This window comes from Talpa europaea (genome assembly GCF_964194135.1).
Source record: "Talpa europaea genome assembly, chromosome: 11".
NCBI lineage: Eukaryota > Metazoa > Chordata > Mammalia > Eulipotyphla > Talpidae > Talpa > Talpa europaea.
The window spans coordinates 18582653-18654741 of record NC_140078.1 but is presented as its reverse complement, the minus strand read 5'-3'; the positions used below and the strand labels follow the sequence as shown (position 1 = coordinate 18654741).

Here is a 72089-nt window from a genome sequence, read left to right as displayed (position 1 = left end):
CTTTTTCTCTGATGCTCAGAGAAATAAAAGCCTTTGTCCTACCTCTTGGAGCTAAAATATACCAGAGCCAGGATTCAAACCCAAATAACCCAACTTTATTCACAATTCACACTCTGACACCTTACTGTCCTGCCTCCTTGGAACCCTAGGTTCAGAATCGCCACTCTCAGCTAAGTAACACCCTTTCATCTTCTATTGCGCCCTACCTCTTTAATTATAGGACCTGTGTTTCTCCCCATTTGATTTGTTAATTCCTAAGTGACCCATTGTGTTAGGTCCCACTAGAAGACAAAGACAAGGTCATCAATTCTGAGGGTCCCTCACCTAATGGAATCATAGACATGGAGACAAATAACTATACATTATTAAGATCTATCACTGATTTTGGACAAGGAAGTCTACTTCACAGAAGTGGAGATACTTTAGCTGGGCCTAAAAGACCCAGCAGGAAGAAGAATAACTCAAGGGGTTCTAGGTTGGAATGATGGAAAGCTCCCATGGGTATAAGTGCAAGTGTGTTCATTTGGAAAGGGATCTGCAGGCCAGTGGGGCATGAGCACTAGACAAGTTCAGAAAGGTGAGATGGGACCTAGTGGGAGTAGAAGGTGGGGAGGGTGTGACAGAAGGTAGATCCCAGGCCAAGGAGTTTTGATGGACTCCTGTAACAACTAGGAATTGACAGAGTTCTAATTTGAGATCACATACTGTCTCTTATCCACCCCTGTGGCCCCAGACTCAACAGCACAGCTCTGACATCAATGTCTGAGAGTTGGCTTCATTCAGGCAGGATTGGGTGCTAATGCTGGTCTGCAGTGAAGGGGGATGCAAGACAGTGAAGAGTCAATCCCAGACAACTCCTTGAATATTTCTTGAGCAACACTTTCCCTGCTGCCCTAGCCCCATGAAAGTCTCTGCACTCCCACAGCATTGAATTCTCCCTTCAAAATAGAAGGAAAAGTATAACTCATTCTTTATGTTGATGATGACTTCTTCAGTGTCTGCTCCCAAATTAGACTGTCATCCAGATGAGGGCAGAGATTAGACTGTCATCCAGTAGCAGGTCATTACGGTCCTGCCTTCTGTCCTAGTAGAGAGACCCCTCCATCCCAGACAACAGTAATGTTGCATCAAGCACCTTCTTTCATTGGCATTGATACACTCCTACTGGGATGCAAGACCTGTGTTGAGCCCTGAAGACTAACAGACCAATTACACTCAGTTTCTGCATTACACAGATGGATTTAAAGTAATGTCAAGTCAACGTGGTAATACCCTCATGACAGAACTGGTGAGTGAGTATACTCTTGGAGCTGAAGGGGCTTACACTAGGTAGGGAAAAAATATTTCCCAACTCATCAGTTTTAGCTACCTTGGGTGTGATATATAAACATTAAAAGATGAATAACTAGATGCAGAAGAGACTGGAGGTTACCAGAGGGGGGAGGTAGTGGGTAAAATGGATGAAGGTAGTCAAAAGGTACAAACTTACAGTTACAAAGATAAGTCAGTCCTGGGGATTGAATATTCAGTATGGTCATTATAGCTAATAACCCTATATTGTATATTTGAAAGTTGCTAAGAGAGATTTTTGAAGTTCTCATCACAAGAAAAAAATTTCATACTTTTTTGTGTTGTGATATATGTTGACTAGACTCACTGTCATGATCATTTTAATGGTGTGCACAAATCCTGAATCCTCATGTGGTTGACCTACAAGTAATAATGTCAATTGTATCTCAATTTTTAAAAAATGAATAACTTTCTGATGTGCTACTAATAATCCCATTTGAAAATAATGGGGGACAAAGGATCCCATTCATAAGAACAATTTTTTAAAAAACTTATACTCTCTGGGCTTCCTCTCTGGTGGTACAAGGGGTTAAGTCTCAGCATTATGAAGCTATCCACCACCACTGCAGCACGAATTCAATCCCCAGCCAGGGAGATGACCCACATGGCACAGCAGACCTCTCCTGTCTCGCCCACTGCTCCCCTCAGCAGTGTATTTCACTGTCTCTGGTGAATTCTCTCAACCTACCCCAGCACCTCTGGCATACACCCCAGCTCTTGTATGCACAAATAAAAACATCTTTTAAAAAAAACTTACACTCTCTGGAAATAAAGTTAATATAAAATGTGAATATCTTATATGAAGCAAACTATAAACTATAAAGGAGCATAAAGTCTTAGGCCAAAGATCACTATTTGCCTTAAAATGGAAGACACTGTAAAATGTGAAAATTAATTATCCCAAAATTAGATCCCAGTGAGATTTTTTTTTATATATTTAAAGAGCATTTTTATTAGGGAAAGGGACAGAAGAATAAAGTACACTTGCATAGACACAAGTGGGCAGGAAGAGCTGCCCCAAAGGAACGGCTTTTCTAAGAGAGGCCTGCATGGTTGCAGGCGGGCAGCCTTGAGGAGAGCTGCCTCTACTGAGAGAGGTCAGTGAACGGAAGTCCCGGCCTGGTAAAAGTCATGGGCAGGAAGGAAGGCTGCTGCCCTGCAGAGGGAGAGAGTTGGTGAAAAGAGGCACCTGCATAGTCACAGGTGGGCAGACAGAGTGCTGCCGATCCCAGTGAGATTTTATTGTCTAAATGATCCTAAAATTCAGCTGAAAAAAAAAAAAAAAAACATTGTTTTCATAACAAAAAGACCTAACTTTTACCCACCACTCACCATGTGCCAGACTCTGCCCCCAAAGACTTGCTATGCATCATTTCATCTCATCTTGACAAAAACACCAAAAGGTAAATACCGTTATTATCAACATTATACATACAGGGAAGCAGAGACACAGAGAGAAAAAAAATATCTTGACTAAGGTTACACAACTAGTAAGTAGCTGACCTAGGGTTAAAACTCAGGCTGGCTGAATGAACCCACATTCTGTGAATTTAATCACTCTGTCCTACTGCCAAGAAAAGTTTGAAGATTAATGAGCTGGGACTTGTTTTCTACCAGATATTAAAATGCATGAGGTAGTTATATCAACTAAAATAGTGCAATTTTGACAAACCTACCAGAATACAGAAATAGAGTCATCTTAGTGTCAATAAAGGTAGCCTTTCAAATTGGTGGAAAAAGATGAAGTTGGCACTCTGCCTTCCTCCTTAAATCTAAATTCCACTTAGGTCAAAGATTTATATCTGATAAAAGAAACGATAAAAGTATTGGAAGATAAGAGAAGTGAATAGTTTCATAACTGTAAACTGAAAGTTGTTCTAAATATATTACAAAAGAAGAAATTCACCAAGTAAAAGCAATAGACCTAACTACATAAAATTAAAACTTCTAATGTGGCAACAAAACACTGCACACAAGTCAAGACAAGCAATGAAGTTGGGGAAAATATTTGTCACATATATGACAAAGAGTTAAGATTTTTAATAAACAAAGAGTTCTTGAAAGTCAATACGAAACACCTCAATAGGAAAATAGGCAAATAACAGTGACCTAAACAGACAACTGACGAAAGGAAAAACAAAAATGGAAATAAATACTTGAAAAGCGCTCCAAACAACAGTTCTCAATTAGTAATCCCAAACTGCAGATAAAAACAAAATTGAGATGGTATTTTTCAACATATCACACTAACAAAGGTTAAGAAGATTGGCAGAACCCTGTGTTAACAAGGATATATGGGAAGGAAATGGGTACAATTTATGCACTATTGATGGGCATGCAAATTCATTGTCACTTTGGGAGACAGTTTAGCAAAATGTAACAAAATTATAATGGGAAAGCCCTTTGAACTGGTAATTCACTTACAGAGATTTATCCCAGCCAGGAAATTAAACAAATGAACCATAATCTATGAATAAGGTTGCTTATAGAATAGTAAAAAACCTGGAAATGCCTTCAAAGGCTATCAAAAGTGTTAAATAAATTGTGGTAGTCCAAACAGTAAATCACTAGACAGCCTTTAAAAAAATAATATAAACATTAACTAACATGTGTCTAGGCCTCCCTGGTGGCACAAAGGGGCTAAGCACAGTACTATGAAGCTACCCGTAGCCTCTGTAGCACAAGTTTGATCCCCGGCTGGCCAGGGAGCTACCCACATGGCACAGCAGATCTCTCCTGTCTCACCCACTGGTCCCCTCAGCAGTGTATTTCAGTCAGTCTGCCTGTTCTGTTCCCCACTCTGTCTCTGGAGAATCCTCTCACCCTGCCTCCCACCTCTGGCCTATACCCCAGTTTTTATATGCATAAATAAATCTTTAAAAAAATGTTAAAAAAAAAAACTGGACATGTGTCTAAAACATGAGTGAAAACCAGATAGGTGTTTATTCTGAACCCAAGTTTATTATGGAGGTCAAATGAAAAGAGTTTGCATAAAGCGATACTGGAGAATGGTGATTAACTATGGGTAATGGAATTTCCAGTAATTTGTCATTACTTCTTTAAATATTTCTGTATCGCTTGAATTTTTTACCATCAAAGTAATGTTTACAATCAGAATATTCAATAAGTCTCAGCATTTTGACTCAAAAGTAGCAGTTAGTTGAACACTTTTTATACAGCCTAGGAACTATATTTTCACATTTATTCCTTACCTCAACCCCACAAGGAAGGTATTGTGCATTCATTTTACAAGAACAGAGACAACCCTATTCTCAGAAAGATTCAGCAACTTGCACTGACTATATCAGGGTTTGAACACAGGTCTGGCCGACATAAGAGCTCTTTCCATATTGCCACACTGTTACTAATAATTAATATTGCTATTAGTATTTAATAATATATACCTCTTACTGTGTGCCAGGCACTGGGTAGATATTTTCTTTAATCCTTTCAGCAATTCTGAAAGCAGTAGGGCTGGCATTAACCCTCCCAACAAAGTGTAATTGCTTGCTGGAGTAATAAGTGCTAACCAGGTTTATCGAGCTCCAAAACTTCACAGTTCTATTTTGCCACATTCCTGCTGATCTAGTAGCATACTGTCTTCACCTGGATATATTATTATTTGCCCTAAGGTCTCTGCTCCCTACATCTCCATCTTGTATCTTTTTGGTTTGATTGCAGTGCTTAAATGTAGAGTATGCATTTTTTAATGTAACGGAGATGTTTACTTTTACCATCTAGTATTTAAACAAGTATATTGTGAAGTCTTAGTTTATCTGCTAATTTCTGCCAACTCAGAAGCCTTGTGGCCTCTCTTTGGCAGTATAAAACCAAAACTCAGCTGCTGGGGTCCCTCAGTCTGGCTGACCACCAGGTTCCCAGCATGCCCTCGGCTCCCTCCATTTATATCCCTCTTGGGTTTTTCAGCCTAAACCCCAGCACTCAACAGAATGCCTGACCCTAGTGGTGTTCAGTAAATGCTAGCCGAAGGGCGGAAAGAAGAAAGCTCTACACCATGAAAGACAAAGATTTCAACCAGGCGGTATGAAAAGGGGCCTTGGAGGCTGAGTGGAATTTAATTGAGCAGAGATGAGGTAAGGCTTTCATGAAAGCAACAGGCTTGCAGTCAGTCACCTAGAGACCTCCCTCTGTGCTGTGCTGTCCAGCTTTACAAAGTGCTTTCACATAATAATTACATAATAATTGGAACAGCCACCATTTACAGAGCACTTGCCACACGCCAGGCACCGGGTACTTTACATATTTGCTTTCTTATAGATGTCTTTTCAAGTGTGTTATGATTATCAGGATCCCCAGGATTTTACTTTCTGTTGTCTGCACACAAAGGGTAAGGTGTTTATCCTGTTGTGTTCAAAACAGTCCCTGACAAATAAGTCTCTGAACTTTCCTTGAGTCCCATGAAATAAGAATGACTTTTATTCCCACTTTACAGATGAGCAACTTGAGGCTTACAGAGGGGCACCATTTCCAAAGGTACAGCCCCCACAAGAGAACGAAACTAAAGATCTGCCTCCCTCCTCCACCCATCCCTCTACCAGTCCTGCCCTTGAAGCTGGGAGCCGAGATCTGCCTGCTAGACTCCTCAGGTGACTGACAATGATAACAATACTGAAATAATGAACATTCAATGACAAATTTTGACTCACCGCAATATAAGAAGTATTACTGTGCTCCCTTTCCCACTGCAGGTTCAGAAACTTTGCCATAGTCACATAGCCAGTAAATGGTGAGTTCAGAATTCACAGTCCAGCCCACGCTCTCACCACAGCTGACGCTAGCTCTGTACCGTGGCAAACCAAGAGCCAGAGCAACGCGGCAACCTGGCCTTTCCAGAGCACCTACTAAGGCCAAGGACAGGCTGTTTGGCCACCAGGCATGCACTTGCTTTACTTTCATGTTCTCTTTTAAACCTCAGAATCAGCCTGTGAAGGTACAGGTGAGGAAACAAGTTCTGTGACGCTGAAAGAATCAGTCTCAGAAGAGACAAAGCAGATTAGAAGCTGCCCTAGTCCACTGGGTTGGGAAGAAATGGGGCTAAAAGTTAACGGTGGGGATGGCAGCACAACTCTGTGAATATACTAAAAAAAAAAATGTTCTATACTTTAAGTGGGTGGATTGTATCGTGGGTGAATTATATCTCAATAAAGTTTTTTGTTTTAAAAGGCAGAGGGCATATAGAAGGGAGTGGCAGTGGTGAATTTCCTAAGGCTTCCGATCAAGAACTTGGGCATCATTGAGGCCTGTCCTTTCTTTCTCATCTCTTCACATCCAGTAAACAGCCATCAATATGTTACCACTTTTCTTCTCTCCCACTGCCTGGTCCAAGTCACCATCTCTCATCCCAACTACCACACCCCTTGCTAAGCAGTCTCCTTGCCTCCCTCACCTAACCTCCCCCTTGCTTCCTATGCCTGTTCTCCACAGAGCAACCAGAGATCCTTTTAAGACATTCCTGTCATATTTCCCTCTTTTGCCTAAAAGCTTCCAATGTCTTTAAAATTCATTTACAATTCAGGATGAGCCCTGGTCACCTTTCCAACCTCACTGGCCACTAGCAACACTTGCCTCCCTGTCCCCAAACATATTCCCACCACCAGGCTTCTGCAATGAGGTTCTTTTCTCTTTTTCCCTAGACACCTCTTCCTCCAGGCACCAGCTACTCCCACACTTGCTCCTGAATTTCACTTGGGTTCTGCTCAGATGTGGCTTTCTCTATGGAAGTGTAGAAGCTGTCCCTGCCTCCCAATCTAACCAGCGACCACCTCCCTCATCTTGTCACTCTCTTACTCCTGACCTGACTCATTTTTTTCCAGAGCACTTCTCACCACCTGACACACTTCATCCTTGTTAACCATCTGTTTCTACCACTAGAACATGACATTCTGGGGACATGGACCCCTAGGATTCCAATAAATGAATGAATCTTATATCAAAGCCCTCACTCCCTCACTGCCCCTGGGATAATCTAGCAAATACAGTGGTCACTGCATTTAATATGCCCCTAACTGCAATGTGGCTCCTCTGTACCCCATTAGTACCTTGTGTATGTCACTGATGACTTTGAATTGTACTTACTTGTGAACACAGATAATTCTCTGTCAGAGTGGGAACTCTGAAAGGCAGGATCCTGAGTTGTAGCCTAGACACCTAGCACAGGGTCTTGAACAGCACATGGAGATCTTCTGTTAACTGGACAAGGAAGATAAATTTCAAAAACAATGGAGAAGTGTAATTTTCTGTTCCCAAACACAGCACAGGGGCTCTTCTAGCCCAACTCCCTGAAACATGTCTTGGCCTCATTCCTAGGGAACCAAGACCTTGAAGTCAAGTTCAAGTGCTCCTTGGAATGCCTTGGGTAGTGAGCTGTGCCAGGGAAAGCTCCTTGCAAAATGGGATTTGCCAACTGAGCACAGAAAACCTGTGGGAACAGCAGGCAAACAAAGCAGCATTTAGTAAAATTGTTAAATTGCTTTCAGTTATCTCAAAATAGTAGCTTAGGAGGGCTCTAGGAGAAAATGCCCTAGTGTACAAGGGGCTGTGCTTTGCTAACTAGAGGATGTGCCATGGAATTGAGACCCTTCCAAGCCCTTTCTCTCTTCCCACCCAAGACTCCCAGGTGCACTCATCATGTGCTCATTCACAGTTCATGTCCCCCTTTGGCAGGCTTTCCCTCCTTCCCAGGTGGGTGAAACCCACCCATTATTCCAGAACACAATTCAAATGTTGCCTCCCTTTTGAAGCCTTTCTCCAGCTTTACTGCACATTATTCCTTCCACTGGCAGAAAATACAGTGTTCTAAGCTGCAGGTGTCAGCACCTATCTAACCAGCCAATGTCCTAAGTGTCAAACTTACAAGAGACAATAGGACATGCCTTCTGGGAACTTACTGCCTATCCGGGAGACCACAGCAGAGAAAATAACTGCAAGTGGGGAAGAGAGCTAAGAAGGATAAGGAGAGATGCTACATACAACCAGGTGGAGATGGGAGGAATCATAATGGATGGTTGGGAAAGGCTTTTTTAGAAAGTGTGACATTAAACTGGCACCTGATGGATGAGTAGGAGTTAGCCAAACAAAGAGAAGTTTCCAGAAAGAGGGCACTGTTCATATAAAGAGACCAAGGCATAAAAGGACTTGGCATAACCCAGGCACCAAAAGGAGGCCCATGTGGCTTCAGTTTCAGAGGAGAGGGCTGGACAGCAATGTGAGGAGAGGAGGCAGGCCCCTCGCAGGGCCTAATCGCTCTGAACTTGGCTGGTTCTCCCTCCTCTCAGAAGGGTAGGAACACATTTCACTCCTTCCCAGTGCAAAGCAAGGCACTGGCTGCATAATCGGCATTCAGTCAGTTTCTGTGGGCCTCACTGTCCCATGATGTGGGTAAGCAATCTCTTGCTCTGCCCATTCCCCACCCCAAAAAGCAAATCCCCAGTCAGCTCACCTAACTGAAGCACCCAGAGACGGTTAACCACAAGTCTGTGATAGTGGAAACGGGAACAGCTGTGAGAGTTACAGTTACATACTTGACAAACGCCACTACAACCCAGTTGGCAGATGTGACCACCACATGGTCCCTGGAGACGAGATTCTCCAGGGTAAACTTCCATCAGATGGCAACTCCAGTACAAGGGAGCCTGCCAAAGTCACATGCCCCAAGACTCCCCTATCAGTGTGAAGTTCAAACTACAGTTTCCAAGGACAACTGTTTTTATTCACAACACTTCTGACAATGAAATGTAAGGGCTTTTTCCTCTGCCACATGACCAATTCTCCAGACACCAGCTGCTTGAACTACCAATTCAATTCTGACACTAACTACTGGGTGGAGTTAGCACAAACCAAAGGCTCAGTCAGTCCCCACAAGACCTGCTTTACTTTACATCCCAGTCACAAGTCCCAGATTGCTACTTATACTGACCCAGCAGCCATAAGTGGGAGGTTCCCAGGATCCTCTTCTCAGGTTTGATAATTATTAGAATGGCTCACAGAACTCAGCAAAGTGCTTCAGTTTCTATTATCAGCTCATTACAAAGGATGCAATTCAGGAACAGCCAAATGGAAGAAGTGCGCAGTGCAAGATATGAGGTGGGGAGCCTCACACCACCAGCCCCCTGTTGGTTTAATGATTTGGTGGTTGATGATGGCTCAATCTCCATGAAGGTGGGGGAGGGGAAGGAGTTGAAAGTTTCTACTCCGTAATCACACAACTGGTTCCTCTGGTAACCAGCTCCCATCTGGAAGCTATCAAGGGGCCCACACAGTCGCTTTATCAGCATAAACTCAGGTATAGTTGAAACGGGCTTGTTAGAAATACTGAAAGATAATCCTATAACCCCCATCACTTAGGAAATTCCAAGGGTTGTAAAAGTTCTGCAGGGACAAAGACCACCTGTCCATTTCTTACTGTACCATACACGGTTTGAGTAATTTCTTGTTTTGTTTTTTTTTAAATCCAGAAGATGAGAAGACAACTTAGTGAGTCAGCAGGAATTTCCCAGCTGCTTTACCCTGTTTTTCCCAATAGCCCACCTAGAATTCTGTCATTTTCAAGAACACACTCCTAAGTCTTCAAATCACACTTTGAATGCTTGCTTTCTGGTTAATGGATTCTGAACTACTCCAAATCAACAATCACTTGGGCTGAGAGAGTTCTGGTTTGTGACTCTCGAAAGGAAAGGCAGATATAGGAAGATATAGCTTGAGGGTCTTGTATGAAGAAAAACAATGGTCTGCCTAAGTCACATAGGCCATTGTCTTCTCTGTGCTCTTTAAATTTATTAGGTTTTCTTTTTTAAAGAAAAAGATTTATTTATTGGCCCCCCCCCTCAGTGGCACAGCGGTTGAGCGCTGGGTTGTGCAGCTTCCCGCGGCCTCTGCAGCGCCGGTTCAATCCCCGGCTGCTCCCAGACCACCGGAGGGTCCCACATGACGCGCAGACCTCTCCTGCTGCCCGCTGCTCCCCTCAGCAGTGTACTTCGGTCCTTCTGCCTGCTCTGCTCTCCCCTCTGGCTCTGGTGAATTCTCTCACCCTCCCGCGCTTCTGACTGTACCCAGTGCTTGAATAAATAAATAAATCTTTAAAAAAAAAAAGATTGATTTATTTATGCATACAGGAACTGGGGTGTAGGCCAGCCATGGGGGTATGAGAGGATTCACCAGAGAGAGGAAGTGCGGAGCAGAACAAGCAGACTTACTGAAATACACTGCTGAGGGGAGCAGTGGGGGAGACAGGAGAGGTCTGCGGAGCCATGTGGGTAGCTCATGTCACAGGACCGAACTCATGTCGCAGTGGCTGGTGATAGCTTGATAGCGCTGAAACTTTAACCCTGCGCTACCAGGGAGGCCCCGTTTTGTTTTGTTTTTCAAGTATTATACTGTGATCTTGTCTATAATTGTTCATCATGTTTCCTTTAAATAAGGGTTACAAAGGATTGCAGGAACCTTCTAGTGCAATCCTACCTCTTGGTTATAAGGCTTCACAAATGCTACTCCTCTAACCCTGCACAGATTTGCTCCCTGTCCTCTTGTCTACTCTTTGCCCTCTAGAGGGTACTGTATATGCCCTTTCTTCGAAAGTCCTTCCCTTATTTACCCACCCAACCTAAGGTCCCCATTATTCTTTTATCATTGCATAACATTTGTCTAATTTCAAGTGCAAGCTCCTTGTGGGCAGGGGCCATGTCAGTATTGCTCATGTGCACGTATCCAGTTCGCAGAACAGCATGGCACATTGTAGGCACTCAACACGTATTTGTGAAATGGTTAGCAATTTTTCCATAGAGCCCTAGGATTTTATGAACACAATCATTCAACACTAGTTTCAACTGTCCTGGATCTTCTCAACACAGGGCCCCATCATAGCAATAACCACATTTTTTTGATGTCTGCACTAGTCCACATACTGATGTTCTTGTTTCTTTAAATGTATAACTAATCTTATAATGGCCCTGCAAAGTGGGGATTATCATTCCATTTTACAGATAAAAACCCCCAGGTTCAAGTAAATTAAATTCCTCAGCCACATGCTAGTAAGAGACCAAGCAATCAGAATTCACACAACCAGAATTCAAATCCAGCGCAGAGTAGAGGGTCTGCGCCCTTTTACTTGGTCACAACATCTCAACTGGGGTGTTCAACCCCCAGGAGTATATGCCAGGAGGCCAATACAGAAGGGACCACAGACTGATGAGTGGCCCATTTTTGGTATTTTTTCCCCCAATGGTAAATAACATAAAATACTTTTGTGTTAAAAAAGAAGACATGTTTTAAAGTAAACTACGTAACAACATTAAAGCAATTAAAAAACAAAACACAATAGTTATGTTTCATGCCTGATGTCTGGGCTAATCTCAGGAAGCTCCATGGAAAAAGGAGAAGCACTTACTTGTTACTCTATCTTCTTCTTCCGCCCCTTTGCCTTGTTGCTATATTTTTTAAATGTCAGCATTCAGACTCAGTCTGCACTTTCCACTCCCATCCTCCTTTCACTAGAAAAATTTAAATGTTTAAAGAAAGTGGCAGAATGAGCCATAGACAGGTCACTTTCAAAAGCATCAGTCATGTATGAAGACACCTTTTTGTAGGTACAATAAATCTGATTGATTTTTATTACACATCTTAGTTTAGAATCACTTTTACATTCCTAGACAAAGAGATGATACAAATAAATATCAATTGTAAAACTCAGAACCCCAAGTATTGGCATATTCTTTGTCTAAAGGTAGCCATAGAGAAGGTCAAGATCAACAGTAACACCAAGGAGCCATAAAGCCCACTGCCTCCTGCCTGTCCCAGAATCACTCCTTTCATAAATAACCTCAAAAGCATTTCATTCAAGAAACAAGGGCAGGGGGAGGTGGCAGATGTCCGAACAGTACAAGACAAAACCTTGCGCGACAGACAACGGCCAGGCCCACTGTTCTTATCCAGTTCCCTCTGAGCATTGTGATTATGGCTCTTAGAGTGTATTAATAGCCCCATTTTCATCCACTGACGGTGTTCAGAAGGGCCCAGGTGTAATTCCCAGTGAGCCTCGACCTCAAGTGGTAAATGGAAGGCAGAACTGATATCCGCATTAACAGGGAATCGACACTTCTCAGAAACTTGGCAACAATTCTACATTCAGTGAGGGAGGACTTACAAGAGTCAGACAGGAAATGCAGAGAGTGGCCCATGCCTGAGCTGCAGAACTCCCTGATGCCCTTGGTCATGGAGGTGTGGGTGGTGCAATTCAAGCAGCATGCAGGCATTCGACAGAGAACAATCCAACATTAGGTCAGTCTTAAAAAAAAGTGCTTCATGCCTATGATTTGTGGCCTTGGGTTCTGAATCCAGGGGTCTGGGAGACATGTGGGTTTAAAATATGAAGCCAGGTACATTCCTACTGATCAGAGCAAAAAGGGCCCCGATGAGGGTTGCACCCACAGTCTCAAACTCCTTCTCCCAGATAATCTTCTTAGATCCTATTAGACTTGCTTCCAGACTTTACTAGCTGCTGCCAGCATGAAGGCCCTCAAATAGCCTGGAACATTCTAGCACTACAAATGTGAAAACCTGGTTCCTCAGTGGGCTTGGTAAGTTCTCTATGTATTTGGCTCAATTCAGAGCCCAAAGCAGCAGCTTGCTGGTAGCAGCAAGACGTACTATGTCTGATCTACGCAAATATTTATCGGATCCATTTTGAGAGAAGAAAAGCACCAGAGACTGCTTGGGAAGGGACAGCTTCACCTGCCACAGGTGGTTTCCACTTTGCTTCACAGACCAGATGAACACAGCGGAGTATAAGGCAAGCTTGTTTTCCTAACCCTGCCTGTCCACTTGGCTGCCTTCTTTTGCTCTCAGATAACGGTTCTAAGGTCGCTCAACCACCCTTGGTCAGAAAAGCCACCTCAAAATGTCGGTATTAAGTCTAGTGTTATCTGCAGATAACAGATTTGCTACTTGAATATTTTCTAAAGAATTCAGACTAGCTTTGAGGAAATGTGGTGCAACAGACAGGTGTAACTGGCAGACAGCCATCTTAGGCTATCCACCTTATTATCTGGTTCCTATTCAAACAGGCAAATTCTCAGTAAATAAAAAAGAAGCAGGTTTGATACCAAGAAAGATGAGGGAAGGCTCCATTATGCTCTGGGAATTGCTTAAAAGGACCCTGGGTTCAGAAAGAATGGTTACTACAAAGGAGAGAAGCTGCCAGATGACAGATCTCCAAGAATAGTATGCTAAGACATTGCACTTGGTACCTCCTCTTTCCCATGGGTTCTGATCCAGAAATGTGCCCTGGGAACTGAGCAGCTGAGTTAAAATATAACTCAAGGCCCACCTGAGTCGCCACCTTCCTGAGGCACCGTGCCAGCAAGGTGCACCAGTGGGGCAGACCTGGGGACTCACATTGTCCCCTCAGGCTTGGCTCATGGATTCAGACACCCACATGGGAGTGCTTCCAACCTGGGTTAGTCATTCAATGGGCTTTTAATACAGACAAAGGCAACAACTGCACATTAGTGTACTTCTAAAACTGGGCAAGTTCTTGGTCTCTCTCTCTCTTACACACACACAGGACACACTCAAAGCACACAGGCACCACTGTGCTTGCACACCCACACACATTTATGTGCTCCTCTTGGGGGGGAAATGAGTAACATTCACCTAATGACCAACATAAAATGAAGCTTTGACTTTCAATAACACAAAGAACTAAAACTTACAACCAAACTAGTATATGTAAATGGGAATTCCTAACTCTCTAATCTGAGCCTATTCAACTGCACAGCCACTATTCTGCCCACCATCTTAGACTCTGCCCAGGGGAAGCCACGGTTCTAGCATTCAGTGAGTCTTCTGCTGAAGGCAGGCAGGATTCCTTTGCTTCCATCTGTTGTCCTTCCTTCCCACTGCACTGAGCCTCATGTCTCTGTCTCTGCACCTGCCTAGACCCTTATGTTCTCAATGCAAATAGGGAGTAAAATGGGAAATTCAAAAGTGTCTCTGTAGATCTTATTCCCTCAGCTCTTGTCCCACTGGAGAAGGCAGAGCCTGCCTCCCTTCTCCCACAAAACAAACTCAGTGCAGAGCATGCTCTTGAGGCAGAGGATGCGCCAGGCAGGGACGCTAAGAGTACACATGGAAAAAGCTGGTGACAAATAAAGAGTAAGTGACATGGTGTGTAGACGTGGCATTGGCTTACAGATTTAGGTCTTTGACAAGATGGTCATGGTTTTGAGGTTTTAAAGAAGCTATTTCCCTAAACTCTCCAAGGAAGAAAAGGGAATGTTATTTCTATTGCTTCTGACATTGTGTCTTTCAGGAGCAGAAACTGATAGCTTCCTTAGAGAAGATTTCCTCATTCAGCAGATCCCAAAGGCAGATCTGCTTCTTACTGAGGTGCAAGGATGCAAGATAGAAGATCGTACCCACCAGGAGCTTGGATCCAAATGAGACTTCTCATTTCTACCTACAAGAGCACGCACCTATTCAAGTTCTAGAGCTTTCACTTTTCAACCTCACTGTCATTTTACCCTAAGGCTCCAAAGACTTGGTCCTCCTAAGGTGACTCCTGATTCTGCCCAACTGTTTAACAAGAAGGGAGGCCAGTGTCAAAAACAGGCTAGAAAAGGAGAAGGAAAGGGAGGGAGGGCAAAGGAAGAGAGTAGAGAAAAAGGCAGGGGAGAAGGGAAGCAAGGTCACTGGTCATTCTCTTGCTTTCCACTTCGAATATCGCACGTTACCTTACCCATGCATTTCTGAGATGCTATTTAAAAGACGTTTCCCAGAGGAGCTGTGTGCCAGATTAGGACCAGCACATTTCAACCAGATTAAGTTGGTTAATTTGCAAAGAGGCCATCTTGTCTCCCCAGGGGAATGGTTCTGAGTTGGGCTCAAGCCCTCTCTGCAGGTTTTTGTTCGTCTCTTCTCTCAGAAGGCAAATGCTGTTTACACCCTGGGAGAGGAGGAACTGGCTTTACTTTGGAACCAGCCCTCGAGACTGTGGATAAAGCTGAGATGTAGAGGTTCCTGAGGAAGAGGAGGAGGATCCTGACTTCCTTCCACTTTTAGGTCTGCGAAAGCAAAGCAAAAGTTTACATTACATATCTCATTCCTGGCTCTGACAGGTCAGACTACTTTACCATCAAATTTCAAGGTGGTCTTTTCTCAATGGCCTGGAAGCCAGTACACTTTTAACTATAAAACCACTAGACTGGGCCTCCCCGGTGGCGCAGAGGTTGAGCACTGGGTTGCGAAGCTGCCGGCGACCTCTGCGGCACCGGTTCGATCCCCGGCTGCTCCTCGGCCACCGGAGGAGGGTCCCACATGGCGCGCAGACCTCTCCTGCTGCCCGCTGCTCCCCTCAGCAGTGTACTTCGGTCCTTCTGCCTGCTCTGCTCCCCACTCTGGCTCTGGTGAATTCTCTCACCCTCCCGTGCTTCTGACTGTACCCAGTGCATGTATAAACAAAACAAAACAAACAAACAAATAAAAAAAATAAACAAACATGCCTCTATATATAAAAAAAAAAAACCACTAGACTGGCACAGCCTGCCGCTCCACACATGGCCAACGTGAGTTGCCAACCAAGGAGTGAGACCTCCGGGAAGGGTCTCTGATTTTCAGCATTTGTTCTTCCATTAAAATAAATTCTTTTTTTTTTTTTTAAAAGATTTATTTATTTATTTGTTTGTTTGTTTGTTTATTTATTTATACAAGCACTGGGTACAGTCAGAAGCGCGGGAGGGTGAGAGAATTCACCAGAGCCAGAGCAGGGAGCAGAGCAGGCAGAAGGACTGAAGTACACTGCTGAGGGGAGCAGCGGGCGGCAGGAGAGGTCTGCGCGCCATGTGGGACCCTTCTCTGGTGGCTGGGGAGCAGCCGGGGATCGAACTGGCGCTACAGAGACCGCGGGCAGCTTCGCAACCCAGCACTCAACCGCTGCGCCACTGGGGAGGCCCTAAAATAAATTCTTGACTGTCTCCTCCTAATTGGTTAAAAAAATGAAGTTTACAGGTAGAATTTCCTCCATTTTTTGGTTTTTTACCTAGCTATTTTCCTTAAACTTCTAATTCAGAATTTCATAAGATAGGATTTCTAATTGAGCACCAAATCAAGTACTTGGTTATTTAAACGGAGGTGGAGGCTATTCAGCCCGGAAGCCCAGTGCCTCAACTGTAGAAACAGACCTTCGTTTGAACATGGGCTCTGCCACTTGCCTTCTGGGTTTCCTTGAATCTAGCTAATTTTTCAAATTTTCTAAGTCTCAGTTTCTCCTCTATAAAATGGGATTGATGGCGATATTTACTGTGTAAGTTCTTGCAACAAAGTATTGAGAATTTTTTAACAAAAACTTAGAATTGCCTATAACCTGGTGATGACCATGTCCCCTATGTCACTAGAACACACGCTCTGTATGTTAGGAACTGGCTACAGGATACACCCAGCACACCTGGCAGAGTGCCCAAACGGTAGGTATTTGTGGAATAAATTAACAAAGGAGAAATAAGACAATATTTCTGGCAAGTTCCATGGTAAACAAGTACTCTCGCTGTCTCTATCTTGGTTGGACCGTGCTCAAACACCTTCTGTTCAAATCGATTACCAAAAGTCACTCACCTGGCCTTCGATTTCTTATTTACAGTGCTTTCAAAGGATGAAGCATCCACCTGTATCTCATCTTCATCCTGCAGCGCTGCATCCAATGCAGCCTGGACTTTGGGGGCAATGGCAGGGCCTTCATAGTCTCTGGTAGTCCGGCTGGGCATATCCAGCTCTAATAGCACGATGTTTTCTGCCTAAAGAAGCACAGTCATAAATGGTTAGGTTGGCTTCCAATCAGACACAGAGTACAAGCAACCTAGACTCCCTCTACAAACACAACAGCAAATTGCATGCTACTCAGGGCCTACCAAAAGCCTGCCTAGAAGAAGTGATGTCATTTTATAACTTTTTTCCTGGCAGAATGACAGATGATTTTTATTTTTATTCTCTATGTTTTTCTCTATTTTCCTCCCCAACAATGAACATGTATTAGGCCCTAATGGGAATAATCAGGGGAAAATGGTATGCCCTATTCATTGTAGACAGTTTGAAAATACAAAAAGGTACAAAGAAAATAATCATCACTAATAACCTCACCACCTAGAGCGGCTTTGATGAATGCTGCGGCTGCTGCAGGGAGGAGGCAGGCTGAACATGTGTGCAGAGGGCATTCATAGCAGTGTGTGTATACCTATAACACATTTTTTAAAAATCACATGGGGCCACCTCATAATTGGTCCAGATGCTTCCTTCACTTGATCTCCTATGTAGCCTTTTCTGGTTCCTACACACCCAGACAAATGCATAAAGGGAAGAGCACCCATGGTTTGCACCTTCCCCTGGAACTCCCACTCGGTGGAGTTCAGCCCCATGACTCCAGAGGAGGCAGGAGGGGCTGCCGCAGTGTTGAGATACTGCATAAAATCTCGAATGAAGCAGGTCCATCGCTAATATTATCTGACACAGATTCAAATTCTACCTTTGAATCAGGTTAGCCCCCTTAGAATACACATAGTTGACCAGCAGCTTAAAAATCATGATTTTTGTCTCAAGACATGAAAGTACTACAAGGTACACGCTCTTGAAAATGTTAGGAAAGTGCTTCTGTGGATTCTGCTGCTACATCTGTCATCTCCAATATATAAAATCCCAACTATTACATCTTGTTTGTTTTAAGTAACTCAGTATCACGAGAAACAGCACATGAGGAGCTAAGCTAATCCTAGTCTGTTTTGCCCTGGCTGGCAAGGGAGAGTCAGGACCACTTTTAAAATTTTAAGTAAAATTCTTTTATTATGAAATACAGGTTGCCCATTGATCACTATAAGATACAGATGAGCAAAATGAAGAAAATTTAAATTGTGTGCACATTCATCAACCGAGATAAATAGTTCATATTTTGATGTATTTTACACCTAATTTTCTGATTCATATGTATAAATCCAGTACCAATTGTTTTACAACTAAAAATATTTGTGAATCCCACTTCATCCTTTTAGTGAGCTTTAAACCATGAAACTGGCGGCAGAGTAGGGGGGAGAGATCAGCCCCCTGAGAAGAGCAGAGAAAGCAGTAAGTGCTGAGCCCAGTGCCTGGCACACTGCATGTGTCTATTTATAATAGAGACTCACAAAGTATTTTTACTATAAAATATGTGTGGGTCATGAAACATGTCACTTTAAATAATACATGGCTGACACACACATTATGTTAAGTGGAAGTTCCATCAAGTTCTTCATGTATCTCCACCTCCTGTCACTGGACATCTACTTTCTTTCCAGTCTTCCTACTGAGCTATATTAAAGTTTACTATTAATGCCAACTGGCCATCATGGCCAGTGTGTTTGCATTCTTTTTCCCCTAGTCCTGACTTTCTAAATCTCATTCTACTTTACCTTTTTGTTTATTATCTGCTAAAAGATTTTTTAATCTTTACATAAATCTAAACTCTGAAGAGAGAGAAGAGAACAATCATCTCACCCTATATCGAGCCTCTGGACGAATCATCATAGACATTCTTGCATGTTGGCTCAATGGTCTCTTATATCCCACAGCTGAGACTGGCCGCTTCATCATCTGTTGATTCCTGAAAATGGACTGCAGTGGTTAAAGCCCTGGCTGGAGTGTGTGCCGCAGTCCCAGCACTGGTCCTGTGGATTTAGCACTCAGAACACCCTGAACCTGCCTTAGGTAGAACTTGAAACAAGTAACCCCCTGGACTGAGGGCTGACATGTAAATGGTGCAGCTGCTGCTTATATTTTCTGCTTGAGTTGCTTTCTGATTCAAATGTGAGCATCATGCATCTTTTAAGCTAGAAGGATCTGAGTCATCATCCAGTTCTTAGATGGTAGGCATCAAACTTAGCTGTCAAAATCCCTACCCATGCATCCTTGGTAGACAGAGCCCACTTTCCCCGTAGGGCCCTGGCTTAGACTGAGAATCATTCTTAACACTGTGTCAGAATGACACACAAGGTACATCTGTGTATTGGCCTTCATTTGGCCTAGCATACTACATTTGACAAATGGAGAAGGTGAAATGCAGAAACTTGGAAAAGATTGTCAGGTCATTGTGCTAAACCTCCCAATCCTAATACCAAACTTGTACAGCTCATGGACCTATGGCAGCCGCAATCAGAGATTCGACTGCTTCTAAGTTTAAGTGAATTAAACTATGTTCTTACCTTACCCCTCTGACTAAAGTCAGCTTATCGACATTCTTGCCCTCCTCCCCACTTTAAAATCTACTTAAAATCATTAGTGACTTACTCTAGTCTGGTTAGAGGATGTAATTTCCAATGATCTTCCTCTTCATCAAAGAAGGATCTATTCATAATTTTACTTTTTTCTTCCAGAGGGATAAAGTTTTCTATAATAAGATGCCTGTAAGAGCACATATACATGGGTGAATATAGATGGAGAAAGAAAACAAATGGAGTACTGGCTGTTAGATTCTGCATGTAGTGAGTGATCAGGTAAGTCCCTTAGCAAACATTTACTGAGCGGGTGCTATGGGCCTACCATCAGACAAAGAGCTAGGATACACTTGGTCCTGGCCTGAGACAGAGCTAATGGGATGGCCTTCTTAGGTATGACAGATGCTGATAGTGGTCTGCTGTAGGAATATGGAGAGGCCACTTGTGCCTGGGGAGGAACAGCTTGAGCAGGTGAAAGCACTGAAGAGGCAGGTGATGTCTGGGCAATACTGGAATGAACATGTGAACATGTGAAGTGCCTTTCACAAGGCCACCGGTGTTGCTAAACCCAGCCTATTAACTTACAAAAGGCTGAACACAGGAATTAAACTGCCTTTCTCCAATCCCATGGATTGGTTGCCCTAGCTGAAAAATGTCACTTTTTGGTGGAAAATATCACTTTTTAATCACTAGAACTAAGAGCAGGACCAAATGGATTTTAGTCTTTTAAAGCAGTAATAATGAAGATCATTCCCAAGAGCCTCTGCCCAAAAACCACCCAGGGAATCTGGCAAGCAATGAAACTGGAACCCCAAGGTTGTGTCTCTCCTGCCATATCTCTGTCTTCACCCTTTCAAAATCTTATGACAGAACAATACCATAGGGGTGTTAACTTGGGAGAGACACACAACAAACACCACAGAGGTGTAGGGTACTGACTGAGAAACAGGTTGACTCATTGTTTATTCAAAAGATACAAATAAGAGAGATAATACTGAAAATGGCTCCCTTAGGGGAAAACTACTTTTGCAAGATGACATTTTCTTTTTAATTTGACATTTAAGAAATTCTTTTTCATAACATATATTTGGGTGTTTTTTTCATGATTATAAAGATTCTATATATGTGTTAAGGAATGTGAAAAATATAACTACACACAATTCTACTATCCAGCAATAGCTATTATTAATATTTTGGCATATTTGTTCTAATCTTTTTTCTAGGTGTAAAAACCTAAAAAGAGAACTAACACATTTAATTTTAAGGACTCATTTCCAGCTTTAAAACTTGGTCATTAAAAAGAATCCTTTTGAGGGTTAAAGACACAGTGCTATCAAGCTATTGCCAGCCTCTGCAACATGAGTTCGGTCCCCAGCCAGGGAGTTAACCCACTTGGCATAGCAGATCTCTTTTGTCTCACCCGCTGCTCCCCTTAGCAGTGATTTCAGTAGATCTGCCTGTTCAACTCCCTACTTTGTCTCTGGTGAATCCTCTCAGCCCTCTCATCTCTGCCCTGTACCCCAGTTGTTGTATGCATAAATAAATAAATCTTTAAAAAATAAAAAAGAAAAGTTCTTCAATGATAAATTCCAGCCAATGATATGGAAGGACAAATACTTAAAAAAAACAACAACTCATTTTTGCAAACCCTAATGAAATAAAGACGTCAGACAAAGATCACTGTTGGTGGAAGTCATTAGCTGGGTGACATCCGTGTCACACGTGTAGTCTTGGAAAATATCTTTCCCACGCCTCATGAGAGACCACGGGTTCTGAAAGCATGTTCTCCAAATTGGCCGGAGTACCAACCAGAACTTTTCAGAAATGCAAATCCTCAGACTCCATCCAAATGAATGAAATAAGTCTCTCTGGGTGTGGGACTCAGCAATTCTTATTTATTTATTTATGATTTATTTATTTATTTACTTATTTATTTATACAAGCCCTGGGTACAGTCAGAAGCGCAGGAGGATGAGAGAATTCACCAGAGTCAGAGCAGAGAGCAGAGCAGGCAGACTGACGAAATACACTGCTGAGGGGAGCAGCAGGCGGCAGGAGAGGTCTGCGCGCCATGTGGGACCCTCACCCAGTGGCCGGGGATCGAACTGGCACTGCAGAGGCTGCGGGCAGCTTCTCAACCCAGCGCTCAACCACTGCGCTACACCAGGGAGGCCCAGCAATTCATATTTAACCAGCTATTCAGATGATCTGGCACCTACTAAAGTTTAAGCACTACTGCCCTAGACCAATTAAATCCGATTCCCTAGGGTAGGGACAAAGCATCACTTTTTTAAAACACTCCTCAGATGAAAATTTAAAAAACAACTAAAAAAAGCCAGGGGTGAGAGGGGTATGACTCCGATGACTTCAGTGTGCAGCCAAGGCTGACAACCAGTGCCCCAGAGATAGCTTTCAGTTAAAGGAAAACAAGGGAGTCAGTGACACAAATTAAGTGACAGTATGAAGAACTGAACCAACAAACCCGGAATGGGGGTATCTCTAACAGGCTATCTGACCCAGCTTTTTTCAATAAGTTAACTACGAAAAGTTTTTAAAAGGAAAAGAGATTGCTGTAGATTAAAATAGCATTAAGAGACATAATAACCAAATGTAATGTGTCATCTGACATAGATCTTAATATGAACAAACCAAGAAACTTTGAATATAGAGAGGGTATAATACTAAGAAACTTAATGTTAATTTTGTTAGATTTTTTTTTGAAAGATAAGTATACAAAAATCAACTGCATTTCTACACATTAGCAATAAATATTCGGAAAATAAAGAAAATAATTCCACCTACAATAGCATCAAAAAATAAAATAGTTGTAAATTTAACAAAAATACGAAGACTTGCCTAATGAAAACTAGAAAACATTCTTGACATAAGATTTGAGAACTAAATAAACGGAAACACATCTCATGTACACGGACTAGAATAATCAATACCATTAAAATTTGATAATACAGATTCAAACAGTCCTTATCAAAATCCCAGTGGGGGGCCTCCCTAGTGGTGCAGGGGTTTGTACACAACCTGTGGAGCAGTCCGCAGCCACTGCAGCACGAGTTCAATTTCTGGCCGGCCAGGAAGAAACCCACATAGCGGGACAGACCTCTCCTGTCTTGCCCGCTGCTCCCCTCAGCAGTGTACTTTGGTCTGTCTGCCTGTTCTGTTTCCCACTCTCTCTCTGGTGAATCCTCTCACCCCTGCATCTCTGGTCTGTACCCCAATTCTTGTATAAAAATAAATAAATCTTTTTTTTTTTTTTAATTTTCTAGAGGCATGTCTTATTTATTTATTTATTTATTTATTATTTGTTTGTTTGTTTGGTTTATACATGCACTGGGTACAGTCAGAAGCACGGGAGGGTGAGAGAATTCACCAGAGCCAGAGGGGGGAGCAGAGCAGGCAGAAGGACCGAAGTACACTGCTGAGGGGAGCAGCGGGTGGCAGGAGAGGTCTGCGCACCATTTGGGACCCTCCTCCGGTGGCCGGGGAGCAGCCGGGGATCGAACCGGCGCCGAAGAGGCCGCGGGCAGCTTCGCAACCCAGCGCTCAACCACTGCGCCACCGGGGAGGCCCAATAAATAAATCTTAAAAAAAAAAAAGGAAAAACAATGGCATCTTAAAAGAAAAAAAAAAAAAAATCCCGTGGATATTTTTGCAGAAATTGACAAGCTTATCTTTAAATTTCTATAGCAATGGAAGGGACCTGAATAGCACAAAACAACAAAATTGGAAAACTCACAACTTACTCATTGTAAAACTTACTACACAGTTGCAGTAACCAATATAGTGTGGTACTGGCATAAAAACAGATATATATATATATATATGTAAAAGTATATCTGTTTTTTGACATATGTTTCAACAGTACTGAGAGTTGGGACCCTCACATATATGGTCAACTGATATTTGACAATAGTGCAAAGATGAAAGAAGAACCTTTTCAACAAACAGTGCTCGGACAACTGGACACTCACACGCAAAAGCATACATTTGGAACCGTACCTCAAACCATACATCAAAATTAACTCAAAATGGATCACGGACTAAATGCAACACCTAAAACTAAGACTCTTAGATGACCTAAGAAAGGTAAAAATATATGTCCACAATAAAACTTGAACACAAATGTTCATAGCAGCATTATTCATAATAGCTAAAAAGTAAAAACAACCCAAATGTCCATCAATGATGAATGGATAAATAAAGTGTGGTATAGCCACACAATATTATCTGACCATAAAAAAAAAAAAGTACTGACATTCTTCAACATGAATGATCCTTGAAAACATCATGTTGAATGACAGGTAGTCACAAAACACCATTATTACTGCATGACTGAATTTACATGAAATGTCTAGCACATGCCAATTTATAGAGACATAAAGTCAATTAATCAGAAGCTACTTAGAGCTGATAGAGGGGATAATGAGGAGTGATAGCAAGTCAGTTTCTTTGAGGGGGGACAAAAATGTTCTAGAATTAGATTATGGTGATAATTAAAAAACTCTAAAAATACTTGTTTTTAAAAATGATCTGAATACTTTAAATAGGCAAACTGTATAGTATGTGAATTACATCCCAACAAAGGTTTTTTAAAAATATCATTGTGGTCATGTATGTAAGTATATATGTAGAAATGAGATTTGCTTTTAAATGTTTTTATGAACGATAGATGATAAAATGATAGATGACAAAATGTTAATCATTGAATCTAGGTGATGGGTTTTTGCATGTTCACAATACCATTCAGAAAACTGAAGTTAAAAGATTCCTCCTTATCAGTAGATAGAGGTGAAGTCAGAGTCTTTAAAAGCTTCAAAAAGGGAACAGATTATGTGGTGAAGCCATTCAATTAAGAAACAGAACCCAGATAAGGAAAATGATCTCAGGAACAAACACAAGCAGACAAGGAAGCAGGAGTAGTAGGTAGGGACTCTGTCCTCAGCGGTGTTTCTTACTTAACAATGACCCATCACATCAAGTGGCCGGAGGGGCCATGGAAAACCAAGCACTTACTTGAGTTTCAGTTCCCTGGTGAGTTCATTCTGAGTCTGCTCTAGCTCTTGCCGCTCCTTGATGTGCTCTTCTTGGAGGTCATGGATCTCTGCCTTCACTGCCTGAAGCTTGGAGAAGAGCTGGAAACCATGGGAGAGGCAAGTGAGAAGGGTTCCCTCCAGACACAGGAGTTCTCTCTGCCCCCCTACCCACCCCAAGTCTCAAGACACTTTTGCCTTGTCCCAATCCCTTATACCTTTTTGAGTTTTTTGGTCTTGATGTCCACTTCTTGCTGCAACGAGCTGTAGGTCTCTTTAAGTTCCAAGGTCTCCTCATCTCGACTTTCCATTTGTTGCTGGATTTCTCTTTCTCGACGTTTCTGAAAACATGGCAGAAATCATCAGCTTGCCTAGAGATTGCATCTATACAATAATACAAGCCCTGAGCCCCAGATCAGGGTCTCCCACTAGGAAGGGGCTGACACATCTTGTTTCCCTTCACTTTAAAGAGTTTCATACGAGACAATTTGCTCTGTAGCATTAACACACCTTATTCCACCCCATCCCCACCCCCACCCCAAATGAGAAGTTACCTGCTCTGCAATTTCCTGCCGTTTCTGCTCCAGGATTTTCTGCTGTTCATTTGTATGATCTACTATATTTTTTCCTCCAACAAGCAGCTTACTCTCCATGGCCTGAGTGAGAAAAAAGTCAAATCCATCTCATGAATGGTCTCCCTCAGAACCAGCTCCTCACAGGGAAGCCCATGAAAGATAAAGAGTTCAGGACTGAGCCAAAAGGGGCGATCTCTGGAAAAAGTATGCTGTGCTCAGCTGTGCCTTTCCCATCACTGGGTGGGGCTGGGTGCCTCCACTGAGGGCTTTACCTTGGAAACGCTGATGACCAGCTTCTTCAGACATAGATGAATTTCAGATTTCTTTAAAAAGAGGTTGTTTTTTGTTTGTTTGTACAAAGTATTGACCCCACTTTGAACATATTAAGTACCTCCTATGTGAGAGGTACTGGGGGTGCAGCTGTGAACATGAATCACAAAGCTGAGAGTCTGCAGAGGGCAAGAGACAAGTAGGCAGACCCTTACCAGATAGAGTCAGATGTCATCAATAGGGAAAAACAGAGTAATAATGGGAGAGGCTCACTGGAGGGAGAGAACTCAGACTTTTGGAGGGAGTCAGGAAAAGCTACTGTCTCAAGGGACTGCTACACCGAGTACAGAAGTAAAAATAGGAATTAGCTAAAAAAAAAAAAAAAAAAAAACTTGTGTGTGAGACGGTAGAATAGGCAGTGGTGAAAAATAAAGCTGGCAAAACAGTCAGGGGTGAGTGAGTTCAAAAACCTCAAAGTCCTGTTGAAAGACTACACTTGAGCCCGAGAATAGTAGGAAGCTCTAATAAGTTCTCTGAGCAATAGGGTGCATAATCAGATCTGTTTGGGAAATATTACTCCTTTACAGCAGGAAAAATGACTATAAATGGGCAGACAGGGAGGCAGAGCAGACAGGAGGCATTTCTCAGGTCAGCAGGGCAGTAGCAGAGGTGGACAGGCCTAGAGACCCTGACCAGGCAAGATCCAGAGTCTGGGTGGTCATGGGCATCTCTGTGGAAATATCCAGTAGGTGGAAGCTACTGGGCTTGGATGTCAGAACACAGCTCTGGGCTGGTTAGGCACACTAGAAGCCTTCAGCATTTAGATGTGACTGAAGCCAAGGGAATGATTCAGGCCTGAAGAGCAGGGAATCCAAAAACTCTATAACCTGCTGTTATACTGAGGGCCTGCTGCCATCTTTCAGTGAGACCTTTGAGCCTGCTTCCTCTTCTTTCAAAACACAGGGGCTGGACAAGATTACTAGCCATACACACACCCCTTCCAACTCTAAAATCTTATATTTGATGATTTTACAGCATCCAAGGAATGAGAAAGACAGAAGTCATGTCATTCTCCCATACACAAAATGCCTAAGAGTATCTCTGGGTCTTGCCACACCAGCCTAAGAGCTGCCTAAATACCCCAAGTTGTTTAGAGAGCCTGGGTGTTCCTGGGCCTGAATAAAACATGTAATGCTAAAGAACAAGTCAAACACGGGCATAGTCAGTTGCACTTCTAGGGCAGGAGTGAGGGGTATAGAGGCAACTGGGCATAATGGAATCCCACAGAAAGCCCTTTCCTGGAACAGTTACCTCCTCAATGTGTTGTACTATATAACTGTATTTTCATATCACATCTTGAACGTCCTCAAAGGGACTTTCAAGTTTTAAGATCCATGGTCTCTGAAGTAAAATAATACCAGCTCTTCATATAGTGGGGGAAAGAAGATCATTTGTTATTTTTAAATTAATAAACATGGATACATTTTAGGACAGAAATCAAGGTCTGCATAAATTCAACAAGATAGAAGCTAACACTTCAAAGGAATTCTGGCTCAGTTAGGCAGCGCCATCCTCTAGCTGGCTTTCCAGAGCTAGCTAGCTAGCTCTGTGGCAGCACAAGCCCAGGCATTGATGGAATGGACACTGACAAGAGTGCCTCAACACAAGGAGTGCCTCCATGCTCTAGAATACTCCTCAGCTACTGGCACATGGGGGTTGGAGGTTGGGGGAAGGAGACACTTCAGGTACTACAAGCAGGGGCGGGGGGTCTGGAGAACTGCTCTGTATCTTGTATAATCAGGGCACTGTGTGTTAAAACCACAATGAAATAGCATTTTGTTTATCTACCGGCTAGACAAAAATTAAAGTCTGATCATCACAAGTGTTGGCAAGTATGCGAAGTGACCAAAACTCACACCCTACTAGTGGAAGCTTCAATTCCCAAAGCTACTTTGGACAATAATTTGTCATTATCTAATAAATAATAGAGTTGAGGCTAGACATACCCTAGGACCTAAGGGTATCAGATAAGACATGTTTTCCCGGAGCCAAGTACAAGAATAATCATAGCGAAAAACAGGAACAATCCACACCTACCAGGAAAATGGAATACCATGGAATTCTCAGGACAGTAACAATGAATGAATCACAGCTATAGACGACCATAAGGGTAAATCTCATTAACATAATGTTGAACAAATAAAAGCAAATCAAGGCAGTGGGATTGCATTTACATAGAAGTAAAAAAATTGTATGAAACTAAAACTATCATTTATTTAGAGATAGACGCCTACATGGTAAAACTGTAAAGAAAAGCCAGGAAACAATAAAGCCAAGATAACCACTAGCTCTGGGAACGGGCACAAAGCTTGTGAGGATGGATGCGGCTCTAGTCCTCACACTGCACGACTACGTGGCTGTGGCTGTTAGTTTTACTGTTCTTCGTTGTACCCATGCAATAATTATTCTTCCTATGAAGTCAAAACTTACTATTTTAATTTGAAAAAAAAAATAATGATTCTTCTTCTTTGCAACCCAACACATGTGTATTGAGCACCAACTATCATGGTGTGGCTCAAAATACAAAACTGAAAGGAACAGCCCATCTTTCATATTATTTTTTGATAAAACAAAAAGTTTTGACAAAACAAAAAAAGGGCCCGGGGCAGGGGATGTACCTTGATCTTGGCGCCCAGCATCTCGGCAGCATCCTTCTCCCGCCGCAGGTCCTCCATCTTTTTCTCTTTCTCCTTCAGCAGCCTCATCTTCTCCTCTGCAACCAAGCTGTGATCTTCCACAATGGCCCGCTTCTCAATCTCCAGTTTTTCTTGCTGTTCCCTCCAGTAATCATCCTTATCATCCCCTTCCTCCTCACCCTCTTCTCCCTCCTCCTCCTCCTCTTCCCCAGCCCCACCACTGCCACCACCTTCCCTCCGCTTCTCTCGCTTCTTCCTCCTGCCGATGGACCTTTTTTCCAGCTGGGCCTTGAGCCGAGCAATCTCTTCTTGGAATTCTCGTAGGAGGGCATCCTTAGGGTCCTCATTAACCCTTGGCTTGTTCTTAATGTTTTTGGCACGGTTGGCATATCTCAGAGTGGTCAGAGTCTCTTCTACATTGTAAGAGGCAGGCCCCACGTTGGCTACCATCACAGTTTTAGCATTGCCACCAAGAGAATCTTGGAGGAGCCTAGTAAGCTTTGAGTCCCGATATGGAATATGAGTGCTTTTGCCATCTACCAGGGCAGAGATAACATTACCCAAGGCCGAAAGGGACAGGTTGATCTTGGTCGCTTCCTTCAACCTTTCCCCTTGTGCACCAGTCTTGGCTTGCCGTTCGCTGCCAGCAAGATCTACAAGGTTCAATTTCCCTACACGGATATGATTTTCACCATCAAGGCCTACCTCACTACACTCGATGGTGATAACAAAAATTGCATGAGAACGGGAACTATGCTCATTCATGTTGGTAGCACCCACAGAACGGTTCTGGTTCCCCACATTCATCACGTGTTCTATTTCCTTCACGCTCTTAGTGACAAAAGATGACAGGTCTTTCACATACACCCCAGTGTCAGGCCTCTCTTTGAGCTCAAGCCTTTTGGTCTGATCCTTTGACAGCAGATCTCGGATCTCCTCCTGGTAGATCTCTAAGTAAGAAGCCCTGACCAAGTACTGTTGATTCTGGGATCGAGAGATATGGGTAAAAATGTGGTCAAATGAGTTAGGGATGACCCCTCTTTTTTCAGGGTCACCCCGGACTCCTTCCATTGTGTAAGTTTTCCCCGTCCCAGTTTGTCCATAGGCAAAAATCGTCCCATTGAAACCCTGCAGGACAGAGTCCACAAGTGGTCGGAATGTCTCGTCATAGAGTTCAAACTGCTTGGCATTCCAGTCATAGACGGCGTCAAAGGTGAAGGTCTTGGGCATTTCATGGGCCACTCCTTTGGGGTTCTTCACAGACACCTGCCCCAACTTCACGTCCACGTCCACTACCTTGTCATATGAAGCAGCCTTTTCCTTGCTATTCATAGGCCGACAGCGAACCACCACCCTGACAGACTCTGAGCTTTTTAACTTTGACATGATGAACTCTGACCAGGTCAATCTTGAAGGTTATGAATCCAAAATGCCTCACGATGCTAAGGTCCTAGAAAGAAAATCAGAAGTAAGTAAGGACAGTAGAGTTGTCACTGGGGGCTGTTCAACAGCAGCTGACATACCCAAGAAACCTCCATCTTGCTAACCTTCTGATGGCTACATTTATTTTTGCTAAAGGAATGATTCACAACACATTGATAAATACATTAATAACTTTAGCACGCTATATACTTCCTCACAGGACTTTAGCTAGCATCTATAGAAAAAATAAAAACTCCAGTTTACTAGTAATGTTAACTAGTTTGCCCTCTATTCAACCAACATTTTTATCTTACCCTATACAATAAGGCAGCTGGAAATCTTTTATTTTTTAATTTATTTTTTTAAAGAGAACTTTTCTTTTTTAATTTATTTTTATACAGGAGCCAGGGTACAGGCCAGAGGCGCGAGAGGTTGAGAGGACCCACCAGAGACAGAGCGGGGAGCAGAATAGGCAGACAAACAAAATACACTGCTGAGGGGAGCAGCAGGCGTGATAGGAGAGGTCTGCCACGCCATGTGGGAATCTCCCTGGCCGGCCAGGAATCAAACCTACGCTGCAGAGGTTGTGGACAGCTTCATAGGACTGCACTTAACCTGCTGTGCCACCGGGGATGCCCTGGAAATCTTCTAAAAGGCCAAGTGATATTATACAGTCAAATATCACATAGTGACAGGGCTACATTCTAAAAATGCATCGCGAGGTAATCTTTTGGGGTATTTTTTATTTTAATTTTTAATTGAAGTAATACTTCATATAACATTATTATTAGGCGATTTTGCTGCTATGTATCTATCACAGGCTGTAGTTACACACACCTAGGTGGTCTGGCCTCCTACACATGTAGGCTATATGGGACACCCTATAAGGACCACCATCGTATAAGTGGACAGTCATTGACTGAAACGTTATTAAGAGACCCAAGAGACCCTGTTCAACTACCACTATCTCTACAAAGAGCAATTTGGAACTAGCTATCAAAAAAATTTTTTTAAAGATTTATTTATTTATTTATACAATCACTGGGTACAGTCAGAAGCACGGGAGGGTGAGAGAATTCACCAGAGCCAGAGCAGGTAGCAGAGCAGGCAGAAGGACCGAAGTACACTGCTGAGGTGAGCAGTGGGCAGCAGGAGAGGTCTGCGCGCCATGTGGGACCCTTCTCCGGTGGCTGGGGAGCAGCGGGGATCGAACTGGCGCTGCAAGAGGCCGTGGGCAGCTTCACAACCCAGCGCTCAACCGCTGCGCAACCAGGGAGGCCCACTATCAAAATTTTTAATGAATATACCTTTTGACCATGCAGTTATTTTTTCTTTTTTTTTTTTAAAGATTTATTTATTTATACAAGAACCAGGGTACAGCCCAGATGCGCAGGAGGGTGAGAGGATTCACCAGAGACAGAGGGGGGAACAGAGCAGGCACTGACAAAGTACACTGCTGAGGGGAGCAGCGGGCAAAGCAGGAGAGATCTGCTAAGCCATGTGGGACCCTCACCAGCCAGCCAGGATCGAATCGGCATTGCAGAGGCTGCGGACAGCTTCATAGTGTGGCGCTCAACCGCCTGCACCACCAGGGAGGCCCCAGTTAATTTTTTCTAAAGATTTATTTGTGCATGCAAGAACTGGGGTGTAGGCCGGAGATGTGGGAGGTAAGAGGATCACCAGAGACAGAGTGAGGAACAGAACAGGCAGATCTACTGAAATACAATGCTGAGGGGAGCAGTGGGTGAGACAGAAGAGGTCTGCTGAACCATGTGGGTTAGCTCCCCGGCAGGGGATTGAACTCATGCTGCAGTAGCTGGCAGTATAGCTTGACAGCGCTGAGACTTTAACCCCTGGGCCACCAGGGAGGCCTTCCAGTTAATTTCTAAGAATTTATCCTAGATATAAGGACATTAGTTGTAGCATTATTTGTGGTACCAACGAGGGCTAAAAAAAATAATTTTATAGCAATATATATAGTGGAATCCTATGCAAGGCTCTAAAAGGAATGGGCTAACCTAGATGCAATCCTATAATAAAAGTTGTTAGGTGTAAAAAGTAGGCAAGGAACAGTGTGTGCAGTGTAGTGTACACGATGCACCAGGGAGATGCATGCATGTTTATGTATGATACGCACAGTGTTAGGAATACATATGTGAAGGTGGTAATGGTGACAGCCTCAGCAGGGGCTAAGATTTAGAGGTCTGGGGAGATTAAAAAAACAAAACATTTTTCACTGTATATTCATTTGTGCTTTTTGATTTCCCTATTTGGTACTGATAATACTTTTCACTTCTAAAATAAATGAAAATTGATAAATGAAGTATAATGCATGACATAGAAAGTACCTATTTAAATCAATAAATTTAACAGAATTTGAGCGCAAATAAGAAAACAGGTGCTGAAAATTTTTAAGTTAAAAACAAAAAGGAGAACTTCATTTGGTACTGAAATACTGAGGTAGCAGAAGAAATGATTATTTACAGTTCCTTTGGGACAGAGGAAGGAGCAAGAAAATCAGAGTAAAAAGGTACATATGAAGACCCTCAGACTCCTGAAAATTCAGTCCAGAGGTTAAAAAACAAAAGGTAATTCACATGGTTCTTTTTTTTTTTTTTTTAAGATTTATTTATTTATTTATTTATTTATTTATTTATTTATTTATGTGCTGGGTACAGTCAGAAGGGCGGGGAGAGTGAGAGAATTCACTAGAGCCAGAGCGGGGAGCAGAGCAGGCAGAAGGACCGAAGTACACTGCTGAGGGGAGCAGTGGGCGGCAGGAGAGGTCTGCGCGCCATGCAGGGCCCTCCTCCGGTGGCCAGGGAGCAGCTGGGGATTGAACCGGCGCTGCAGAGGCTGCGGGCAACTTCGCAACCCAGCGCTCAACCGCTGCGCCACCGGGGAGGCCCTAATTCACATGGTTCTTGATTTAAAAGGCCCTTCTGTGGGGCCTCCCCGGTGGCGCAGCGGTTGAACGCTGGGTTGTGAAGCTGCCCGCGGTCTCTGCGGTGCCGGTTCAATCCTGGCTGCTCCCTGGCCAACGGAGGAGGGTCCCACAAGGCGCGCAGACCTCTCCTGCTGCCCGCTGCTCCCCTCAGCAGTGTACTTCGGTCCTTCTGCCTGCTCTGCTCCCCACTCTGGCTTGGTGAATTCTCTCACCCTCCCGTGCTTCTGACTGTACCCAGTGCTTGTATGAATAAATAAATAAATCTTTAATAAATAAATAAATAAATAAAAGGCCCTTCCGGATAGAGGTCCCTTCCCTGGCCTGTTCTCCAGGTATCTAGGTCCCTGCCCACAAGGCAAGTGTTACTAGATTTTTAAACTTTCTGAGGGAGTTTATTTATAACAAGTAAATATCTATTAATGCGTTCTTACCTCTCCCCTTTTACACAAGCATTGTATGTTATACACACTGCACAGTGCTGCATCTGACTTTTCTCACTAAATAACACATCTTGACATTTGTTCCCTCAGTAACAGTAGAATCCTATACTTTCTATGACAGCAGCAAAACAGTCCACTGCATGGAAGCATCATCAATTACTCAACTACTCTAGCACTTCAGCTGTTTCTGATATTTTGCCATGAAAAACATAAGACATCCTTTCATGTGGAAATGATACTGTAATGATAAATTCCTAAAATTGGTTCCAAGAATTGCTGGACCACAGGATATATTTGTAATTTCAACAGATACTTAGAACAATGATAACAGTATTCTTTTTAGCTGAGAGGACAGACCTATTCCCTGACAACAAAAGGACAGGAGGATTCGCAGCACCTAGGTTAGTAGACACACTGTGTCAGTCCTACCTGGAAATACAAAAGTTACTTTTCATACTGCTAGCTGTTACATGAAGTAAAATAAAATGGTCTAGAATGAAGGAACAGAACACTTCTTATATTCTCTGAACCTGTTTTCTGTAAAACAGTGGTAATTTTCCTTCCTCATGGATAACTGTGAGACTGACAGGCACTTCCAAAGGTAGAAGTAATGTGTGAGCTAAACTGGTTTAAAATTAATTAATTCAAACCCTTGTCAAAGGATCATTCCAGAGATTACATGTGAACCCTAATTGTATGCATTCAACATCAGTAGACCAACAGTTTCTCTCGCTCAGTTTGCAGTCATCATAAAGAAAAATCAGATTAAATTGAGGTCCAAATACCTAACCATTGTCCAGCTAGAAATAAATCTCACACACAAAAAAGTAAACCTCAAGCCATTTAATGAAAACTATGTAAAAGGCAGCCCATCGGCTCATTCATCATCTTCGAGATGCTATCAGAATTTTGCCAGATGAGAAGAAAGAACCAATTATTAGAAAGGCCAGTCTGTCTGCTGGGTCTCCTTTTCATTTGTAGGGCAATGGCCCCCAAGCTACAGCTGTGGTTGATCCCTTCCTGGCTCTCCCTCCATTTCAAAAGAGGCCTGCAAAAGCTGGTCTAGGTGCCAATTTCAAACCCCTCTACCCCAAATATTCTTTGCAGAGGCCTCTGCACAGTGCATGGAAGATTTAGACAAGATCCCAGGCCTGAAGAGACATGTAAGGGGAGGTGGTGTTGGGAGGGGACTAATTATTCTGCATTACATACACCTAAGGAAGCCAAACTGTCCAATTCTTTTACCTATCACAACAGTGTGGTGCCAAGGCTGCATGCAGCAGGCTGACCTTGATGTTCAGCTACTTCTGTCACAATCCCACAGATTTTTGAGCCCTCCAAAAGGATAAAAACAAAGGAATGATAATGACCTACACTAATCTTCAAAATCTTTAAAAAAAAAAAAAAAAAGGAATTCCCAAAGTATGAGTCCCATTAATTAAATCTCCTAGACTCTGAACATAGAACACCATCTCTTTTCTGAGCTCACTGAGCTCAACCGAACTAACTAGTCATGTATTGTTGATATATTATTTCAGGAAGATGGGCTAATTTAATTTCCTGCCACCAGGGCTTACAATCTAGCCCTGGGTTCTCCTCAAAGGAGAGTGTTTTCTTGGAAGGATGTCTTGATACTTTCTTTATTGCCTTCCTTATTCTTCTTCTAGCTGGTCTAATTACAGTGGTGATTCTTTAAAAGAACTCACAGCATTGTCAGTAAAGACAGAGCTACAGGTCAGGCAGTTGGCTCATCACCTTTATCATGAATACCTTTTTGGTCAGACCTTGTCATTCCAATGTTTAACAACCACAGTTCAAAGTGGCTATTACACATGAAAATTGAGTTTTTCCCCCATCCTCATCTGTTTTATTGCTGTGGAAATCACTAGCACATTTTGCATGGCAATCACACTCTTCCAGAATGTTCTCTAACTGTTACAAGTGTGGATTCATGCACTCTCACCTTAGCTAGTTGTCATGGAGTCTTACTAACTAGATGTTGATTGGATTTTCAATAATTTTTGGTTTCCTATAGAGATTCTAAGACAGAGGTCACAAACTGGTCAGATTTTACCTGAAGCATTTTATTTGGTCCACCTGTTATTTAAAAAAAACAAACAACACTCAGCAATTCCATATCTGTGTATGTATATGTCCTGGTGAATAACCTTTGCACATACATATCAGGAAACAAGTACAAGAATGCATCCTGCAGCACTGTTAAAATAGAAAAACTGGACAAAATCTCTGCTTATATGGAAATTGAAAAATAAAATAAGGTATATTTATATTATAGATAATAGTCTTGTTTATTTATTTTTTTAAGATTTATTTTATTTATACAAGAGCTGGGGTACAGGCCAGATGCGCAGGAGGGTGAGACGATTCACCAGAGACAGAGTGGGGAACAAAACAGGCAGACTGACGAAACACACTGCTGAGGGGAGCAGCGAGCCAGACAGGAGAGGTCTGCTGCGCCACATGGGATTCTCGCCAGCCAGCCAGGATTGACCCCGCACTGCAGAGACTGCAAACAGCTTCACAGTGCGGGGCTCAACTGCCTGCGCCACCAGAGAGGCCCGATAATAGTCTTATTTAGCAGTAAAAGAAATAATTTAGAAGAGTCCACCAACCGCTGCCCACAGATCAAATCTGGTCCACAGCTTGTTTTTGTAAATAAAGTTTTATTGGACTACAGTCACATTGTTTGTTTACAATTATCTCTGGCTTCATTAGTATCCACACACCTCTGCTGTAACTACACAAGTCTGCTATTTTGTATTTTTATTTATTTATTTTTTTTATATAGAGGCATGTTTTCTTTCTTTCTTTATTTGTTTGTTTATACATGCACTGGGTACAGTCAGAAGCGCGGGAGGGTGAGAGAATTCACCAGAGCCAGAGCGGAGAGCAGAGCAGGCAGAAGGACCGAAGTACACTGCTGAGGGGAGCAGCGGGCGGCAGGAGAGGTCTGCGCGCCATGTGGGACCCTCCTCTGGTGGCCGGGGAGCAGCCGGGGATCGAACCGGCACCGCAGAGGCCGCGGGCAGCTTTGCAACCCAGCGCTCATCCGCTGCGCCACCGGGGAGGCCCTTATTTTGTATTTTTAATAGCAGAGTAGAGTAGCTGCAACAAAAATGGTCTGAACAATAAAACCTAAAATATCTACTACCTGATCTTTTACTGAAAAAATTTAACAACCCTGAATTAGAGTTTTAGAGAGCTAAACATAGATATGGCTATGGATATATATTTACATGAATAAATAAGCTGCATGGAAAAGTAAGTAGCAGAAGGATAATTATGATTAAAAACTTACAAGACAACATGATGCTCAAGCATTTGCATTTAAGCATATATGTATAAAAAATTAGGTAGAAGAATATACAACTTATGATAGTGACTGCACAAACTAGGCAGGGGGAAATACGGGCAATGGATCTAAAAATGGGAAGATTATTTCAATTTCATCTTTAATATTGTCACTTTTTTTAATTGGGTAGGAGAAGGAACAAGGTTTCATGCAAATAAGAGAAAATATTCTTGACTTTCAACTCTGGCTATTCCCAACACTATTCTCTAAATGTTTAAAATTTCTGAAGGAATGGCCCTCCCCCCAACCAATTTTGCTTTATTAAAAAGAAAAAAGAAACAGACTTTCTGCTTCTCTGTAAGTATGGGAATACTGACAGCCCTTGGCCTGTGCCCCAAGTGGCAGCAATGGGAACTGAGCAACAGCTGCCTCTCTGGCTAACCTGGGTTTGTCAATCCTTCCCAAGTCCCACTCCCTACTGTCTCTCACCCAGCATGCTTTGCTCATTTATGATTCCTGCCTGGCTTCTGTAAAACATCTCATGTTATAAATGATCTGATTAAGAAAGGATTTACCAAAGCTCGGTAATGGCAAGGAAAATGCTTATCATAAATGAAAAAGTTTACAAAATCGACTACATGTAATCACATGTAGTGTAATGTAATGTAATCAGATGCACATGAAAAGAGCAACAGTCCTCTTTGAGTGATGGGATTACAGGTGATATCCCCCGCTCTTTCAACATTTCTGTATTTTCCAAATATTTTAACAAGCAAGTGGTATTGTCAAATAGGGGAAAATAAAGATCTGGCAACAGGAACAGCCTTGCAAGGAAGAGCAATCTGTGGGCACACAGAATGCATACTAATGCATCTTTAATCAATGCGTTCCAATGCAATGCCTCTTAGATCTGACTAGGCAACCACCTGCCAACTGCCTGGCCTGGAGTTCAAGGACGCAGAGTGTCTGAAAGGCAGCCTGAGCTATAGCTCACATGAGCCATCAGAAAGGCCCTGCAACACTCCCAGCAAGATAAAAGCAACTCCCTCTTAACCAGCCCAAACCAACTCCCTATGCAGGTTTCTCCCAGGGGAAGCAGCTGTTTTTACTCAGTATCCAACTCATCACCATCAACACTACTGTTTCACAACCATTTTTAATTGTTTTGAAGGACTCCTTGTTTGCAATCCCTGACTATACCATGAGAACAAGTTCAATTCTGGGTCTCTGGTTCCCGTGATAGCCAATGGGAGTTACGCACTTTTCAAAACAAGTTATTCATTTCCAGTTGAAAAATAACACCACTGCCCTGCAGAACTTTTTAAAGGACATGGAATTTGTGCTGAGGGAATAGTTCTATATTTACTTATGTGTGCATAAAATATATCTGGAGGGATACAAAGAGCCAGATGACAACATTGGTTGTCTGTAGGTGAAAGAGCTGGGTGGTAAGGGACCAAGAGAGGAGGGAGACTTGTCATTGTGGACCCTCGAGTTGTGAATCATGTGATTAGGTTACTTAGCCAGAAAAATAAAACTGGGGGAAAAGGAGATGGAAAAATTTTGTGAAATTACACAAACTAAAATTCAGGGTTAAAATTCATTGATTTTCCTCTTTGCATCTGCCTGTGTTTTACTTATCACTTTGAATGTAAAATAATAAAAACGTTTTAGTTGATGAACAAGGGGCCCTAGGAGTAAAACTAGTCTCAACTTTATGGGGAAGCTTTACGAGAGAGCTTCTTTGAGGTCTACAGCAATGAAATCTTTAGCTTTCTCATGTCAAAGAGGAAATGTCATATATCCCCAAGCCCTCAAAGGTATTCAGAACAAAGATGTCAAAATAACAGGCTAATCAAACATATCCTGTTGCTGCTATAGACACTGTTTATAAACATAAGGTCATCTTTTTTGGTAAGGCAGTTGTGTGAACTGTCTAAAAACTTTCAAACCATCCTTTACAGTACAGCATCTCCATTGGCACAACTTATTTGAGGGCAGTTGAATAATCAATACCAAAACTCTAATGTAGGGTCCTCCCTGGTGGCACAAGGGGTAAGACTCAACCTACAAAGCTATCCACAGCCACTGCATCATGAGTTTGATCCCCACCAGGGAGCAACCCACATGGCGCAGCAGACCTCTCCTGACTTGCCCACTACTCCCCTCAGCAGTGTATTTCAGTTGATCTGCCTGTTCTGTTCCCCACTCTGTCTCTGGTGAATCTTTTCACCCTCCACACCTCTGGCCTGGACCCCAGTTCTTGTATGCATAATCTTTAAAAAAACTCTAATGTAATTCCCCCTTGATATAGCAACTCCCATCTCTTGGTATATTTATGGACATCACTGAATAACTGAATATATGTGTAAGATGTATACACATTTATGTTCATCACAGCACCATCTCTACCAGTTAAATACTCATAGGTTAGATTATAGCACATCCTATACAATGGGAAACCATGAAGCCTTAGAGAATACAATAATGGTGGGTGTGCTTGGTGACATGCATGTGAAGAGGTGTTGACCTACACCTATGAATCATACAGAGAGGTAAACCAATGTTACTTCAAAAAATATTTTTTTAATGCAATGAATCTCTAGGGAGATATATAAACATATAGAAAGATATCCATGACATTTTGTTGAATTGAAAATAAGCAGATTACCAAACAGAAGAGTTATTATGATTCAATTTATGTTTACACATGTACATGCACATGTGCAGAGAAAGATGTGAAGGAGACAGTGTGAAGTCATGGTTAAAAACATAAGCTTCTGCTCTGCCACTTTTAATGACTATAAAATCTTGAGAAAGTTACATAAACACAGTTTCTTCTATAAAATGAGGTCAATGACAACATCTACTTTAAAGTACTGTTTAAGGATTGAATGTTAAGTGCTTAGCCTTGTGCAAAATGCATAATAAACACTCAGGAAATGCAAGCAATATTGATCTCTGTGGGTGAGTTTGCAAGTGATTTTTTGTCTGCTTTTTTTAGACTTTTTGATAGGTGATATATTTTGTTTCTTATCAGAGAGCTATTTTTCCTTTGAGAAAAAAGTTTAGCACCTTGATTTCAGCTTAAATGTCTCAGGAAGACAAGCTACTTATCAGGAAAGGAACTTAGAGAGGTGACAGACGAGAAACATGAACAAATAAATTCAAATTGCCATCATCTATTCCTTGTCATTTGATGACCCAAACAGGCAAGCACAGAAAGCAGTTATTTAGTAGGAAAATGGGGGGGGGGGGGGCGTGGAATAGGTAGAAGAAATTATTTTCTGTATCCTATTTGTGATACAATCATAAAACATTCATAAAAAATGTATTCAAGTCTTGGCGATGCTTCTCATTCAAAATCAACATGGGTCTGGGTTTGTATTCAATGGTCCTTCACAGAGCTCAATGTGCAGTCCTAATCCTCAAAATCTCCTTATGAGGAATAGCTATTAGTCCTATTTCAAAATAACAGGAGGCTCAGAGAAATTAAATTGCCCAAGGTCACCTAGCAGTAAGTGGAACAGTCAGGATCCCAAAGCAGATTTGCCTTATTTAAAAACCCACACATATTTTAAAAACACATGTGTGTGTGTGTGTGTATATATATATATATATATATATATACATATATATATAAACATGTAGGAGCCTCCCCTGGTGGCACAGGAGGTTAAGCACTGCGCTGTGAAGCTGTACTCAGCCTCTGCAGTGCCAGTTCGATCCTGGCCGGCCAGAGAGCTACCCACATGGTGCTGCAGACCTCTCCTGTCATGCCAGCTGCTCCCCTCAGCAGTGTATTTCGTCAGTCTGCCTGTTCTGTTCCCCACTCTGTCTCTGGTGAACCCTCTCACCCTCCCGCACATCTGGCCTGTACTCTGGTTCTTGTATAAAATAAATAAATCTTAAAAAAAAAATGTAGCTGTACAGCTAAAACTAGGGCAGCAATATAAACCAACATTACCTCAATAAAAACAACATACACACATAGGTGTTTAAACATGTGTATTGATATACATAGATTAAAAACACTTTATGCTGTACAGGTGAGAATCCAGTGAGCAAGTAAATCTTCCCCTCCCCTAAGGAGACACAGGGTGCACATGCAAGCATTAGTATCTGCGTCGTACCCACCACCTATTTGGGTTTTTTTTCAAGCTTTTTTTTTATTTAAAGATTTATTTATTTATGCATACAAGAGCTGGGGCACAGGCTAGAGGTACAAGGGGTGAGAGGATTCACCAGAGACAGAGCGGGGAACAGAACAGGCAGGTTGACTGAAATACACTGCTGAGGGGAGCAGCGGGTAAGGAGAGGTCTGCTGTGCCATGTGGGATTCTCCCTGGCTGGCTGGGGATGGAACTCGTGCTGCAGAGGCTGTGGATTACTTCATAATGCAGTGCTTAGCCCCTTGCACCACCAGGGAGAACCTATTTGGTATTTTTTTATACTCATGTGGAAGTATACTATGCACCAGTTGCCATCTTTTTTTTAAATGACATTATTTTATATCCTTGTTTATTTTTTCACTATACAGGCTTTCTCCCCTCAGGTGTGGTCAGCAGTTTACCTACCACTTCTAGTCGCCATCTTTAAAGATCTTGGAAACAACCCTTCTCCCCTTTTAAAATAGCTATTTAGAAGCCATGTAGATAAAGTGTTTGTCTTATAATTACTTGATTATTGATCAGCCCCCTACTGCAGGACCTTCGGGCCCTTTCTGGTGCTCTGCTACTGCAAACAAAGCTGCAGTGAGTAACATGCACCTTGGCTACAGACAGGAGTGATTAGCAGGATCCACTCCCAGAGCCCTGCTATGCATGTTCTTCTTTAACAGAGGGTGCCATCTTTCCTCTTCCCCAGGCTGTACCATTTATCCTGCCACCCACAGTGTACCCCACTGCCCACAAGACCCGGCTCTATATCTGCACCAATGTATGAAACTAGAAGATTCTTCCTGCCAGTGACGTCTTGTTCTACGTACTAATCCAGGAAGGAAATACTTCTCTGCTAAAAATTTATACCCTAATGTAAGAGACCTATCAACCACATTAACCTCATTTTATAGAAAACTACGTCTTATGTAACTTTCTCAATGCAACAGGTATCCCTTTTTTAGTGTTCTTTTCTGGATCTTGATTTAAACAAAACCACAGTTTAAAAATACATAAGCCAGTGGAAGAAATCTGCAAACTGAATATTAGATAATGTTAAGGAGTTACTGTTCCTTTGCCTGACCATTCCTCATCCTGGGACTGTGCATGAGTTCCCTTACCCTCCACCCAAGCCTGTTGTGAGGATCACATGAGGACAAGTAATACAATGCCTGGCCCCCAGGAGGTGCTTCTACTTTGACCCAATTTATAGAGAAAAAAACCTGAGACTTAGACAGGGAAGTAACAAGGCACACTTGAGATAATAAGCGGCAAAGCAAGCAGAAACCAGGTCTACCTGGCTCCAAAGTTCACTGCCCTTTCTCACACCCACATCTCCTCATCCTCAGGCATTCTACCTTCTCAGCGTTTGCCCCCTCTATGCACCACCTGTACTATTGTTTACTTGAAATTTTACTTTAAATCTATGTTCTTTAAACACAAATTTATTTTGAAAAGAAACTTTATATCATTACCATGAACCCAAAGTCAGTAGCACTTGTAACTAGAAAGTAACTGTGAAAATAAATATAAGGACATGAAACACTGTCGCTAAATTGTAGCTAGATATTACAGTTTACCTGAGGCCTCATCTCTTGAGGTTAGGAAACAAGATTAGCAACTATTAAGCAGAACCAAACAAGTATTTTTTCTAGTCAGAAAAAAATACGGTGATTCTCACCGTATCAGTCAGCATAATTTAGGTTGTGCTTGAGTGCCCCCTAAAATCGCCTGTCTTGCCAGGTTTAGCTCTGCAGAATCTAACCCCACCCAAATCCCCTGAATCTGAATCCCATTTATTACCATGTACATTAATGCTGGAGAAGCTCCGCTTACACAAGCTCCCTCTATAGTACACAGTTCCCAAAGCTATAGAGCAGAATTTCCTATAAATCACAGGACTTTTTTCAGTAATATGGTGAGTTAGATATTTTTAAAGATTCCTTTCTAAAATTCCATCAGAACTGTCATGGTTCACTATCCAATTCTATAATGAGATGCTTGCTCTCCCAGCTCGCACAGTACACAAAACTGAAAATGTACATAAAACATTTCTGGCTAGTGGCACCAATAAATAGCCTGCTCAAAAAATGAAGGGTTTAAATGCTAACAGCCTATGTTCTGGGTGTTAGCCATAGGGAATTCTGTAGCAGAAAGAAAAATGGGCTAAGGAGAAGAGGCAAAGAAAGCTGAGAAAAACTATTAAAAGATACACTGTGGTGGGCCTCCCAGTGGCCTAGGGGTTAAGTCTCAGTGCTATCACCTCTATGGCATGAGTTTGATCTGGCCAGGGAACTAACCCACATGCACAGCAGACCTCTTCTGTCTCGCCTGCTGCTCCCCTTAGGGGTGTATTTCAGTGGATCCACCTATTCTGCTCCCCATTCTGTCTCCAGTGAATCCTCTCACCCCCCACACCTCTGGCCTGCACTCCAGTTCTTATATGCATAAATATATAAAATCTTTTTTTTAAATGCTCATAATTGAAGAAATAAGAAACTTCATACATTTCTTAGCTAGAATCTGACTCGTTACTGCAAATCTTGCAAAACCAGTAACTATTTCCACCATGAACTTTCTGTGGTTATCTTAAGTAACTTGAGTTGAGGTTTTATCTTACTTGGGTGGAATCTTTTACGATTACCAGCTAGATTTTTTTTGCTTAGTTTACTGAAATGTGTTATAAAGTAATGATACTGCAATCCATTGAGCTGTTAGAGATTGTGTTATAAGCTTTTAGTTTCTGTTTAGTTTATGTCACACTCAAAAGCCCCAAAGCAAGTTCCTCCTAAAGCTGTGGCTGAAGGTGACATGAAGGACCCCAGAGTAACAGTATGTTGAAGTTTCAAACCCCCAACAATCAATTTCAATTTCTATTTCATTTGGACCCAATTCCATTTATAAACTATGATCAAATATGACAAAATGCCAGTGCTGCAAATATCTTGCCAAAAACTTCAAAAATAAAACCACACCCATCACAATGATCACTGATGTGCTCTAATGCAAACTATGACTTAAATAAATCAGTATGCTAAAGATAGACCTGTCTGTGTGCAGAGCTCAATATCTGCAATCAGTGTGACAAAATGAGGAGACACAATGTGTCACCATGATTAACTGAGCCTTAATGTGAGCATCCCAAGCTGCAGTGCAGAAGTGTAATGCTGATAAAATGAGCTGGCGGTAATATCTCCCACTGCCAAGAAATATGCTCTAAAAGCCCCACCCAGGAAGGCCGAGGAGAAAGCCCAACATGAAGTCACCAAGGAAGAAGAAAATACCACCGAACTCATAGCTCAGTCTTTCACACAGAACTGGAAGGCCCTTGGGAAACTGTCCTAGGTTCTTATTTTGCACAAAGACTAAGGGCCAGAGAGGCATAGTGGCAGAATCGCTATTAAAATTCATGCCTCCATGATCCCACTGCCTTTTCATACCAAAATTTTCTTTGGCGACTTAGGCTTTTATTGAGCTTTCTAAAACTCTGGGAAGATATAGAGATTCAAAAAGGAAAATAATGAGTATAGAGGGAAAACTGAGGCATGCAAAATTCAATCGTTTGCAATTAGTCAGCGGATAATATGGGACTATATAGCACCTCACCCCCCACCACCTAGTATAGTTTCATCCGTATCAAAAGCCATGTAGGGCTGAATGACTCAGAATACAAGCTCCCAGTTCGTATCTGCTTCAGCAGTTTCAACCCTGAGTTGGACCCCTAGGAAGTCTGTTACCTATCAGTCAAGTAACTGACACAGTTACGAAAAAATAGCTCACACATTTTTTGAAGACATCTTTCTCATCAGCATTTAAAATTAGTTACCCAGGTAAGAAGAGAAAGGTCTTTGATATCAGGGATGTCAATGGATGAACTGCTGCACAAGTGAATGGTAGAAATGAAGTGGTAGAGGGGCAATCGCCTTGGAGACAGCAGATCTGGAGAAGTTATTTGACTTTTAGGGCCTCTTGCTTTTCTGGCAAGTGGGATTACAGTACCCACATTACATGAATGCTATGAGGACCAAATGAGACAACATATGTAAAGTGTTTAGAACAACGCTTGGCTCAACATATGTTGGTTATTACTATTACTATCATTATCAATTGGCAACTCCCAGTTTTGCTACTTATTACCAGATGAATACAGCTCAAGCTTTTTAATGTGTACAGGAAAGACCTGAGGATCTTGGCAAACTGAGGACTGGTACAAGCCGATATTAGATCTAAGCTTACATTCTGCATTTCAACAAGCTTTCAGGGAACACGTTGCTTCTGTCATGCAGAACACACTTTGGGCAACAAGATCTACCCAACCCAGCACCTAGCAGGTACTTCATGTTATTGACAAAATGAATGACTTCTCAGCATCTCAACGTTTCACCTCTGAACTAGGGATAAAACATATTCTATGTGTTCTCTACTAACTGAGCATTAGGAAATGAAGTGCACAGGAAAGAGCATTCCAAACTGCAAACAGAGCTACACAAGTGTAGCTACAGCTACACAAGTAGCTGTAGGATTATTAGTCTTCCTATTCATAGTGTTCAATTTACAACAGTGTAAAGCCTAAATTTACAAGTTAAATTATTTGCATGTATGAAAAGAAGGCTTGAATTCCCTGTTCTTAGAAGAGATACTCCGCATTCAAAGATACTCTAGGAATCCTGGCAGAACTCAAAAGTTTTTCAAGGGATTCCCAAATCAAAAGTGCTGAAACTTTAGAAATGTCATTTGATGGCCAAGGAGAGAACCACTTTGGCAGGGAGAGCACGGCAGTTTGAGGCACTGAACATAACCTTCACTAGTGATTCCATTCTTGCTCCCAGAGTTGGCCAGCTCCTTTGCTTCTTCATCAGCCAAGATCTCAAGTTGGGACAGCAACGCCAACAGCAAGAGACAGATGGGCACTGCCCTGGCAAAGCTCAGGCCTCCGCTCCATGAGCTGGCAAAGAGCCAGACTGTGAGGAAAGCAGGGCTTCTGGATGTCCAAGGTGAAGGCTTCAATTAGATGTACTTGGCTGTCTTCCTGCAGCAAAATCTGGGATTTCCTCTCCCGAGAGGATATAAAGTATAATGTTTGTATCTTGTGTCTCTTCTCCAAGGGATTCAAAGAGAACCACAGTTAATTCTTCCTCACAGGGCACCTCACCAAAAAGTTCTGGCATCATTTAAAGGCAGATGGCACCACCAACGTCAACGTAATTGCTCAGGCCAAAAAACACAGGAGTCATTCTTGATTCCTTTGGTTCTGCACCCCTTGCTACCGTCCTGTTAGTTCTACCTCCGAAAGACATTCTCAGGGCCTCCCTGGTGGCACAAGGGGTTAAGACACAACCTATGAAGCTATCCACAGCCACTGCAGCTCGAGTTTGATCCCTGACCAGGGAGCTGACCCACAGGGCACAGCAGACCTCTCCTGACTCGCCTGCTGCTCCCCTCAGCAGTGTATTTCAGTCAGTCTGCCTGTTCTGTTCCCCACTCTGTCTCTGGTGAATCCTCTCATGCCCCATGCCTCTGGCCTGTACCTCAGTTCTTGTATGCATAAATAAATCTTTAAAAAAAAAGACATTCTCAATCCAATCTCTCTAACATCCCCAACACCAACTCCCTAGAAAGTCACCATTTCTCACCTAGCCTCCTACTCACACTCCTCACTGCCATTCTTATACCCCCTAAAAATCATCCGCCACATAGAGGCCAAAGCAATTTTTAAAAAAACAAAAAATAGATCCTATCACTTCCCTCCTTAAAGTCTTCAATGGCTTCCCACTGAGTTGAGAACAAAATCCCTTACTCTAGCCAACAAGGCCTTATATGAACTGAGGTCTCAGTCTCTCAATGCCCCCACATCAGCCCACCTCTCTAGTCTCCCCTCCTCCCCTCCCTTACTCACCTGCTCCAGCCACTCTGAGCCTTCTTTTGGCTGCCAGAAATGACCACCTCAGAACCTTTACCCTTGCTGTTATTTCTATCACATTTCAAATGGTTGGTCCCTTCCTGGCAATAAATCTCAGGAAAAATATCATCACCTCAGAGAGGCCTTCTCCAACTACCAGGTTAAAGTAGCAGTTCCCTTGTCTCTTCAAGAAGTTACTCTCTGCAATATTACGTTGTATTGCTTTCATGTACTTACTCCTACCAAATTACTTTGTTCGTTTATTGGTTTCTTTTTTCTGTTGCTGCCACTAGGATGTAAACTGCATGAGAGCAGGATGCCATCTACCTCTCTACCATCACAATCCCAGCTTAGAACAACAGGGCCTGTCACTTACCAGGTACTCAGCAAATGTTGAGTGACTGAAACTGAGGTGGCAGAGTAGCAAGTGCACCAAACTGGGGGTGAACACCTGAATTCCTATGTAAAATGGGCCCCTTACTACTAGTTTGTCTTCTCTTACCTCAGGTCCCTTGACTGTAAAATGGGGATCTTGAGTTGCCCTCTACCTTCCTTAGAGCTGCCCTGTACCTTCATTATTATTATTATCCTGATAATACCAAATGAATGAAGGCATGTTTAAACATTTTTGTAAACCACTAAGCAACATAAGTAGAGCAATGCACTATTAACCAGCAAAAGGCTCTTGCTCAGGATCCCATAAGGGTTTAAAGAGCAAATCTGGGCCTCCCCAGTGGCGCAGCAGGTTGAGCACAGCGCTATGCAGCTGTCCACAGCCTCTGTAGCACAAGTTCAATTCCCGGTCGGCCAGGGAGACACCTACATGGCACAGCAGACCTCTCCTATCTCGCCTGCTGCTCTCAGCAGTGTACTTCGTTCTATCTGCCTGTTCTTTTCCCTGCTCTGTCTCTGGTGAATCCTCTCACCCTCCCATGCCTGAACTGTACCTCAGCTATTGTATAAATAAAATAAATCTAAAAAAAAAAAATAGAGAGCAAATCTAAGCTTTTAGCCTCACCACCCAACAGAGCATAGGGACACACACAAAAAAGAGATTTGAACCAGTGTCTTTATAGTAGGACAAACATGAGATATGAATTCATTTAAAGAAGTCAAATCATTTCAAATGCCAGTAATATACAAATGAAGCTCTGAGTTCTTTGAAGGCTACAGAGATAGGAATGATCTCCACATCCTCCACAGTGCTTGGCATAAGGAGATTTAGGAAACATTTACTGAATTGAGAGTGAGGCTACCAGTTTTCATCTTTCTTTGCAGTCCATTCTAGTAGGGGATTGCAAGTTATTGGGGGAAACCCTGTAATAATACTGACATAATAATGACACAAATAATATTGTAATACCATGACAGCTACTTCTTCAAGCATCAATGACCTTGTCAGGTTGACAGGTCTGGTATTATCAGACACACTTTATTCATTCATCAACTGCAAGTACAATATAAAGATAAGCCCAAATACAAAAGCTAACATTTTATCAAACATGTATGGCATTTTAGATGTATTAGGCTCTACTAAATGCTCACAACAGTTATACATGGTGACTACTATTATTATCCCCATTTATAGACGAGGAAACTGCAGCACAAAGAGGTGAAGGAAGCTGCTCAGTGGTATGCAGCTAGGAATTGGCAAAGCCCAGATCCGAACCCAGGCAGCCTGACTAAACCACTAGCTTGCAACTGGAACTGCATGATGGCACTGAAAGGTCCTTCAGATAGCACCTCATCTACTCCTCTCACTTACAAAGAAGGGAACTAAGAGACAGAGAAAACCCCTTCTAAATTTCCCAGCTAGTTGTTGAGGTCTTCACTTTGGATGCTATCTATTTAAATGAAGCTTTATGTAAGATCTAGTTTTCTTGACACTGGAAGCCTTCCAGAGGGTTTTGGAAGAAAAGCCTCTAGCCATAGCAGTTACAAGTAATAAAAGAACACCCTTGGGGCTTTGTAACAGCTACAGTAGAGAAATTAGAGACATCAGGGTATGGGGGAGAAAATAAAAGATTTACCTGGAAAGGTGTCCAGCTCCACTTAATAGGTTTAAGATTCTTAAGCAAGTCATTCACTTTTCTGAGCTTCAGTATCCTCATGTGCGAAATAAGGATAACATCACCGCCTACCTATGGCACAGTCTATGTGGATGATTAAGAGATATAATGTACCTGAAAAGTGCTTCTTAATTACATACTTGTAAATAGCTATTATGCTTTTAAGCACCTCTCCACAGACATAAAAATAACCCTTTTCTTCTGGAAGAGTCAACAGGCCCAAATATTAAAAGAAAATAAAACCATAACCTCAGTCATCTACGAAGACTTGACCCCAAGGTTCCCTCACCAGGGTTTTCGCAGAAGTCTACACTACCTGCTCTGAGCAGAATGGAGAAGTAAAACCAGGAGTGCAGGCATGTCAACAGTGGGAGCAATACCTGGAGCTCCACACACCAAAATCCTACCTGTCTCAAAGTCATCTCCTGCGAGACTACCCCAAACATCCCACACTTTTTGAGCACTTACCATGTGGCAAACTCTTTGATAGACCGTGTGTCATAGGGTATGTCAAAGTGCTTTATTAATCCATTTTTACAGATAAAGAAGACTGAGAATCACTAGCCAAGGCCACAGTTACTAGTGCAGATGCAGTCTCAAATTCAGACTCTTTGACTTCAAATTGGTCTCTCGACCCCCAAACTAAGGTGCCCCCAAGAATTCTCCTCCCGGTTTAGGGCACTTTCAACACACACCCCTCATCGTTTTAACCGCTCTGAGCAGTTACTGTTAGGATAAACAGGTCAATTGAAGCCACGGGAGCGGGGGAAAGACTTGCCCAAGGTCACGCAGTGAGCCAGGGGCGGCGGTGAGGTGGGGACCCTAGGCTTAGTTTCCCCGCCTCCCTCCTGAACTGGATCCCCAATCTGGGGTCCAGAGCCCACAGATGGACCCCGACCCCTCGCGGCCAGATCAGGAGCTGGGCCGCACCACTGCCCGAGGGTGGGGGGGCGGGGTACAGGAGGAGGGGAGGCCGCCCGACAGCCCGGAGGATGCCCGGGAGACAGGGCAAAGGATGCTCCTGCTCCTGCTCCCGGAGCAGCAAAGGAGGCGGCTGAGCGGGCGCGGGCCTCCGGGAGGATCCCAGGCGGCGGGAGGGGCCCGCCCAGCCTCGCGGGCGCCGGGGCCCCTCCCCGACTCACCTGCGGCGGGAGCCAAAAGCCGGCGGCTGCAGCGGCGGCGGTGGGGGCGGCGGCGAATCCCGGGCTCAGCCATTCCCCGCTGCCCCGGATGGGGAGAGACTGCGGTCGCTCACTTCCTTAGCAACCCGGCTCGGCGGCCCACTTCCTTAGCAACCATTGTCAATTTCAATAACTTTATTGGAACCAGGCCTGCGGACAGGGACACGCCTGCGGGGCGGGGCGGGGCGGGGCGGGGCGGGGCGGGGCGGGGCGGGGCGGGGCGGGGCGGGGCGGGGCGGGGCGGGGCCGGAGAGCGGCAGTTAGTCCGACGCGCCGCCTTCCTTTCTCCTACCTGCCGGTCTCGGGCGAGCGAAGCTTGACCTGACTCCCCACGCTAGTGTCTCCTGCCTCAGTTTCCCCGTCGGTAAAATGGAGCGCACAGTCACCATCTCCCCGCGCCATTTCAGTTGCCCTTTGACGTTTCCTAAAGCGCTTTTACTTCCATTACCTGACTCATATCTCTACCTGGACTAAGACAGCTCCCATTTGGGATCCACCTGGTGGCTCTAGACAAAAACTTAGGAATCATTCTTGTCTGTTCTCTCTCTTTCCCCTCCCCACCCCACCCAGTCACCGTAAGCCTATAAGTGAATACAAATATTGTTCTCTAGTGAGTCAAATAATATATGTTTATGTTTCACTGGGTCATATTCCATTTCTTCCACACATCTTAGTATTTTCTTAAGTTAATAATTGCTTCCAGGGCCTCCCCGGTAGCGCAGCGGGTTGAGCGCAGCGCTGTGAAGTTGTCCACAGCTTCTGCAGCGCCGGTTCTATTCCAGGCTGTCCAGGGAGATACCCCCATGGCGCGGCAGACCTCTCCTGTCTCGCCCGCTGCTCCCCTCAGCAGTGTATTTCAGTAGATCTGCCTGTTCTGCTCCCCACTCTGTCTCTGATGAATCCTCTCATCCTCTCGGGCCTCAGGCCAGACACAGAGTGGGGAGCAGAACAGGCAGATGGACTGAAAACACTGCTGAGGGGAGCAGCGGGCAAGACAGGAGAGGTCTGCCGCACCATGTGGGAATCTCCCTGGCCGGCCGGGAATCGAACCTGGGCTGCAGAGGCTGTGGATAGCTTCACAGCACTGAGCTCAACCTGCTACACCACCAGGGAGGCCCTAAATAAATTAATCCTTTTTAAAAAATAATTGCTTCCATTTTCCCCCATTTTATTATTTTTCTCTGTAGCTATTTTTGGTTTATGTTCGTCAAATCAGGTAAATACTTAGTAGTGACTTTTCCAGGTTCTTAAACACAATGAATAGTGCCTGAGTTTTGTTTTTTCTCCTGAAGACCTCGGGTCTAGTCTGGACTGGTGCTTTCCAGGCTTAACACACAACTGTCACACATGGACTTACCTAAGTCTGCCTGGTTGCACACTCTGTTCTTTGGACCTGGTGTCTTCCAGTTTATGGATTTACTTCCCCATCTCTATACAGCCCATCTTTCAGTAGACTCCCAATAAAGGATGCATGGAAGCAAATATATTTAGTCCTTGTATGTTTGTAAGTCTTTGTACTATTCTCACCCTTAATAGTTTAGCAGAATGTAGAAATCAAGGTTGAAATTTCTTTTCTCTCGGAAATTTCAAGCATTGCACCACTGTCTTATAATAACTATTTCAAGATTATCTCATGCTTTTCCGAATCCTGTTGTTTGTAATGACTTTTCTTCTTCTTCCTCTTTTTTTTTAATCTTTAGACACCCTCAGACTGTTCTTTGTCCACTGTTAGGGTATTTGATGATGATTCCCCTCAGTGAGCATTTTTCTCGTTGTTATGTTGGCTGAGTCCTTTCAATTAAGAGACTTACATCCCTTTCTTCTGGTCATTTGTTCCTTTTTGTTTATCTCCCTCTGTTGTCTCTTTCTGGAACTTTTTTTTTGGTCAGAAGTTATACCTTATGGACTGAACTCCCAATTTGCTCATTTCCCCCCTTATTTTTCCTTTTCTTGACTTTTTTGTTCTACTCTCTGGGAGACTGTCCCAGTTTTCATATCCACCTCCTCTATGGAAGGATTCTGGGCTCAGCTTTCAGTCATCAGTAGTCTCCTCTGTTGACTTTAGGTCATAACCTCCTCCCTGTCTTAAGTCAGTTACTGTGTCTGTCTGCCAGGAGCCTGCTGAAATCTCTGGGCCACTAATGTTTCCCTTCTGTCTTATTAACATGGTGGGCTTACACATTTTTTATTCCTTATTGTAATACAAATGAGGCCTGAAGGGAAAAAAATAAACACATGTCAACACTCCACTGTGCCTAACTGGATGTCTTTATTGCCTTATAATTTAAAAAAAGAAGGTAGATAAAAGGTAGGAACAGATATTTCAGAGAAAAATATAGGAAACATGATTTTTAAGCATATGAAAAGGTGTCTCTTCTTACTCACGATAAAGAAAGAAAATAAACTTTGATCAAGGCACTGTTGATGAATGTGTGGTCTTAATTCTGTCCACAGCAAGTTCTGTAAAGCTGCGTGGAAAAATGGGACCAGTGATAGCAGTAAAACTAGAGTGCAGGGTGACTAACTCATCTTTGTTTACACAGGGCTTTCCCCTTTTCATCATCAAAAGGCCCATGTCCCAAGAAGCTCCTAAATTTGAGCAAACTGGGATGAGAACTCACCCTCATATGGGGAGAACAATTTTTCTAAATATATTATCAGTATGTTTTTATTTCCTTTACACACTCTGACCCCTTTTCCATCTGACCTAAAGGGTGTAGCATTTATTGCTCAATTGTTTCTGCAGAAAAAGGGTGAAAGGGTTTTGAGTCCCCATGTCCTGGAGAGGCGATTTAGGGAATGGAAGATTTTGTGACATGTCAGAGCAGAATTTCCAACCTCCCAACTCCAGAGATTTGTTAAGTTTGAGGGAAAGGAGAAAAGGTGAGAAAGCACCAAGTGGGGAGAGGCCAGTGAGGCTGGGACAAGGGGTCATGATATGGCAAGATCACATGATTCACAGCTGAGACCCCACCCCTCCAGCTGCCCCCAGAGAAAACTTCAACCTGGAAATGATCTGGTCTAATTCCAGTGAGCATCACTTTGTCTCTTCATCAGAAGCAATAGATACTAGCTCTGCCTGATGGTAGCAGTCACGGAATTTATTTACAGTGTAATGGGAAGTTTAAAAAAATTACTAGGAAGTTTCTAGAAGTGGCCAGGAATGAGGTCAAGTCAGGGCATGTGGGGCCTGTCTAGTGAGGTCAGTGGACAACTTTCACCACAGACATCAGCCAAGGCCCTGTCTCCATGTGACTCTCACCCACCCTCCCCATTATGGCTCTCACAGTCCCAGCTTCTTTGTACATCAAGCTCTAATTGGTCAAACACCGATTACATGTTCATCTACGGTCTGTGGAAGTCATTAAGGCAAAGTATCTGACCCTTTTGGTTTCTATAGTGGGAGGTAGACACCATCTTCATTTACAAAATGAGAACTCTCCAAACACAGAAAAGGGGATCTATAACTAGACAAGAAAAAAATTCCCATCAAAAACAGATATCCTCTTTACCAAGAAGTTGCATAAATCTTCCCCATCATTGTCACTCAGTGACCACACCTCTCCCCAGCAACAAGCAAGTCACCCAGTGACCAACTATCAGGACAAAGCTCACTGTGTCATGAGGTTTTGCTCAGTCTCTCTGACCTATCCTGTGATGACATCCCATTGTAACTAACGGTGGGAGGTATCCCTAGCTCCCTGGGACAGAGGAGGGTACTCGATACCTAGAGGTGTGGGGACATAAAGAAAGAGATCTGCAGACACCTATCATGGGTGGGACTTAAATAAATCTAGGAGAAAGGTAAACCACAACCCAGAAACTCATGATGGTTTTATTATGATCTTATCCAGGGAAAATAACTTGCAATGGACTCCTCACAGGGTTGATAAGTGCCAGATGGCCTGGTTCCCCATGCAAGGATAAAATCACCAAATTTCCATTTTTCTCTGGCGTTCTAAAGCAGGGCTATCCAATAAATCTTTCCACAGTGATGGAAATGTTCTATATCTGCAGTGTCCAATATAGTAGTCACTGGCAACATGTGGCTTTTGAGCACTTGAAATATGACTAGTGCTACAGAGGAATTGAATCATATTTATTCAATTTGAATGAATCTAAGTTTAAATGGTCAAAATAGCTTGTGGTTACCACATTGGACAACACATATCTGGACTATGAAAACTGACAAGCATGGACTGGGGGGGTCCAGATGGTCTCAGTTTTGAACCCAAGCTATACGCCTCACCAGAGATTTGAGGCATGTTAGATCTCTGCGACCAGTTTCCTCATCTATAAAATGGAGCTGTTAAAACTACAGCCTAGGTTTGTTGTGAGAATTAAACGAGATACTGTGTGGAACAGTACTGAGCACCTAGTAGGTACTTTATAAATGGTGGATCCATTTTCTTCCTTTCTAGGGTGAGGGTTATGGTGTCTTCCAGGCAAACAATAACTGCAAGTGTAAGGAGTCCTACTGGTTAAGAGGGTTGATCTTCTTGGAAATGTAATATTAATTGGGGGAGAGGGATCAAAGGGGGTTGGGTGAAAAGATTGCAATGAGAATGATTTATTAGAATGCAAGAAGGTCTCTTTCAGGAAGAAACAAGATGCTGGGCTTGGGCTTTGGCCAACCACCGGAGATGCTCTTGATGGCTCTCACCTGGCTGAGTGCCCCTTCTGTGTGCCTACGACCCTGGCACCTGAAGTCATTCCAATCAAGCTGCCGCCTCTAAATTCACATCTTTGCTGTTTTCTCAAGAAAACCAGACAGGAGGTGGCTGCTAATTGCTTCCTCCTCAGGCACTTCACCGGCTGTATGACCTTGGACATGCCGTTTACTTTTCTGGACCATATTTCCCTACTTGTCTCCTGCAGGGTTGCTATGAGAATTAACCCAGACAACGGGTGGGAAGTGTCTTTCCAAACTGTAAAGCACTAAAAATGGAGGAAAATATAGGGAGGAAAATGATGACTATAATCTCAGGGCCAGGGGACCATGGAATACTGGTAACAAAGACTAGATCCTAGTCCCAGGTCTGGGTTTTGTCTTATCTGTATCCTCTCTGCTTAGCACAGTAGCTGGCACATAGCAGGACACAACACATGCATTTAAAAACATTTATTATCATCACTCACTTTTCAAATTAGAGGACTTTTTTAAAAGCACAAGCCTCAGTATTGGCAAGGACAGATTGAGGAGCATTCATCCCACTGCTGACAGGATAAAGTTGCCACAAATGGTAAGAAAAATTAAAAAGATGACAGAGAACCATTTGCAACAGCCCTTCTCACTTCTAAGAATCAATTCCGAGAAAATAATGAGAGATGCTTCTAAAGACTCAGATACAAGCATGCTATTACAACAGGGAAATATTATGTCCAACATGAGGATAATGGATAGATAAATAAGATACCAGTAAGAGGGAATATTATGTTGCCACCAGGAGTGACGTTTTTAAAAAGCATTTGGTAATATGGGGGAATCCTCTGGAAAGTATAACATGGGGAAAGGATAATATCTGTATCCACTAGGAAAAATTTTAATGCTCGGACCTCCTTGGTGGTGCAAGGGGTCGAGCCCAGCACTGTGAGGCTATCCACAGCCTCTGCAGCACGAGTTCAATCCCCGGTGGGCCCAGGGAGCTACCCACATGGCACAGGAGACCTCTCCTGCCTTGCCTGCTGCTCCCCTCAGCAGTATATTTCAGTAGATCTGCCTGTTCTGCTCCCCACTCTGTCTCTGGTGAATCCTCTCACCCCCTGCACCGCTGGCCTGTACCCCAGTTCTTGTATGCATAAATAAATCCTTAAAAACAATTTTTAATGCTCCATGGTGACCATCTAGAAGCCGTCTCTTATAAACTGGTATGCCATTGTGGAAAGCAGTTTGGACTTACCTTAAAAATTAAAAATGGGGCCTCCCCGGTGGCGCAGCGGTTGAGCGCTGGGTTGCGAAGCTGCCCGCAGCCTCTGCAGCGCCGGTTCGATCCCCGGCTGCTCCCCGGCCACCAGAAGAGGGTCCCACATGGCGCGCAGACCTCTCCTGCCGCCCGCTGCTCCCCTCAGCAGTGTACTTCGGTCCTTCTGCCTGCTCTGCTTCACGATCTGGCTCTGGTGAATTCTCTCACCCTCCCGGGCTTCTGACTGTATCCAGTGCTTGTATAAATAAATAAATAAATCTTTAAAAAAAATTAAAAATGGACATTTGTTCTAACTGTTGTGACTGTCACAGGAGCCTACCAACCAGACAGGGAGAAGGCACGGACTGTTTTCCACTTCAACTTGACAGGCTGTGTCTGTAATGAAAGCAAAGCAATCATGTGGCCATAGAATTCTTGCAGGAGGAGTGGGAATATGCCTGGGCCAGGCTCAGTAGGAACTGCACTGGTGCAGAGAACTACAGGATCCTGGTCTTGGGTTTAATTGTCTCTAAGCCACACTTGGTCATCTTTTAGAAACAAAGGAAAGAACACTAGGAAGTGAAGAGAAAGGAGATGGTAGTCATATCTTCAGAGGGACATCAGATTCAAACCCACCACTCCCTTTCACCGCCAGCAGTGGGCCGCAGGCACAACACCAGCACTGGCCGATACAACTTTTTGGAGTAACAGAAATGTCTGATTTTGTGCAGTTCAGTTCTTACCCATTAGGCATGTATGGCTTTCGAACATTTGAAATGTGGCTAGTGCAGCTGAGGAACTACATTTTACATTTCATTTGATTTTCAAATTTCATTTGAATTTTAAAAGCCACCTGTGGGTAATGGCAACTGAACTGATAGTGCAGCCAAGCGATCTAGAAGGGGGTAAGATTAGCATGAGTGGTCCAGAGCAGTCATGATTCATCTCCCAGGACAGGCTGAGGCTTCTCCGAGATGAAGGCAACTCCATCACCACCTAAAAATAAAGCTGAAGTTCTGTGAACAGGAAGAACAATGTGTTGACAACCATCAGCGTCTGCTACAGGTATGCTGTGTGATCACACTTTAGTTGAAAAGGAAGATTGTGTGTGTGTGTGTGTGTGTGTGTAGGCAAAGAGGAGTGTGTGTGTAGGCAAAGAGGAAGCTGGAGGGACTTACATGAATTATTTACAATGGTCATTACTGTGGGTATTGAGATTTTGGTTGATTTTTATTCTTAACATCTTTTATATTTTCTAAATGTTGCTTTCCCTCTCAGTTTCTTCATCCACAAATTGGATGTGAGTCCTGCTGGATGACCTCACCGAATTCCTATAGGAGAGCGGATAATGAAATGTGGTAGAGAAATGCTTCATTACTTACTGGCCATCTGAGAGAGGCCCAGTGATGGTTCTAAAGGGCAACTAAACTTACCCTGTGGTGCTGGGGAGGGTGGGCTAAGGGACAGCGACTTGGTTTGCTGTGAGTGACGTGCTGTGAGCCACGTCTCACTCAGGTCTGCCGTGAAACCTTGTGGGGTCTTGGGCAAGACACTCAGTTTCTCACACCCAAGGAGGAGCGGGCCCAAGGAGCCAGTGTGATGCCAAAGTTCATGAACTTGAGCCAGTGAGGCCTGGATTTGAGATTCCACTCAGTCACGTATCCGCTGTGTGTGATCCTTTGGCTCATCCCAAGGAATATCAGAAGGAAAGAAATTCATGAAAATATTATTATTAGAAAACTCATATATGTTTTTAAAAAGACTGAAAAAAATAAAAGAAGAAATTCATCTTGACCAGTAGGAAAGTGGGATCAGGAGTTGAGAGAGAACTTGTGGGGTGTGGGGGGAGACAACCTGCAAGTTCAAAATGGAGTCCAAGGGGAAGAGGCAGACCCCGGAGAGTGGGAAGTGCCGGAGGGGACCTGATGGAGCGCTTGCAGAGTCAAGCACATCAGTCCTTTCAGTCACCTGTGTGAAGGCACCACCATCACCCCCACCTTACACTCGGGCAAACAGCCCAAGGTTACCAGTAACCACATGATCCCAGAGCCCACACCCTTGCCTCTGCCTACAGCCAGGTGGCCCCAACCCCTTTACCTCTCAAGTCCTCTGCAAATGTGGGTGTGTCTGTAGAGCAGCAAGATGAAAAAAATGTTCTATTCTTTTCCCCAGAGGCACCCAGACTGGTGGGGGAAGCTAAACCACTCTGATCTGAGACGGGCTTGTGGAAGCATGTTCAGCGTGTTCTGTGACTGGCAAACTGATCGTTCTTGGTTGTCCCTGTCCCCTACTGCGAAGGCTCTCGTGCTTGCACTATTGCCCTTTTCTCTCTGACCAGGAGCCACCAACTAGTTTGCCTCTCAGTGCATTTGTTCCAGGGGGTGTCCCACAGGAAATGTTCTTGCCCTTGGGCCCCTCTCTCCAGGGAGACATGAGCTGTCTCTGTCCATATCCATCACCACCCCCAGGCCAAAATGGGGTCCCACAGACTTGCTCTCCCCACTGAATTTTGTCTCCGCCTCCAACCAAAGAAAAATGTGGTGTGTTCTGGCACCTGAGGGCAAAATGTGAACTGCACTTCTATTAATCAAAAGCAAAGTCTTGGATTTAGAATTAAGTAAAAAGTGGCTAAGAGAATCAAAACCATAGTTGGGAAAATCTCATTGAGAAGATGACCGAACAGCGAGTGCAAAGTCTCTGAGGTGCAGCGGGCCAGGAGGAATGGGCAAAAAACTTGTGTTCTCAAACCTTGGAAGGTATCACACTTATCAAAAATTACCTTCCTGGGCAGAGCTGGGAACAGTGGATGGCTCCAGGGAGTCCCTCGGAATAATTTATTTATTTATTGCATTTACTTAGCACAGAATATTTATTTATAAGTATTTGTTTATTGTTTATTAATTTTTCATTGATTATTTATAGGACTGCACTTATTGGATGCTTCCTGTGTGCTAGGCACTGTGGTAAATACTTTACAGTCTATCTTCCCTATCATATAGCTACCTCTTTAAGAGGCAGGAACGATTATCATCCCATTTTATTTTATTTATTTTTTTTAAAGATTTTTTTTTTTAATAGAGGCATGTTTTATTTCTTTCTTTGTTTTGTTTATACATGCACTGGGTACAGTCAGAAGCGCGGGAGGGTGAGAGAATTCACCAGAGCCAGATCGGGAAGCAGAGCAGGCAGAAGGACCGAAGTACACTGCTGAGGGGAGCAGCGGGCGGCAGGAGAGGTCCACGCGCCATGTGGGACCCTCCTCCAGTGGCCGGGGAGCAGCCAGGGATCGAACCGGCGCCGCAGAGGCCGCGGGCAGCTTCGCAACCCAGCGCTCAACCGCTGTGCTACCGGGGAGGCCCTATCATCCCATTTTATAGATGGGAACTGAGCCGCTAAACAATTGCTCAGAGCGTAAGTGGTAGAGCCAGTCAGAGCCTCTTCTAGCCTAACTTTGGAGCTCCTGACTTTAGCTTCTTCTGGGTTCACAAACTGGTGGACCGTGGGTTGCAACCACTGGCAGTTGTGTTTATTCCACTAACTCAACATATTATAAAACAAAGAATTAATTGACACTGAAAAACTAGATTTCTCATACAGAGTGGGATATCTAGTTCTCCTGAAATATCCAGACATGACTACACCGGGTAGGGTCTGGGTTCCCATGTGGCAATAATTAATTGATTGGAAGGAGCAGCAGTTGTCTCCAAGTGGATTCCAATTTGCCACATGCTCCCTTCCCCCCCCATGCCTCCCACCTGCCTCATTTGTTTTCATTTCCAGCCTGGTCCATGGAAGCACTTGAAATTGTGATCCTGGCTCTATGTTCTAATAGTCAGAATTTCCTTGTAGTGTCGTAATCTCCCCATCACTGGAGATATGCAAATTGAGGCTAGCTGACAACTAAATAGAGGTGTTGGAAAGGGATTTCAAGAGCCAGCTGGGAAATTGGATCAGATAATATATATAATCTCCAGCCCTGCAATGCTAAATATTGACTTAAAACTTTGCAGTTTATATTATGAAGAACTAACTTCCCTACTGGTCTCATCTTACTGTTTCAACCTTTCCTTTCCCTTCACCTTAGTTTCTTGATCTATTTACATTTTTTTAATCATATAATTATGCTGTATGAATTCTTGTAAGTTTCCTCAAATCCTTTTGGAGAAAGCTTGGGGAGCAAATAAATCCATGTGTAAATATTTACATAAAGGGCTTGGTTACCGGTACTGAAGAGAAACAAACAAAAAAAGAATTATAGGTTGTAACCACCAAGTTATCTCTGTTCCCCTGAGATGTTCAGGCTCAGGGAAGTAAAGGCCCGAAGAGCTGGGTACAGCCAATGTGGAAACAGGCCGCTCACCCATCTTAGGAAAGGGCAACCTCAAAGTTTTATTTCTCATCCTTTAAGACAGATTTAAAAAATAATTTGTCAGTACAGTTGTTTAAAAAAATGGCTTTAGATTTTTTAACACTCCTCTCATTGAAAAGGGGGGACTGCTGTTCTCTCTCTTTCCTGGAATCTGAGTAGGTTTGTGGCTGTTAAACCGAGAGCATGGCAGAAATGATGCTATCACCTCTAATCATGAAAGGACATGTAGTTCTGCCTGGTTCTCTTGAAATATCCTCTATCCAGATGTCTCCTCCTGGGACACAGCCTTTCATTGTTTTAAAGATTTATTTATTTGGGGCCTCCCCCAGTGGCACAGCTGGGCTGCAAAGCTGCCTGCAGCCTCTGCAGCGCCAGTTCGATCCCTGGCCGCCAGCGAGGGTCCCACATGGCGTGCAGACCTCCCCTGCCGCGCCCGCTGCTCCCCTCAGCAGTGTGTTTCGTCAGTCTGCCTGTTCTGTTCCCTGCTCTGGCTCTGGTGAATTCTCTCACCCTCCCGCGCTTCTGACTGTACCCAGTGCTTGTATAAATAAATAAATCTTTAAAAAAAAAAAGATTTATTTGTGCATACAAGAACTGGGGTACAGGGGCCTCCCTGGTGGCACAAGGAGTTAAGACGCAACCTATGAAACTATCCACAGCCACTGCAGCACCAGTTCGATCTCTGACCAGGGAGCTACCCACATGGCGCAGCAGACCTCTCCTGACTCATCTGCTGCTCCCCTTAGCAGTATATTTTAGTCCATCTGCCTGTTCTGTTCCCCAATATGTCTCTTGTGAATCCTCTCACCCCCACACCTCTGGCCTGTACCCCAGTTCTTTTTTTTATGATTTACTTATGCATGCAAGAACTGGGGTATAGGCCAGAGGTACGGGGGGTAAGAGGATTCACCAGAGACAGAGTGGGGAGCAGAACAGGCAGACTGACTGAAATACACTGCTGAGGGGAGCAGCGGGCGAGACAGGAGAGGTCTACTGTGCCATGTGGGTAGCTCCCTGGCCAGGGAATGAACTGTGCTGCAGTAGTTGCAGATAGCTTCATAGTGCTGACGCTTAACCCCTTGTGTGCCACCAGGAAGGCCCCCAACACAGCCTTTTGGGACACAGTTTTCATGGTGTCACCCCCAGCTGTTTTTGTCTCCCAACTTAGGCCCCAGACATCAAGGAGCAGAAACTAACCAACTCTGCTGTCCCCTGTCCAAATTTTCAACCCACAGACTCTCTGAGCAGAATAAAAGGGCTATAGTTTAAGGTCACTAAGTTTGGGGTAATTTGCTGTCCAATTACAGAAAATGAGAAGAGTACCCCAGTGATTTGTACCATAAAATAAATTGAGCAAAGTCACCGGCTGTCTGAAAAGGCCGAATCCAACTGGTAGGCCATTTGGTCAGTGAGAGGAAGGCTTTGCCTATGCGGTTTTTTAAATTGCTACGTATGGTCTGTTGGCAACTTTGAGCTTGTATTTTTAAATTCTTTTGAGAACCACAGCTGATTACAAGCTGCTTAGTTATAAAAACTATGCATCATCTCATTACTTTTTTTTTAAAGATTTATTTATTTATGCATTCAAGAGCTGGGGTACAGGCCAGAGATGTGGCGGTGAGAGGATTCACCAGAGACAGAGTGGGCAACAGAACAGGCAGATTGACTGAAACACACTGCTGAGGGGAGCAGCGGGCGAGACAGGAGAGGTCTGTTGTGCCATGTGGGCTTCTCCCTGGCGGGGGATGGAACTCATGCTGCAGAGGCTGCGGATTGCTTCATAGTGCGGTGTTTAATCCCTCGCGCCACCAGGGAGGCCCCATCTTATTACTTTTGATGGGGAAAAAAATGACTTGGCACCAAGACCAAGAGAAGTGTTGGCCTATGGTGATTTGAAAAAACTCTTCTGAGAAGCATGATCAATAGATATTTTTAAGTTGTAAAAAAAAAAAGAAAAGAAAAACAATGTAAAAATGGTTAGCTCCCTTTCACAAGGTTTCGTTCCCCTTCCCTCTCCAAAGGTAAGAGTGTTAACAGGTTTAAGTGTATCCTTCCAGACATTTACATAAGTATGCATAATAGAAATATATGGATTTTGTGTTTCTTTTTTATTTAAGTGAGATTATACAAAAAGGCAACTTGCTTTTTCTATTAATAATATATCAGTGATTTCCTCAAATTTATGAAAGTAACTTACTGCAGTGGTAGCCAGGGTCCAAGACAGCCCAGGTCCTTGTATACAGCAATCACACTGAACTAGCCATGCCTGTGGACCAACAGAATATGGCAGAAATGTTGCCATGCCACTTCAGAGATCAGGGCTCTCTCTCTCTCTTCTTTCTCTCTCTCTGTCTTCTCTCTCTCTCTCTCTCTCTCTTCTCCCCCACCCCCCAACCCCTGCGCGCGCACTTGCGTGTGCTCTCTTTGGTCTTTTGTTCTGGGGAAGACAGTGACCATATCAACAGCAGGCCTGTGGAGAGGCCCAGGTGAGGAATAACTAAACCCTTCAATCAACAGTCAGTGAGGAAACAAAGTCTCCCTCATCAGCCACGAGTGTGCCATCTGGGAAGTCGACTCTCTGGCCCCAGCAAGTCTTCAGATGCAGCCCTGGCTGACATCTCAACTACAACCTCATGAAGGACCCTGAGAGGGACCCCCAGCAAAGCTGATTCTACATTCTTGACTCCCAGAAATGGCACAAGATAATGTCTGCTGTTTTTAGTTGCTGAACTTCAGGGTAATTTATTCACAGCAATAGATACCTGTGGCTTGAACATTTTAGAAATATTAAAAAAGAATATAGGGGGCCTCCCTGGTGGTGCAAACGTTAAAGTCTCAGCACTATCAGCTATCACCAGCCACTGCGGCAAGAGTTTGATCCCTGGCCAGGGAGGTGACCCACATGGTGAGGCAGACCTCTCCTGTCTCACCAGCTGCTCCCCTCGGCAGTGTATTTCAGTCAATCTGCCTGTTCTGTTCCCCACTCTGTCTCTGGTGGATCCTTTCACTCCCACACCTCTGGCTTACACCCCAGTTCTTGTATGCATAAATAAAAATAAATCTTTAAAAAATAAATATAAAAAAAGAATATAGCAGAACTCTTTGTTACTCCTACCTCTAAATACCCACCCCCCATTCTCTCTTACTTCCTCCACCTAACATACAGAAAGCCCTTGGGAAAAGTTAGGGTTATTATCTGTTACAAAAGCAGATGTTCCTTTGTCCCCCCTCCAACCACTGGGCCCAGGAAAGGCTGCAGCAGTGTGGCATTCCCGGTCAGCAGCTACAAAACTGTGCCCTTCTCCTCCACAGGAACTGGGCCATCGCCCTTTGCAGCCTAGATGCTGCCTTGCCCTGCCAAGACCTCAAACACCCACGAGCATCCCCACATCCTGTCTCAGGTCTGGGGGTGGGGGATGTCCCTTCTCACACACTAGCGGAAAACATTACCTGACCATATTCAACCCATAGAAGTCAGACATCAGTCATATAGTCCCACCCTATTTGCCAATTTTCTCTTGAATGGTACACCCCCTTCATTACCCCAGCTGTGTATCTTCACCCTAAATTCCCAATCAGCTCTTGTATACCTCCAAGACATCACTCATGCTGACCCCTCTGCCCTGAATGACTTACCCCCCACCCCATCCACCCTTCTGATGACTACCTCCTATATGTGAGGCTCAGCCAGGGGTCATCTCTGTGATGCTTTCCCTAACATCCTCACAGGCCAATTTGCTTCCCCCCTGCCCTCCCCCATTGTCCTCTGTCCACTCAACAGCAGGCAGGACTGATGCCAACCTGAGGTGGTACTGCCAGCTCTGGTAAGATGGGAGTAAGCAGTGTCCTCCCTGCCTCTGCTGCTGAATGCAGCTCTAAACCCTGGACAGAAGGCATGGAGCCACTAGTTGAGGGTTCTAGAAAGTAACACTAGTAGGCAGATTGGGGAAGAAAGCCAGAAATTGAAGTACCACCCAGCTGGCAGTGCGTACACATTTCTGTTTTCCCCTGGTCCCTGGGCTCCCTGGCTCATCTGAATGCAGCTCCCAAGCCAGAAGTGGGGATCAGCACGGACACAGGGAGAGTCAGGGGTTAGGAAAGAGGTCTCCTAATACTTGGAGAGAGGGAAGATTCCCCCTTTTTGTTCTTCTCTCCCTTCGCTGTGTCCTACCCCCCAGGCTATCCCATGGCAGTGGAGGTGGTGGGGGTAGCTACAGGAGCCTGAAACTACAAAGGGAATCTTCCCTTCTAACTGAAGAAGTGCTGAGATGCTTTGGCCTCAGACATGGATGCAGTGGGAAATGTGCATCAGCATCAGGTAAATAAAGCCCCAGTGAGCCAGAAAGTCCCAAGGAAAGAACAGAGAGGGAGGTGCTTGGGAAGCCAACCCTACAGCTTTATTTATGGACTTCTGGGATCACCCCCGATCTGCATGAGAGAATCTCCTTAATAGCATGATAGACTTGAGAACTAAATTGGGCGCTGGGCCCCTGCATGAGTTTAGGACTGGCCAGTGAGTGACATGCATGTGGCATCAGAGAGGACTTCAAAACAAGACTGGCACTGGAACCACAACCCACACAAGGTAGGCAGAGCTGGCAGCCTGAACCCACTTTGCAATTGCCTATTAAAACAAACATAGTATTCTCCATGGGATTTAAATGAAACCCAGTGGACCTCCCTGGTGGTTCAAGGGGTTAAGTCTCAGCACTATGAAGCTATCCACAGCCTCTACAGCAAGAGTTTGATCTCTGGCCAGGGAGGTGACCCACATGGCGCAACAGACCTCTCCTGTCTTGCCCGCTGCTCCCCTCAGCAGTGTATTTCAATCTGCCTGCTCTGCTCCCCAGTATGCTTGGTGAATCATCACCCCCACTCCCACACCTCTGGCCTGTACCCCAGTTCTTGTATGCATGAATAAATCTTTAAATAAATGAAACCCACAGAGTATAGCATAAAATTTATAACCTAAAATTCAAAATAGTAAAAATATCCAGGAAAATTACCCACAATAAAAGGAAGCAGGAAATTCTCACTGATTTGGAAAAAGATTGCCATACCAAGATGTTGGAATGATCTAAAAAAATAGTTTAAAATAGCCGTTAGAAATATACTCCATGGAGAGAATAGGGAGTTTGTGTTTAATGGGTGTAGAGTTTTAATTTGGGAAGAAAAAAAAATTTAGGAGATGGATGAGGGGTGATGGTTGTACAACAGTGTGAATGTACTTCATGCAACTGAGCTGTATACTCAAAATTAGTTAAAATGGTAAGTTTTATGTAACATATGCCTTTCCACAATCAAAAGATCATTTATGTATTTTACTACAATTAAAGCAAGGATCTAACTTTTTCAGCTTGTTCATAATGTGTGGATAGATCCTACCTTCTTGATCCCTTATCAGGGGAATTTAGTTTGTTCCATGTTCTAGATATTGTAAAGATTGCTGTAGAGAATTAACATTACACAGTGTATCATGTTTTGAGTTCATGATTTCATGTTCTTCAGATAAATGCCCAAAAGTAGGATTGCTGGGTCATATGGTATTTCCATTTTTAATTTTTTTAAAGATTTATTTATTTATGCGTACAAGAGCTGGGGTACAGGTCAGAGATGCAGGAGGTGACAGGATTCACCAGAGACAGAGCGGGGAACAGAACAGGCAAACTGACTGACGTACACTGCTGAGGGGAGCAGCGGGCAAGTCAGGGGAGGTCTGCTGCACCATGTGGGTAGCCTCCTGGCCGGCCAGGGATCGAACTGGTGCTGCAGAGGCTGCGGATTGCTTCATAGTGCGGTGCTTAACCCATTGTGCCACCAGGGAGGCCCCCCCCATTTTTAATCTTTTTAATCTTTTTTTTTTTAAAGATTTATTTATTTATATAAACACTGGGTACAGTCAGAAGCAAGGGAGGGTGAGAGAATTCACCAGAGCCAGAGCAGAGAGCAGAACAGGGAGACTGAAGAAGCACACTGCTGAGGGGAGCAGCGGGCGGCAGGAGAGGTCCGCGCGCCATGTGGGACCCTCGCCTGATGACCGGGGATCGAACTGGCGCTGCGGAGGCTGTCGGCAGCCTCGCAACCCAGCGCTCAAGCGCTGCGCCACCAGGGAGGCCCCCATTTTTAATTTTTTTAAAAGATTTATGCATACAAGAACTGGGGCACAGGCCAGAGGTGCGGGGAGTGAAAGGATTCACCAGAGACAGAGTGGGGAGCAGAACAGGCAATCTACTGAAATACACTGCTGAGGGGAGCAGCAGGAGAGCCAGGAGAGGTCTGCCTGCTGTGTGGGTTGCTCCCTGGCCAGGGATCGAACTTATGCTGCAGAGGCTACAGAGAGTTTCATAGGTTGCGTCTTCACCCCTTGCACCACCAGGGAGGCCCTCCATTTTTCATTTTTTAAGGTAAATCCAGATTGCTTTCCAAAATAACTACACCAGTTTCCATTCCCATCGAGTGTAATAGGGTTCCTCTTTCTCCACATCCTCTCCAGCAGTTGGGGGACCAAAGAAAAATTTCAGAACTGAAAAATACAATAGCATGATTGTATGAAATTACATATTCAAGGGATGGGCTAAACAGAAGACTGGCGATGCCACAGGAAATAATCTGTGAACCTGAAGATAAAGAATAGAAATTACCCAATCTGATCAATAGAGAGGAAAAGATTGAAAAAAAATAAATGGAGTCTATAGGACTCATGGCACAATACCAAACAGTCTAAGACACATGTCATCAGAGTAATAGAAGGAGAAAAGCATGTACAGTGTGTGACAGGTACAGCAGCTCTGTTCTTAACCCCCTGACTGAAAATATGTGGTCAGTCCACACAATGGAACACAGCCTGGCCATAAAGACATGAACTAGTGCTGCCTGAACGAATCAGAAGAGACTCAATGGCATTTTTCTGAGTGAAGGAAGCCAGTTTCACAATGTGGCATAGGTAAGCTACGGCAGTCTCAGAAAGACCAAACTACAGCGATAGATCAGTCGTTACCACAGGTTAAGGGTGGGGACAGTGTGTCACTACAAAGGGAAACACCAGGGTATTTTGAGGGGTGACAGAACTGTTTTGTATCCTGTTTGTGGTGATGGTTACTCAAATCTGCATGTTAAAATTCATAGAACTTTACACCAAAAAAAAAAAAAAAAGGAAATTTTACTCTATGTTAACTAAACATATGAATATGAGTGTTATGGCAGTCAGGCTCTGAGGTGGGTCACAATGATCCTCAGCTCCTTGCACTTATACCCTTGTGTAGTCCCCTAGCCTCTGAGTCCAATAAACACGTCAGAAGTGATGGTGCATGACTTGTGAGGTGGGGTCAGAAAAGATATTGCAGCTGCTGTCTTGGTCTCTTAAATCATGCTTTCTGGGCGAGCCAGCTAAGGCACACAGAGGACACCCAAGAAGCCTTGTGGAGAGGAGCTGAGTCCCCCCACCAACAGTCAACCCCCAACTGCCAGCTGTAGGAGTAAGCCACTCTGGAGGTAGAGCCTCAGCAACAGTTGCGCCTCCAGATGAGTACAACCCTGGCCACTATGACTATACCCTCTCCAGGGACTGAGCCAGAACCCCGCAAAGTGTTCTAATTCCTGACCCACAGAAACTGTGAGGTAGTGTATGATTATTGTTACTTTAAGATGCTATGTTTTGGGGGGTTTTGTTGTAGAGTAATAACTATAGTACCAAAAGACAGATAATATAAAACCTAAGTTGGATCATGTCATGTCCCTGCTCAAGACCTCCCAAAAGTTTCTCATCTCACTCAGGTGAAAACCAGAGGCAAGCCCCACTCTATTCCCTCCCACACCTTACCACCAGCCATCCGCCCTGGCCCTCAATCATGGCAGGCTAGACTCCCTTCAGGCTGTCTGCCCTTGCTGTTCATCCTGGAATGCTCTCCTTTTGATATCCATATAGTTTACTCATTCACCTCCTGAAGTCTCTGCTCAAACGTCACCTGGACACAAAGGCCTTCCCTGACCATCCCACTGGTCTCCTTCTCTTTACCCTATTTCATTTTCCTTCATCATCATCTCTTTACACATATTTATTTGTTTCTTATCTGCTTCTCCCCCAACTAGAAAGCAACCACCATGAGAAGAGAAACTTGGTTTCTAAGAGTTCAAAGATTTCATTTGTATTCCTATTTTACAGACGAGGACGCTGAGTCCTAGTGATGACACATTCGATGAATATTAAAGCTAGGCCTTGCTTTCAAGCCCTTGGGTTCCAAACCTAATGCTCTTTTCAAAGGTCACCCAGTCCACAGCCCTCATTTTATAGCTGAAAAGGAGACAAGAGTTCAGAGAGGACCAGAGCTTTTCTTGGAACTTTCCTTGTCACAAAGAGATGGGTCTCTGCCTCGCTGCATACTATTGGCCTGTGTGGCCTGGGTCCTTGACTCCCTCCAACCCCTACACTTCTAGAGGCAGGAGAGGGTCTTTCCCATGGCCCATCTCCTTAGCAGGCTGAGTGCTCAGGGTTCCTACTTGCTCACTAGCAAAGGCTGGAGGTAGGTGGGCTCACAGTGAGCAAAAACAAAACTGAAAAGCCAGGGAGAGAAGTAAAGGAAGCTTATAGCAGACAGGCCCTCATAAAGCTTAATCCCCCATATCTACGGCCCTCTAGACAGTTTCAAAACATTTTCATGTACTTTGGAATTTGTCTGTCAACCTTGTGCCTACTTCTGGTTCATAGTTGGAAAAAAAAAATGAGCCTTAGAAAGATTCTGCAATTTTGCTAAATAATACTACTATTATTATCAAGTGTCACCATGTGCCAGGTACTATGGCAATCTTAGTTATTGAAATTCTCACAACAGCCCTACAATTAGAATGGAGTTATGTCACATGTGGGTTTAACAAATTTGGGGGAAGAATAAATATTGTCTTTCTCCTTTAGGACCTGACTTTAAAGATGAGACTTGACTGAAGATATTATTTCCATTGTACAGATGCAAAAACTAAGGTTCAGACAGCCTAATCACTTGTTTAAGTCACACACTAGTTAGAAGCTGAGCTGGGATTCAAACCCAAGTCTCCTCGACTATGTACACCCACACGCTTGCAGCCCCAGGACAGAAATCACAGTGATCAGACCCACGTCCGATGACTCCTCACTAAGTCACATGAAAAAAACAATGAAACCAGGGCCTCCCCAGTGGCCTAGCGGGTTGAGCGCAGCACTGTGAAGCCACAGCCTCTGCAGCACCGATTCAATTCCCGGCCGGCTGGGAAGAAACCCACATGGCAAGGCAGGAGAGGTCTGCTGCTCCCTCAGCAGTATTTTCATCCATCTGCCTGTTCTGCTCCCCACTCTGTCTCTGGTGAATTCTCTCACCCTCTTGAGCCTCTGGCCTGTACCCCAGTTGTTGTATAAATAAATAAATCTTAAAAAAAAGAAAAGAAATTATTAAAAAAAAAAACAACAATGAAACCAGGCAGTGTAGGGAAGAGGATGAATTGGCTTGACGTCAAGGTGGTCAGGCAATCAAAATGATAAATATGCGACCCTTTTGACCCACCAATTCCACTAGCAGGAACATATCCTACAGTTGCAGCTGCACATGTGAGGAATGCCACATGCTCCAGGCTCTTCATTGCAGTTTTGTTCACTATGGCCCAAAAAGTCAAACTTGAGTATCTGACAGTAGGGTACATGCATTACAGCCACTCACATTGTGGAAGATTATGATGCAGGAAAAAGATGTGAATATCTGATACAGAAAAAGCTGTAAGTTATGTGAAAAAAGCAACAGGCAGACAGTAGGATTGTGTGTGTGTGTGTGTGTGTGTGTGTGTGTTTTACAAATGGAGCAGCTCTCCGGCCTGCCTGTGACTATACAAGGTGGCTCTCTTTTTCTTTCTCCTTCTCCTAATAACCCTCTCCTTTTAAAATGTCAAAAAAAGGGGGGTATACAAATGGATATATATATATATCAATATATGTATATATCTATACATATCTATATCTATATCTATATATATACATGCTTAGAGATAGCATGAAAATTTTCTGGAAAAAATATAAGAGATCACTAACAGTGTTTACCTCTGAAAGCTTATGGGCTAGGAGGGGACCCTTATTTTTTCACTCTGCTAGTGTATTCTTTTGCACTTTTGAAGTACTTTTTATTTTGAACATGAATTTATTTTTAATGAATTTTTCAAATAACATACACAGGCAGAGCTCTGTCTTTGGGCACTGTTTTCCCACATAGCTGACTCAGGGGATCCCTTAGTGAGCCCTGAAAAGTTCTCCTTCCACACACACTCCATTTGCTGGCCCTTGACCAAAAGACAAACCCTGATTAAAACCTGATCAAATACCCTAGCTTTAAAAGGCTCTGGCTTTTAAAATTCCTCTGGCTGCCTAAGGAAGAGGGCCAACACTCTCAGCTTGGCATTCCAGGTGCTTCTTTGGCAGCTTAAACCTTCCTAGGTGACCTCATCTCCAGTCTCCTCAGAAATTCCCATGGCACAATTCACTGCCCCCCACAAACTGAGCCCTTTTTCTGGTTTTCACTTTATAGTAAAAGTCTTTCCCCTTGGTTATTTAAAACTCTCATTCACATTTACCACCTCGATGCCCAGTTCCAACTGTCTCACCCTGCTTGCACAGACCTCATTGGGTCCCCACTGCTCCCAGGGGCACACTCTGCTCTACCCCTGCCAGGTTCTGACCACAATGAACTTGCCAAACTCTTTCCCCAATCTAGCCAAACTAGGTGAAATATGGCTCCCAATTTGTGCTTTTGCTCATGTGGTTTCCTCCATCCAGAATTCTCTTCCTTCTTCCCTCTGAGTACCTGTTGACATCACAGCCATCACTCAACTCAACTCCAACCTCCTCCATGAATCTTCCATGAGGTCAGAAGTCATCTCACCTTCCCAGCTACTGTCTGCATGGGCATTCATTCGACCCAGACACAGTGGGCTCTCCTAGACAAGAACCAGGTTAAGTGCTGGTATAAAGGCGACAGGTCAGGCACGGTTCCAGTTTGTGGGGAAAACTCTGGTCTAGCTGGGAAACTGAGAGGCAAATATCTACCAATAAGTGACCTCAGAGACAGTACAGCACAGAGGTTAAAGGCATTGATATAATTCATAATTCCATGGGTCAAGTCCTAGCTCTGCTGTGCACAAGCTGTGTGTGAACTTAAGCTAGTTTCTTTGCCTCTCTGTGCCTCAGAGTCTTATCTGTAAAATGGAGATAAGAGGAGCAACCTCAGGGTGGTTGTTCTGTGAACTAGGTTAGTTATCTTATGTAAAGTGCTGAGAACACAGCCATGGCACACGATAAACAATACATATTGGTCGTTTATTACAATTTCAAGGTGTTGTGGGAATGAGAAAGAAGGTTTTGTAGAATGAGGTCTTGAAACATAAATAAGCTCGAAGCAGAGGGAAAGCCTGGACAACAGTGCGGAGGTGTGAAGAGTGAGTGGAGTATGAATGAACCATGTTTTTCTCAGTACTTCAATACTTGCCCCTTCCCTTCCCAGCCACTTGGGACTTGTTCTGAGGGGCTTCAGGACCTGGCATAAAGATGAGGCGGAGTGAGGTTCTCCTGAACTTCATTGTGATAATGCACACCACATATTTACTTAATATTTTTCTCTAAATCAACTTATTTTGTCTACCTAAATTTCTTAAAAAGGGAAGTTTAAAGCACAAAAGTAAATGAAAATACAAAGTATCTCAAAAAGCAAGCAAGTAAAACTGTTAGTCAATTCTAGCTAGCTAAAGCTGTTACAGCACAGATTATTAGCATTTGGTAGAGTTAGTGACATGCAGGCACCAACTAGACTTTCTCTTTGTCATTGTTAGCAGGACTGAGAAAAAATATAAAAAATTATCTCCTTCTGCTAGTGCCCTGCACCTCCTAAACCATTTTGTACACTGAGAAGGGAAATATCCCGGTCCCCCGAGATAGGAGAGAATGAATTTAAAATGGCTCTATTTGTTGTCAATTTCTTTTCTTTTTTTTTTTTTTAAGATTTATCTATGCATTCAAGAACCAGGGTGTAGGCCAGAGGGGTGGGGAGATGAGAGGATTCACCAAAGACAGAGTGGGGAGCAGAACAGGCAGAGTGTCTGAAATACACTGCTGAGGGGAGCAGTGGGCGAGTCAGGAGAGGTCTGCAGTGCCATGTGGGTCAGCTCCCTGGCCGGGCTTTGAACTCTTGCTGCAGAGGCTGTGGAT

The 72089-nt window shown here is 43.6% G+C and overlaps 1 protein-coding gene across 1 annotated transcript; it reads right to left on the bottom strand.

Moving 5' to 3' along the window:
* Nucleotides 1-15328: 15328 nt before the first annotated feature.
* Nucleotides 15329-29564, bottom strand: KIF3B (kinesin family member 3B; the record flags this gene model as incomplete). The annotated part of the gene is made up of 8 exons (XM_084246694.1): nucleotides 15329-15425; nucleotides 16972-17150; nucleotides 18877-18982; nucleotides 19666-19779; nucleotides 24621-24739; nucleotides 24856-24978; nucleotides 25192-25293; nucleotides 28161-29564. 8 exons carry the CDS (start codon nucleotides 29562-29564, stop codon nucleotides 15329-15331), a joined length of 2244 nt encoding a protein of 747 aa, XP_084102820.1.
* Between the last annotated feature and the right edge of the window lie 42525 nt (nucleotides 29565-72089).